Source organism: Azolla caroliniana, unplaced genomic scaffold (genome assembly GCF_043228905.1).
Source record: "Azolla caroliniana isolate FFs.n. ecotype wild unplaced genomic scaffold, voAzoCaro1.0.p SCAF_3, whole genome shotgun sequence".
NCBI lineage: Eukaryota > Viridiplantae > Streptophyta > Polypodiopsida > Salviniales > Salviniaceae > Azolla > Azolla caroliniana.
Window position 1 is genome coordinate 6,556,070 of NW_028230438.1, and position 72,089 is coordinate 6,628,158.

Here is a 72,089-nt window from a genome sequence, read left to right on the forward strand (position 1 = left end):
TCTTTTCTTTTTTTTGTTTTATGAGTGTTGATGGTGTGGATTTGGAAGCTTTTTCTTGAGGGTCAACGACAATACAGGTTTTGAAGCTTGGAGATTTTTAATGGTTTTAAGACACAACAACTCAAGCCAAATGTGTTGCTTTCATCGGAAGACATTGCTTGACTTCAGACATTGGAATTAGTTGGTGGCCATTTGGAATGCAATCATGATAAAATGGACTTGTTTTTACATGTTGGAGATTGTTTTTTCCTTTACATGTGGTCTCCTAGCTTGCCGTAGCAAAGGCTTGTGGAAGTGTAGAAGCTATTGACAAGGGAAAACTGGATATGGCTCTTGTGGATAATGATATAATGGTATTGGGCAATGCTTCGATGGACATGTATGACAAAGGTGGTAGGTTTGCAACAACCAAGGAAGTGCTTGACAACATGGACAGGGTCACAAAGCACTCGATTCATTTGAACAAATACAAAGCATGGGCATTTCTCTGATTTGGATAAAAGACAAAATGATAGTATTGCCACACATATGGATTCTACATTGTTATTACAAATTTCTTTTCAGAAGCTTTGAAGTTGTATTCTAGTTTTTCAATGAGTAGATTGTAAGATGATCTAGCAGTTCCCCCCCCCCTTTGTTGGTTGTTCTCCGTTGTAAGTTGGGATGTATATAGATCCATCTCCTTAGCCTCTTTAGGGAAAGATCTATGGTTGCCCATTGAATTTTACAAGAGGGCTTTAGGAAGTATCTTGGCTTTCTTTCCACATACTTTGTATGTTGTAGCAAACTTGGTTTTCTTATCTAATGGAAGGATATTCTTTTTTGGAAAAAAAAAAGCATTGTAGATAAGGTTGATTATTTTCCATTAACCACATTTGGTGGGAATGCATGCTTCGTGATAGTGCATACATGATTTGTTTTGAGAGTTGACCTTTTTATTAAATCCTCAAGTGATGTAGAGTGACCTCTTACTTGAATAATTTTACCATCATTCGCAAAGCATTTTGATAAAGCAACCGTTTTTTATGCATTTATTTGAAGGCTACTTAAGTCTCTTATAAAGCAAATTTCCTAAGATGCTCTTGAGCCATATCCTCAAATCAACATTCAATTTAATGGAAAATATTCGTTGTGCCACGTGACTTGATGGTCATTGTTTGAGTGGAGAATCATACCACAATATTTGCAAAATCTAACTTCTTTTGGGTACACATACTTTGCATATAAGGCCAACAAAGTGTCTATTTTTGGGAAGGGGACATATTTTCTCTACTTTGACCATCCTCATTCCCTTTTCTCTTGATGCCCCATTTCCAAGGCTCGTTCCTTTTCATCTCGATGTCTCACCACTTAATTTGGTTGGTACATCATTTAGTTACTCAGACATAATTACATTCATCAACAAAATAATACTTCCAAGTTCCTCATACATAGATTTAGTAGCTTTGTTTATACATTTATACTTATACAGGTCCTTCAAGGATTACAAAAAGACACATCCACCCCATGTTATACTAGCTTCTAATGACTTCCTAGTACTTGTGCATTTTCATACTTAATAGACGTAACAAAATCATCTAAATATAATAGAAAAACTTGTTCTAAGAGTACACAAGTACTAGTGTTTGTGGATATCAATGTGAAGGTGCCTATTACTATCTTGTTGAAATTTTGCTAACACCACATGCAATCATGTTATGCATTTACATGTGCATTAGAAGTTCATAATCATTAGGAGGGCTATATAGAGATAGGCGTAGTAATCAACACAACGACCTAATACAAACAAGTTAGACCTAATTAGGATGTGTTTGGCTTAAGGGTGGTCAATTGGGATGAGAGTTATGTTGTAACTCGTAGCCTTTCAACTTGTTTAGCGAATGAGCTTGCTTGCAAGGGATAAACTCCATATGGTAAGAGTATAGTATTAATAAAATTAACGACAAATTGTAGTATATATGCAAATTTTGCAATGTCTTTTATGAGGTATTGCAACATCATCAGTTGAACATGATTGGAAAAGGCAACAAAAAGTATTACATCACATTGTCACCTTCACTCATCATTCGATTAAAAAAGCCAACAACTATTGCATTATCGTTTCCAAATTGAATACATGCCAAGACAATTGTATTAAACAAGACACCACCTCCTTAATACATCAATTCAAACACATGCACTGGATCAATCATGCCATGTTTTTTCAAATCCATATCCACGAAAATTATATACGCAATTATCTTACCACATATTGAGCACATAGTCGGATACCAATGCAATGGAATGTGTACATAAATATGTTGATCACATCTCCCCAATGCATTTAATGAGGTGTGGGAGTTACAAGCTTGAGTGGTGACTATGACACGTGCCACATCTCTAGAATGTTGGGTTTTTTTCCACTGAAGTTTCCTATCACAACTATACCAGATCGATGGAGCACGTTTTTACATTTAAATGTTCCTCTTATATAAACGAATCTTCGAATTCATCATACTTTTGATCTCTTCGAAGAGAAGAACACACATGATACAAGATTGCAACATCAACACTAGTACTATTTGCCTCTAATTCGGCGACATTTCTGACAACATGTTCTCCTCGTTTCACATCTGAATTCGGTCGACAAGCACTCAACGCACGCTTAAAAGTTTCTATGGAAGGTTGAGATGGGATGGCATATGCCAATGCCTCTGCCTCTTCCACTCTTCCAACTCTTCCAAACAGATCCACCATACATGCATAGTGATCATCACCAGGTATAATACCATAGGAATCCACCATCAATACAAACAACATTTGGCCATCATCAGCAAGGCCATTGTGGCTGCATGCCACTAAAAGACCAAGAAAAGAGAGCTTGTCCGGGGATATATTCCTTTCTTGTTGCATTTCAATGAAGTGTTGAATAGCTTCCCTCCCTTGTCCATGTAAAGAATACACTCCCATCATAGCATTCCACGTGAGTGCATTTCTCTCTTCCATATCAATGTATTGAAAGCAATACTTTGCATCATCAAGTGAACCACATTTTCCATACATTGTGATAAGTGCTGTCACCAAAACTACATCCAAATCATATGCATTCTCCATCACCCACATACAAAAATTGTTCCCTTGACTTAATAGTGTCTCTTTCGTGCATGAAGAAAGGATATTGATGATTGTAATATTGTCTGGCATCACATTTTGATCGAGCATTTGACTAAAAGCATCAAGAGTCTTCTTTAGGTTCGTTCCATGATGACTATATAAAGCTAGCATAGCATTCCATGAAACTACATCCCTCTCTGACATCATATCAAAGATTTCTTCGGCTTCGTGTAGATCCCCTCTCTTGTCACACAAATTGATGAGAGCATTTTGTACGGTGATCTCTGATTCGAACCCGCTTTTAGAAATGCGAGTTTTGATATACCTAATGTTGTCAACATCGGAAGCACTGGTAGCACTACATGACACATCCAACATACTCAAGAAGGTGACCTTATCTGGTAATATCCCTTCTAATTGCATCTGATTAAAAGCATGAATGGACTTCCAATGTTGCCCATGTAGTATATGAGCGGCAATCATCACGGTCCACGACACCACATCACGATCTCGCAGGTTATTAAAAATAGCTTCAGCACGATCCAAATCATCACAGTGAGCATACATGTGAATCAGAGAATTGCCCACAATCAATTCCACCTCCAAGCCGCTCTCCATTATATAAGCATGCATCCTTTCACCTTCAGCTTGCTCTGCGGTGTCAGCACATACCGAGAAAATGTTGCTGAATGTGATGTTATCGGGATGCAACCCTTCAGCTTGCATGCTTTCGAAAAGTTCAATGGCCTCTTTGGCCTTAGAATTCTGTGCATAAACCGAAATCATCGTATTCCATAACACTAAATCGCGCTTAATGATACCGTCGAAAACTCTTCGTGCATCTGAAATGCTTCCACACTTATCATACATGTTCACAAGAGAAGCCGCTATAACAACATCGGATTTGGAAACCACATGTACAATTCGGGCATGGAGATGTTTTCCATCCTTCAGCACCGCTCTACAAGCACATGCCACAATTAGGTTTACCAAAGTTACATTGTTTGGCAACATTCCTTCATGTAGCATTTTATCAAATAGTATAAGAGCCACCTTCCCATACCCCTTCTGGGTATATAAAGTGATCATTGAGGTCCATGTAACAACATTTCTATCAGGAATGATATTGAATATCTGGATTGCATCGTCCAAACTGCCACATTTTCCATACATATTGATAAGTGCATTGCTTATAGCAATATCCGTCTCTAACCCCTCAACTAGAATGTGATAATGTATCAGTTGACCTTCCTCTAAGCCTCCATATTTGGCGTATTCCGTGAGGATACCAATGAAAGTTATGTTGTTTGGCCTCACTATACCATCCTCTTGCATTCGATGAAAGAATTGGAGTGATTCCTTGATGTGACCTTTCTCAGCAAAACATATGATAAGAGTAGTCCAAATGACCACATCTCTCTCTATCACAATGTTAAATATACTCAACGCATCTTCCAACCTTCCAACCTGGCCATATTTCTTGAGAAGCAAGGTACAAAGCACAAGTTCATGTCGATGCTGACTGCAGGCAATGCAAGCATGCATCCTCTCAATCTGTTTTTCACATTGAATTGATTTTCTGAGTTCAATTTGGACCGATTCTCCCGGTTCGTCTTGGCCGGATATAACACTAGCAAATGTGGTTCGGTTCGGCAACACCGATTCTTCTTGCATTCTATTGAAGCATTCTAAAATCTTGATACCATCACAATCATTGTCATTACCATCATCACTATATGGGATATACGATTGGATCAAATGATTCCAAGAGTATACATTCCTATCATGCATACTCACAAAGAGTGCCCATCCATCTTCTTTGTATTTCCATCTAAGATAACAATGGAGAAGGTGGCTTGCCAGAAACAGGCTCGAATCATCGCCATTTTGAATAATATAGTGATGCAAAACCATACAATCACTAACACAATCGAGCTTTTTGAGAACAGATGCAATGGTATCAGGTCTACCCAAACCATTAGGCTGAGTAATTATCTCATTAAAATGTTTTTTGAAAATTACGGAGTGCATTTTCCATAGATGAATCTATGAAGATTCTCATAGTTCGTGTTTTCAGAACTGTGGAGTGACATAGCTACATTTGAAAGGATGGATCATCTCTGCTATGCCTAAAATAAATGAAGATATGACCCATAAAGCATATCATTGGAGGAGGTGGTTTTCCTTCTTAAGGATGGGAAAATCAAAACAAAATAAACCCATTTGGCTCCATTGAGTCCTCATCATCAATTCAAGCCGTTTTCGGAAGATCGAATCAGAATGAAACCATTTGGCACCGTTAACTCGTCGGGTCAATTCACTCTAATGTCCTCAATATGGAAGCAGAATAAAGCCATTTGGCTCCATTAATTGATCATCATCATCATCTAATCAGACTGCTTTCCTGGATATACATACATGTTTTTGCGAGTATACATATAGAGCTCAGCATAGAAGAAGCAAAATTTTAGTTAGCATATTATTGCCTTTGAGGGCATTACATGAAGAAGGTAGGTTTTGAACTTGTGACCTGTTTGTCACTTACCAAAATACAAACTTGTTAATACATACATGATTCTCCTTCATGTGCTAGAGATAATTTGTCAATAAAATTAACACTTTTTATTCCATATTTGTAAAAGAAAACAAAAAACCATTTGTTGCCCACATTATGTTTTGAACCTGTGACCTCTGACACTTTGTGGTTAGATGCAAGAGATTACTCTTCATTAGGCATTAATCATTGGTTTGTCATGGAGATAGTCCATATGTGAAAGACAAGGTATCAAAATGGGGCATTTATACCAAATTTATGTTCCCCATTTTGTATGAAATGCTCTTCTCCTCATCTAGCCCTTTTGGTTGTATATTGAAACAATCCCAAACTATGACATTCACGTTGTGGATCAGGTAAAGTCTTTTTGGAATTTATTAGTACATTTGGTTAAAGGTGAGTATGACAGGTATAAAGGCTATGGAAACACAGCCATTCGAAAAAGAAAGAGATTACGACGAGTTTGGTCAGCTATTCCTATAATGTTAGATGCAAGCACGGAGGTTAGGTGGAATTATGTGCCACCTCGTTGGTTGTTCCCGCCACCAGTACCATTCTTATGGCGAACAACATGAGATAACAGGGAGGAGACGGTTGCGGCATGTATGAAGCCTATTTTAATGTAGGTAAGATATACATATGCTAGAAGAAGATATGAGGAAATGGGATGATGTTATGGATGCTGAATCAGGCTAGTAAAAGAAGATTTTAGTGGTATGAGGCAGATTTTGTGTGATAATCAGAGACATCGACATGGTGGGTGTGGACAGGTTGAAATAGGTTTAAGTTGTTTTGTGATTAGGATGACTGATGTTGGTGGGGGTTGTCGAAGATTACTAGGAGAAGGTGAGGATTTCTGTTTGTTTTCTACTTGTTTGTTGGTTGTTAGTGTAACAAGATTGTTGAATCGGAGATAGTGAGATGGTAGATGGGGACATGACGAAGCCGTTTTTCTGTTTTTTGTGGTTAGGATGAGTGATGTTGGAGTGGGGGCTGAAGCAGATTATTATGAGAAGGCGAGGAATGGTTTTCGCTCATTTTTTGTTGTGATTACAGGGCCGCGTTAATCGATGAGATGGAATAGGGGAAGCAAGATACCCCAGATATGGGCTGACTTAAGACAGATATTATGGTTCTCATAGGTTGCGGGATGATGGTAGTGGGATTTGAAGCAACTTTGTCATGGTGTGAGGATGAGTGGTGTTGGTGCGAGGGCTGAAGCAGATTAGGAGGGGAGAGGAATCATTGTTCACTTATTTTGTTGTTAATTACACAGGATATTGGCGGTACTCGGCGAGATGGTGGATGTGGATTGATTGAAGCAATTTGTTTGTTTTTAGGAGTGATGATGGTGGGGGGGACAGAAGCAAATCATGAGGGGATGAGGAACCATTATTCACTTGTTTTTGTTGTTTTTTGTATAGGTCAGAGGTGGTATTCAGTGAGATGGTGGATGTGGTTTGATTGAAGCAATTTCTCTGTTTTTAGGAGTGACGATGGTGTGGGGGAACGAAGCAAATCATGAGGGAATGAGGAACAATTTCTCATTTTTGTTGATTCATTGCACAGGACATTAGTGCTATTCGGCGAGATGGTGGATGTGGACTAAAGGAAGCAATGTGTCTGTTTTAGGAGTGATGATGGTGGGGGGGATCGAAGCAGCTCATGAGGGGATGAGGAATTTCTTACTTATTTTGTTGTTAATTCCACAGGACATTGGTGGCATTCGACGAGATGGTGGAGGTGGATTGAAGGAAGCAATTTGGTTGTTTTTAGGAGTGATGATGGTGAGGGGGCCGAAGCACATCATGAAGGGAGAGTGAATAAGTTGTGGGGATCGAAGCAAATGGGGTGAGAGGTGGAGATTAGTATAGTACATTTCATTCTCATGGTCTGTTTTTTTCTCCCCAACAGTTTTTACAAATGCTGGAATCACTTCAGATCTATTTGCAACTATTTCTGTTGGGATAGTGAATCTTCTTACAGCTCCACACCTGACACATATGATTGGAAAGACGGAGGACATGGAATATCATGTGAAATATAAGTTTTCTATGGAGTTCTGTTCTAAGAGCCCGAAATTTTGTTTTCTGCAGCAGATCACTGGAATCAATGTTGTGTTTTATGGTTGTTTTTTTTCCCAACAGTTTTTACAAATGCTAGAATCAGTTAAGATATACTGGTGGAGATGAAACAATATTATGTACTATTTGTATACTGCCTCCGGGCTTTTTATTAATACCAATGGAGCATATGTTTTATGGTAAAAAAAATAAAAAAAATAAAATCCCAAACTATGACACGATAACACTAGTCGAATTGTGTAGTGATTGTGGAATATGATCTAGATGCCAAACTAGAGATTATAGATTTTACTATAATCCTGTGAAATTTTGAGGATATATACTCTTGCCAAAGGGTGTCCTTGTGAATCTACGAAAGCTTCAAATGGTTCTAAGCTAGTGGATATCATGTTTTGTGCATATATGTTCAATCCTAATTGCCTACATATGATGGTATGTAATATCTTTGAAGTAGCAAAGGAGTTGAGCATTATGGATTCCCTTCATATAGATATTTGCGTAGATGATTTTGACCAATGTCTCTTGGATTTTATTGCTCTGTAACATTTCTCTTGAGTAAGTTCCATGAAGTTCCCTAAAAATCGTAAACAATTAAGTTGCCATGATAGCTTGTTCTCTTAGAAAAGTCTTTTGTACAACCTTGACTTTACGTCTTGTAGTATTGCCACGAGGTGTCAATGGTTGAGCATTTTGTATACCAATGAATTTTTAGTTCTATTTACAAGTACTAATGACACCTTCCCAATCTCATCGAGGATTATGCTCATAACTTCTTACATATGTAGTTGGTTGAAGATGCCTCAACATTATATATAAGTGTTGTTCCAACCATAATCAAAATTGTATGGCCATGGAAATCCATTTATTTAAATTCCATTATGGATCTCCCATCTTCCAAGGGATTCAATATCATTTTCACAATGGTTGATCACCTCGCTAAGATGGATTATTGATCATTAGGAGATATTAGAAGTATTAATGCATCTAAGTTCCTCACATGACATTATCTACAATCATAGGCCATAATTTATCTTGAAACGTTGGAAGCATTTGCTTTAGTTTCTCAAAATAACTTGAGAACACTTTTTGAGCTATCATCCTCATAGTGATGGCAAGTCCGAGGTCACAAACTAGACATCAATATCTTTGTTTCTTCATCGACTATTAACTTGATGTTTGGGTTGTCTTCTTGCATTTTGTGAAATGTTGTTATAGTAATTTAGTTAATTATTCTACGCTTGAGATTATGATCGAGTGTCCAATATCCAAATGTCTCCAATATTGCTAGTCAAACCTTCTCACCATTTGCATTGTCACGTTGACAATGGCGCAAGGATTGGGCATATTCTTTTGTTGTAACTTGTCACATTATATATACATATATATAGTCATGGAATATAAGAAGTGAAGTGCAAGTTTCAAACCCACATCCTTATGTTAGGAAACCATATTGCCGTTGTAACGCAAAACTAATTTCTAATGGTTGCAGGACTATCTATAAGAATATCTCATTTGTAAACGAAGGCATGTTTCATATATAGAGAAATCATAAAAACATACAAAGCATACTAATATTAGGTCAAAGTGTATGGTTTTTAAGTAACAATCGGCAACGGTTCGGTTCATATTCAAGTTTTTTTAAATGGTTTGGTTTGGTTTCAACAGTTAGAAACCGTAGTTTAAACGATTTTATTTTTGTATTTTTTAAAATTTTTGTTAACAATTAAAAAAAAAGTTTTAAAACAATCTTTTCATTTTTAGACCTTATTCTCACATTTTAGGAACAACTTTAAAATTTTAAAAAATGAAAATTTTGACCTAAGTTGAAAACTGAAACCGAACCACGAAACCGCGGTTTTTACTGTTTTGTGGTTTGGTTTGGTTTGGTTCAGGTTTCAAAAATTTTAACAAGTTTAGTTTTGACCCTCTCAAATCGAACCGAACCATTGCCGATTGTTATTTTTAAGTTTTTTTTTTTCCAAAAAATCACTACTTCGCATTAGTTAGCAAACAAAATTACATCATAGAACTCTCAAAATTCCTCTCAACAGCCCTCACAGTGGCCTTCCCACCAAAGCGGACATAGTCCCCATCTCATTTTCAGCAAACGTATCCAAACAACTCCAATAACCTAGTTATTTGTACCATAACTATACGATTTTACAACACCTAGACGCTGTTGGAAACTATTGGGGGAAACAGCCATCGGGGTGCTTGGTAGTGCCATTGAGGCCCTGATGATGATCTGCCGACCATAGGAGAATTACCCCATTTCAGCAAGAACTTTGATCGAGATCTTTCAGCTGCATCAAATTCCCCCTTAATTGAGTCGTATCGTCCCCGCAGCCAAGAGACCAACTCAAACCAGATATTTATTAATACCTCACCACTAGGGATCTTTTGTTGTTGAAAAACAAACTTACAGCGGTTGGTCCAAATGTGCCAAACCGATAAACAAGCCACCATCCTCCATATCTCTTCAAAAAGTTCTGAGTTAGTGCTAGGTCGAACTCTAGCCCGTTGAAACACCTTGCCACCCTGCACTATAAATCCATGTCCGTGAGGGTTTAACTGTTCAGCCCAACCTTCCCCTGTTATTTTTAAGTTAGAAGTTGTAGGTTGGAATCTTGTATAGAATATAAAACATCTATCATAATAAAATTTAGGGAAAAGTACCAGGATACCCCTAGAAGTTCGTCTATTTACCCAAATGCCCCTGGAAGTTCCAAATTTACCAAACTACCCCTATGTCCAAAAAATTACACTTTATAAAGTAATTATACACTCAAATATTTGGTAAATAGGGCTAGTTTGGCTCCATTTCTTCCATCATTGGTAAATAAGGCTTTGTAGATTTGAGTGTATGATTACTTTATAAAGTGTACTTTTTTGGATATAGGGGTAGTTTGGTAAATTTGGAAATTCAAGGGCATTCTGGTAAATAGACGAACTTCCAGGGGTATCTTGTACTTTTCCCTAAAATTTATCTGATACACATTAAACACAAAAAGGTGAGCCTCGATACAAATAAAAAATAAGGGTTTGCTCATCATTTGTGAGGGTATTTTTCTAAGCCTAGTCTAGGGGAGACTAAAGAGGTTAAGGGACAAAGGAAAAGAGATACCCCTCTTTGTAAATTTAGTTTGTAATAAAAATTTGATCAGTGAAGAATGGGTTGGGTTCATATACCAACACGTGTGTATCTTTGTGACAAACTCAATCCAAACATTTTGCTTCTCAGAAACCCTTGTCATCACCGTCTTACTGATTGCAATTATAACTTGATTAACGAATAATAAATTGTTTTCGTCCACATGCACGCCTATGTGTGGGCAATTATACACAACCACATACAATTTGACAATTTAGTTGAATATATTGATGTGATACAAAAAAAAGATGGACAAAAAGACAATTATAAATCCCCCAATTGTAATAATATTGGATTCATGGTGGGTTAGACAAGATGATCGACTTCAACAAGATTGGACACCAAAAAGGGTGCTTATGCTCTCTTCACCCTTTACAACCTCCAAGCACGTCGTGTTGAATGCAATATATTGTAACCTCTTTTAGCCCAACTGAAATCCCAAAAGAAGAAGAAGAAGATGAAAGATGATAATGATCAAGTAAAAAAAAAGGAACCCATATTGGAAACTTCTACATTGTCTCTAAATCCGGAGAGAGAAAGAAAAAACCATAAAAAATAGGCCCCCCTAAGAAAAAAGAAAAGAAAAGGATCTCCTCCTTTGGTAGTGGCTTCAAACTTTCAAGTGTTTTTCCACTTTTTTCCTAACTTAACATTTTCTATTGTAAATGGTTCAATGTATCGGGTCACTATTGGAGTCATGACTTCCCCGAAAAAGTGACTCATTGACATTCTTTTTGGTTCCCAAGGAGATTCAAATGTTCATAACCCTTAGGATTTTGTTAGCCATACACACTTCAACAAGTCGAGCTAGTGCTTTGTTATCGTGAAATCCTTCCTTTTTGATAGCCATACACTTTAACAAAGTAAACTAGTGATTACACTCTTATTGCAAACTAATATGCATTGCTTCTCGACAAACACACATTGCCGGTTTCTTTACCCTTCCCCGATACATATATGTACATACATACATACATTATATATATATGTATATATATTAAAGTCATAAATATGATTGATTTCTGTTTTTTTTCTTGTTGCACCACACAATCACATCGCCACAATGTTCATGTTAAGAATTTTGTCGACTTACAAATTCCGTATACATACATACATATAGCATTTATTGTACTTCAGGTCTCGTTGTCCAAAACAAAGCCAAACAAATTCTAATGGTTGAAATTAAAGGTCTCGTGGGAGTCGAACGTATGCGCATGGTTTGGGCGGAAGGGTTTTTAGTCTAGGGGGCCGGGATAGCTTCCATTTTATCGGCTCTCTCTCTCTCTGTCTCTGGTCGGAATTCGTTAGTATTTATGGTCGACCAGGGCATCCATCCGCATATCGAGTCTCTCTCTACTTGGAATTCGTGTTTTTAGGGCCGATTCACACAGGAGCGAGTGGGTGTCCTGCACGACATTGGGGTGTTAGTTCACACACGCTCCTCCGCACTCACCATCGGCACGACACTCTCCGGAAACACATAGATGGCGGGGACTCAAGCCGACCCGGAGACCCAACCCATGAAATTGGGGTCGGTTCACACATGCTTTGCACGGAACTCTCCGGAAACACGCAGATGGCGGGGACTCGAGGCGACCGGAGACCCGACCCACGAAATTGGGGTCGGTTCACACACGCTCTGCACGGAACTCTCCGGAAACACGCAGATGGCGGGGACTCGAGGCGACCCGAGACCCGACCCACGAAATTGGGGTCGGTTCACACACGCTCTGCACGGAACTCTCCGGAAACACACAGATGGCGGGGACTCGAGGCGACCCGAGACCCGACCCACGAAATTGGGGTTGGTTCACACACGCTCTGCACGGAACTGTCCGGAAACACACAGATGGCGGGGACTCGAGGCGACCCGAGACCCGACCCACTGTCGTGCCGGCACGGAAATCTCCGGAAAGACACAGGGGGCACTCCCGCCTCTCTCTTTTTTTTTTTTTTTTTTGTTCTTGTTTTTTAAAGTTTTGGGTTTTTGAAGTAGAAGAAGAATAAAGACATAAAAAAGCTACACACACACACACACACACACACACACTTCCCTCTCATTCTCTTCTTCTTCTTCTTCTTCTTCATCTTCTCTGTCTGCAGCCCACTCATTTTTCATCACTCAATCATTTGAGTCTCTCTTATTGTTCCTTTTGATTGATTGATTGATTGACTGACTGACTGATTGATTGATTGATTGATTGATTGATTGCAGAATAGTATGCGAATATGATTTCTTCCTTTTGTGCCCCGCCATCGCCATCGCCATCGCCACTACCGTCGCTTCCTCTCCTTCTCTTCCCTGCTTCTTCTCAACCATTCCTCTCTTCCAACTGGTGAGTGCTCTCTCTCTCTCTCTCTCTCTCTCTCTCAATCCTTAACTTTTCTTTCTGATCGTTCTTCTCTCCTCGGCCTCGCCTTTCCATAGCCTCCTCCTCCTCCTCCTCCCCCATACTGGGTTTGAGGTGGGAGGGAGAAGGATTCTCTACCTTCAAACTCGTGAGTACTCTCTTCGCCTCTCTCTTTCTGATTGTCCGTGAGATTTCCCTCAAGAACGCTTCTCACATATTCTCTGTGAATCCTAATGCTTAAAAGCCATTCAAATGGAGTTCTTTGCCAGACATTGCTTATACATGATCCATGTCACTCTTGTGCTTTGAAAATCCATTGAAATTGAGATTTTGGTAAGACATTGCTCACAGGCTTTCAGCACGGAAAACTTTGTAACTTGTGACTAAACCTGGAACACCATGGGAAAGAAGTGTTGTTGGTTAGGATATTCTTAATCTTGTCAAAAAACCTTTCGGTTTGGAAAACCTGTCACTGCTGAAAGTAGGCATTGAAGGAAGATGTTTCCTGTTGTTTCCTGCAAAAAAAATTCTCAAATGCTTTTCAGTTTGGGAAAACTTGTCCGTATAACTGCTATGGCTACGGATATCTCAGTGAGTCATAGTCGCTGCTTTCTTACTTACCTAATAGGGGATTTTACAGGACGTTTCAGATATCTCAGTGAGTCATAGTTACTGCTTTCTTACTTACTTAATAGGGGATTTTACAGGACGTTTCTGTAAACTTTCTTTCATTATGGGAACTTGTCAAGTTGTTATAATGCTTATGACTGTGTCTATTGAAGAGTCCAAAGAAAAGGGGAAGTGTCCATAGAATGCCTTGAAGCCATATGGGCGCATAGTTGAGATACCAGATTGATGCAGTCCACTTTGAGTAGGTGCAGTGATGCACATGTGAATATTAGCGATGAGATAAACTAAGATAATAGAATTTATGATCGTAGTTTTATTACAGATATTGATGAATCTAGGATTCCAAATAAACCAAAGTTATATGTAGATATCTCATGTTAATTAATGTAAACCTTCTACTTTGCTTACCCCTCAGATGAGCCCTTATTTAATGTAGTTTTGCACAAACCTTTGCATTTCAATACACATATTTTTAGTTTGTAAATATGGTTTAATTATTATGCCTCTTTTATTTTTCTATCTCATCCGCTAACTAATGTATGTATGGTTTAGTCAATGCATTCGCTGTATCCATAAGATTTTTGATATGTTATGTTACTCAGTGCCATGTTACGTCCAACCTGTCCATATGTATATTAAACAGCGATATGTACTGGTTAATTGTCTATGTGTGTCTTTAAATGGCGGTATGTTTTGGTTAATTATTTATATTTTCTGTTCATCTCCCGTAGTTTTTACAATCTAATTTGAGATGAGAGAATGTCTGTTTTCATTTCTAGGAAAATTTCTATATATTATTTAATCAATGAGGGAATAATCAAAAGAAAAACAAGGCCGTTATCATGCACAACAAAAGCTGCCTCTATACTGCAAAATTTGCCACAATATTTATGCTGTATTAGGGCTTGAACGAAATGATTACACAGCATATCACAGAAAGAACTCTGCCTTGAAAATAATAAGGAACGAAAAGATTACAATTTTCAATGGAGTGTATTAAGGCAAATTCCCGTATTGCAATATATGCATCACAAATTTATTTACAAAGCTAGCTTTTGGGTTTTCCAATTTTGTGAGTATTTATGCTATTCTAAGATAGTTTGAAAAAGTTGTATCTTGAATCCAAAACATGCTACCAATGATGCAGGTGACTTGAAGAGCTAAATGGCACTCTTTACTCCATATATGAAGAATGCCCCCATATATGGCTCTTTATCAACCCACTCTCCAGACGTGAATTATTTGAAGCACTCATCAAGCTTGGCTTTGAATAGAAAGAGGAGGTTGATGCATTTTTGTGCAACATCACACCAGGCCAACCACCCTCCCGTCCAGACTAACAGGATAATACAAGTAATACTCTTCTCAGATTTTCTCTGTTTATTACATATTTCTTGTGCATATAATCAGTAGATCGGCGAGTGATGACACAGTAATAGTGGAATAGTATTAGGTAAAAGCCCCCAAAAATACCCCCAAGCAATTCTTCATTTCCCAAATGGCCCTGAGTTTTCATTATACACCCAAATAGCCTTGGGCAACCCCTGAGAGAGAGAAAAGGGGATGAATTGACCATATAAGTAAAAAGCTCATATAATTACGTTTTCAAGGGTTGAACAGGAGAATTTGTTAATAAAAAAACTTATGAGGGATATTGTGGAGTTTCCCCTGCAATTTATGTCAAAGTTGAAATACATACACATGGAAGTACTGCATAAACAAGACAGCAGTCAAGGAGAAATCATAGCCTTTACTTAATGGTGCATTGATAATGAAGATAGAACCAAGAATTTTGGGACTCGTAATCTGATTTAGAATATTCTTCCAACATGTATGTTCAGAGCATTGAATTGATCCCAGATTGGAAAAAAAGTCCATTGTCGCATCTCTCATTTTCGTTTTTCTGAATTGGCTCCTGAAGCAAGGTCTTAAACCATCTTTCTTTCTTTCTTCCTTTCTTTTAGGTGAGAGATTACGTGTGGGAGCAACTACGTAGAGAAGCATTGGATCAATCTGAAAGTGAACCTTACCTTGCAAGCTACTTTTATGCAACTATCCTTGCACATCCATCATTGGAACGCTCGTTGGCTTTTCATCTTGCAAACAAACTAGCAAATGCAACACTCCTCAGTACACAACTGTTTACACTGTTTTGGGAAACATTAATGGAGGATGTAGAAATCCAGGTGAACAGAAGTTAATGGGTACAGGTTTAAGATTTCATTTTTTGCTCGTTAAATCACTCTGCAGTACTCTCTACAAATATTTATATATAGGTATACTACACTCAGACTCTGCAGGGCAAGGGTTTTAGTCTTTTTCTGTACTACTGATACATAAAACAAAAACCCCAGCTTGTATAATATCTAGTGAATGCAGAAATTACACTAGACCTAGAGCAAAACACATGTCTCATTATGTTCTAGTTAACTAATGAGAGATGTATTTTTCTATACCTCTAGTGCAAAACATCTCTCATTATGTGCATTTGCAAGATGAGAACAAGAAGTAGGCAAACACATGCACAGAGGAAATACTCATGTAGGATAAATTGAAGAGGAAATACTCATATAGAATATTCATCAGGAATTAATCGAATCTCATTCAGAGACTGTCTGTGGGTTTTGTTGAAGTTTTCATTTCATTTGTTTTCTGTCCGGATGACCAAGCAACATGGTATGACTAACTTTTCGTCCTTGAAGCACGACAATGCGTTTTAATTTGCAGAAGAATAATGATGATATGGGATAGATTCATGATGTATATATCTAGAAGGAAAAGTTGCACTGATTCTGAACTGCTGAGGATTATGGTCTTAGTTATCTTGAATAGAGGGCCTCAAGGATTTCATATGCTTGTGTTTCCTTAATGAGGAGATAGTCAACACAAACTCAAATTGATTGAAAGATATTACTGTCCACATGATCCATTACGGAGTGGTCTTGAGATTTTACTCTCAGTGACTCATTAAAGTTTCAAGTTTTCATACATTTTCCATTTTCCACCGGATGTTTAAAATCCGTCCTTTGCATTTGGCTCATTGCGCAAATGTCCAGATGACGATTTCTGTAATTGAGCAGAGCATCATGTTCCTATACAGGGTACATTCTTGAACGTTCTCACTAACCAAATTTAGGTTTAAGATAACTCCTGTTAACTTCTGCAGCCTACTTCTAGAGTTTTCTGCTAACCTTTAGTTTCTTCTATCTCTAGGAGTAACTTAACTTAAGTTAACTTGTGTAGACTAACTATAGTTATGTTCTAACCTTAGTTGAGCACACTAACTATAGTCAAATCTTTCTAATCCAATCATTGCATGAGAAACTGGTATCCATATTATTGCATGATTATATCCTTCTGACCCAATTGTAGTTGAAGCACCTGGGGGACCATGTTGGCGCACCTTACTTCATTGGGATAACAAGAGTGTCTAGGGGTAACTTAACTTTAGTTAACTTGTGTAGATTAACTGTAATTATGTTCTTACCTTCGTTGTGCACACTAACTAGAGTCAAATCTTTCTAATCCAATCATTGCATGAGAAATTGGGATCCATATTAGTGCCTGATTATATCCTTCTGACCCAATTGTATTTGTAGCAGCTGGGGGACCATGTTGGTGTACCTTACTTCATTGGGATAACATGAATGTCGAGTAAGCACGATTGTTTTACATGGATCTAGGCCATTAAAGACCTGCTATGGGGAGAGGTTATGCTTGTGCACACTACGAACGGTCCATGGTCTTCAATGTAGTGCCATGCTGTTGGAGTTTGTGTGTACATCATGATCTGATCGATGTATTGGACAAGTCTGCTGGATACCTGCCCAGGGAAGAAGTTGCGTGCACAAGGTTAAGTGACCTCAGGGTCATTATCCTTGGCTAGGGGTTCCATTTGGCACCCTTGCTATGCATATAAGGCTATGGTTGGGAGATTCATGACATTTATCAGAGCTAGATGTTATCAATGGGTTGGTATTGCCGCGAGTTGTTTTCCAATGTCTGCATCATATGGTCTACCTCATCTTGCCTACTATATGTTGGTGTCCATAATGCTTAATTCCGTTGAATTCTGGGAGATCTGCCATCAGCTGTTGCCACCACACTGCCCTGCGGCCATTGTTGCTCATATTGCCATTGATGTCATGTTGCCAACTTCAACACTGTCGTTCAACTTGGTATCTCCAATTTTTTGTTATGCTTTCACTGCCATAAACCTGCCACATATTCATCTGAGTCAACTCCCCTGTCCAATGTCTTTTTGGGGCTTGATTTCCCCCATATGCGTCATTACCACCATCTACCTGCCAACGCCACCATCTACAACCTGCCACCATTTGGATCAGGTATGCAACTACTCTTCTTCTTGAACGCTGCCATGGTGGTTGTCAGTGTCATGGCTTCCATTGTGAGAACTGATGCCTAGTTTCCTGAGTGTTTCCATAGCTACTTTGCGTTCACGCTGTCATCATCTACAAGTTGCCAACCCTATTCCAGCACCACTACAGTTGGTCACATGTGTCCAACACCATGGTAGGAGGGTCTCTTGATATACAGGTCCAACATCCAGTACGAGTAGGAGCAATAGGCAAAAGGCTAAAAGCCTTTGCTCTAGGCCTAACATATAGGAAAGGGATATTGACAGTATGTATGTAGACAATATTGACAAGTCACATCCTCATTTAAATCCAGTTTACGCATTAAAGCTGGATCAGTATTTGTGGTGAAGTATTGGGGCATGGCAGGGCTGGGGATATTGACAGTATGTATGTAGACAATATTGACAAGTCACGTCCTCATTTAAATCCAGTTTGTGCATTAAAGCTGGATCAGTATATGTGGTGAAGTATTGGGGCATGGCAGGGCTGTAATCTACGAGTACTAAACACACCATGAAGTGTTTATATGTGCATGAAATATGTGATCATGCATGAACTGTTTAATACATATAACATATATCACGAGCAAAGATGTAGCATGGCAAAAAATTGCACATAGTCAATCATTTACGTACTGTATGGCAAGATATTGCATATGTGTCACTAGATATCCTAGTTAAAAGATGTGAAATGTGTTCAAAGTAGGATCACTGCCAATGTTCACACTAAGTGGATGGAGAGATAATTGTTCAAGATAAGAAATTCTTTCCAGAACTCTTTATGAGCAGATTTGGTTGTGGTGATTGAGCTCTATTCCAAATAATTCTCTGTGAATGTGTCTATACTCAAGGCAATATGGCATTAGAGCGATGAGAAATTAAGGTTGCAAATCTAATGATGAAACTAAGCCAGAGAATCTTATCCTTTCTGAATTTTCCCATATTGTAAACAAGAAATGAGAGAAATTTCAAACTAGAATAAGCATTTGCAAAGTCTGGAGTTGGAAGTCAAAATTTTATGGTTGCTTCCTAAATATCCATTACATCGATGGCTTTGACAATGAAACAATATCTTCATTATATTATGTGTCATTATTGTCAAGTGACGTAGTCCTAGATGAAGCAAACTGAGCATTTACCTTGAATTGATGTCTGGCTGGAAAGTCTATTGATGGACTTAGACATGCAAGGAGAGGATTAGAAAATGCTTGCGACTTGTGTTTGTGAATGGGTGTTTTGTCATTGACTCTAGCCTTGGCATCTCTACCAATGCCGAAACAGAAGCAACTCTTTTAAAAAATCTGGAAACCCAAAAACAAAAGACTGTTTACACTTCTAAATACTGTTAAGTTTGATGTTTACAAGTGGTAGGCTCCTGGGACAAATTGAAATCACATAAAAAGCCTCGTGTGAAAGATTTGTGCATTGAGGTGTGATGTGACAGATACTGAGTGTCCGCTCTTTCCTGAGGAAGCAAACATATTAATTTTCATAAGTTTGAATAGTCTCCAAGTTTTGGAACCTGAGGCGTGAATCCCAAAGAGATAAACCTGGACTGTTTTTTTGGAGTAAGCATCCTTTTGATTGGCCATTAATGCTTAGCATGTTGATTAGCAGATAACATAAATTCCTGGCTGGCTGAGTCACAGGACTTCTTAATTTGATTGATTACCTTTCTAAGTTTTTTCAGAACTGAGAATATAGATTCTCAAGCAAAATATTACTCACTCTGTTACTTTGCATTCTGGTGATAATGAACCATTAACCTTTATTTGTCAAGCGAGGTAGGCACCAAAATATCTCTTATTTTACTATTGTTGGCCAAATACATGGGTTATGGTAAGTATTACTTGTTAAGAGTTTTATGTTGCTTGTTGGATCCTTGGTCAATGTCGCGTGATGACTGTAGGTAACTCACTCATAGTATGCACCATATGCACTTGTGTTTCCTCCTAAGACACAAGTCATGGCTGAGGGAGTACCAAGGATTTTGAACCCAATAGGACTATTTTGTGATTTGTGGATCTTCTTACATGAAAGCAGAGCTTGGAAATGGGGAAAGCCTGAGAAACATCATCCGGGATGATGTCTGTTTCTCATATGGGGATGATATGTCACGCCCTAATGTATATGAAGTGTCTACTAGACATTTGTTTAGGGGGCTAGGTTGTGTGCACATCGGTTCTGGCATCTTTACAAGCGCGTGTGTTATCCACTGTAGAGTCGGGCACCTTTTGGTGCAGGTTGGGAAGTTCATGAGTTTTCATATACTTTCTTCAGTTATGGAGATCAATTGCTGGTTTATTGTGATAGTTTCTAGGAATAGAGCACCTATAAATGAACCTGGTTTGGAAACTTTTTCTTACAGGAAGCATTGCGAGAAGATATTAAGGCCTTCAAGGAGAGGGATCCTGCATGCACAAGCTATGTACATTGTATGCTTAATTACAAGGGGTTCCAAGCTTGTGAATCACATCGAATTGCACATAGGCTCTGGATACAAGGTCGTTTCTCTCTAGCGCTTGCTTTACAAAATCGGATCTCCGAAGTATTTCAAGTTGACATTCACCCAGGTTGACAATCTTTTGATAACCTTAACAATCTGATTAATTATGTACACACATATGCGGTACGTAGAGTATATACCTCGCACGTATATAATATATCCATCCTAATGACACACTCTTTAGTTTGATAATGTCATGAAACAAAGTATAATATGATGTAGTGGATTTATGGAAATGAATGGTGCACAACAGGTGCTCAGATAGGCAAAGGTATTATATTCGATCATGCGACAGGGGTAGTGATTGGTGAGACAGCCGTAATCGGTGACAATGTATCTATCTTGCATCATGTTACCCTTGGCGGAACCGGAAAGTGTTGTGGAAATAGGCATCCAAGAATTGGCAATGGTGTATTGATTGGTGCTGCTGCCATCTTATTAGGTTCAATAACAGTCGGTGATGGTGCAAAAATAGGTGCATGTTCTCTGGTTCTCATTGATGTTCCCCCTTATACAACTGCTGTAGGCGTGCCTGCCCAGATATTAGGAAAGGGTGCAAAAGCTTCAAGAACAGTTGGAAAGGAATTACCTGCCCTCAGCATGGATCATACATCTTCTATTATAGACTACATAATCTAAAAATGGATCTGTAGTGGCGATACAATTATATAGAGCGAGGAATATGATGGCGAAAAAAGGAATATGATGTTTGAATAGGTATTGCACCTTGAAGAGGCCAATTTGAAGCTGCATATATTGTACAAGATGTATATATATGAATTCTGTTGTCAGGATGGAAGAGATGATTGTAATGTAGACTTGCTATTTGTACATTTACACTAGTAATACCTCAAGGCATTCCAATAAGGTAGGAAATCATAGTTTAAATGGAGATAATTCTCTCGAATGTTTCACTTCCTAACACAGATGTGATAGATATATATACTAAAGTAGTTTCAAGCTTCATCTTTGTATTATTATTGTTCCAGCAGGTATAATGTATGATATTATTAAGGTGAAAAAAGCTTGACAAGAATCTTGGACATTGGTTTTTGCTATCATATAAAAAGTGATATTCTGCTAACGATTGTTTAATCGCTCAAATTAAGTTGTATAGCCACGTACATTTCCTCACATGTACCACCTGCTTGTTTCCCAACAGGTGAACCATGTATATACATGCGTCTTCAAAGTAATATTTGGCCATCAACATAGGTTCTTCCACTCGGTGAATGCAACTACTATGTTCCATGAGTCCCATTCTATGAATAGCTGAAAAAAACGCCAATTCCTTGCCTACACCTTGATTAGTGATTCTACCATTGGTTTGAACAATAACTCTGATGGTTTCTCTGATATAATAATTAATATAACCATTGACAAAACCATATCCAGATGTACTAATATTTCAATTTACACCTTCATTAAGTTGTAACATTTATCTTTTTGTGATGAAATATGCGTTGAAGTTTTCAGAAAATTTATCCTTATCAATAGAAGACTCGGCATGTGTTGTGCCATGTTAATAGTCATCGTGACAATTAAAGCAAATGTACTAAAGGATTATTGGGGTTCTATGCTTATCTAATTAGCGGCAGAATATTGGAATTCAATGCTCTTTCTTTGAGTTGACACTTGATCTCTTGCTCTCCCATCCTATACACAATAAATTGTTCTCATGTAAACCAACATGAGAGAACTCACTTGTTCTCTCATGTTGCGATGCTCAAGAAAACTCAACTGAGTTCCCTCCCTTCTCATGCAGCTACACCTTAGCAACATCCGGGTTTGTCTTCCAGATGTTATCAATCTGTGCCACCACACCCACATACTGATTTACATATTTAAATGTACACACACACTCTCTCTCTTTTGCATATATACAAGTACACCACATAAACACACACACACACACACACACACACACACACACACACTTTTACATGTACACATTCACAACTAAGTCACACATTGCATTTACAAAAAACAACTATATCTATACTTTCACACTAAAACTTACACTACACATTCATACATATAAGAAACCTATACACATTTGCACCCAACTCTACTTGTACATAAAAGTACAATCTCTCATCCCCACGTGTGTGTAAATACAAACACACACACACACACACACACACACACAATATATAATATATACATACATACATATCATCAAGAGCACGTTCACATGTGGAATCACACACACGACATCTAGGTCAAACTACAAAAGTGACGACATCAAACCCCTTCTTCCTTGGTTCAAGACCCCCTAGGTTCTACTCACATTTTCACAAACTTATTTTAGAATCTTACAATATTGTTAGCTTGTTGTTATATGGAATATCTTGAGGTTCCTTTTTTATGAAGCAACATACATCGATCATATAATTTGGGTCTAATATGATTCACTTTTACTTGTCTTCTCACATTTCTAATTTTATAGACTCAAAACAACGTGCAACATTTATCAGTGTATCACTTGGGACTATGGGATAGGTGAGTGACAAGCCATGCCCAACATAATATATCCTCTATGGTTTGGTAAAACTAAAGTTCACACATAATCAAATTCTTGCATTTGTAATTTAACCAAAAATACCTACTAGGCCCCCATTACATAGATTATACATACTTGATTCTTGCATCCCTAATCGAACCCTAAATGCTTACTACCATTTCTTACATAGGTTATACATAATCAATTCTTACATATCTAATTTAACCATAAGCTAAAAACACGATGAATTGCCTACCCTTTTGTTAAGTGCATATATCATGAATACATGTATTCATACTCAATGTGGACATTTCGAGCTTGCTATCTCATATCAAACGTCTCATTTTATAGGAAATTGTGAATCCTTGTTGATGTTTGCGATAAGAGGCTATTGCTTTTGTTCGAGTACGAAGGCCCAATGACAGTGGGTGATGTTGGCAACAAGATTGAGCCCTATTGAATGCTTCAACAGTCACCAATGCGATGGAGCCGTACCAAACACCATAGTTGCGGCAAGCAAGATTGAACCGTATAACTGAATGTTGTCGAGACCACCAGCGAGATGGAGCCCTATTGAATGTCGCAGTTGCCGCCAACAAGATGGAGCCCTACCGAACGCCGCAATTGCTGCGACATAGAATGGAGCCCTATCGAATGCCGCAATTACTACCAACAAGTTGGAGCCCGGTCAAATGCCACAATGGGTTGCCAACAAGATGAAGTCCTAACCGAACGTCGTAATTGTTGCCTTAAATATTAAGCTCTACTGAACGTCGTAGTTGTTGCCAACAAGATGAAGCCCTAACCGAACACCGTAATTGCGAGCAACAAGATTAAGCCCTACTAAACACCGTAAGTTGCTACCAGCAAGCAAGATTAAGATCGAGTCCTACCGAGCATTGTGACGAGATGGAAGCCTAGCGAATGTTGTTCACTGCACTGCCCGAAGACGGACGATAAAAGACAGAAGACATCATATAGGCATTCCACAACCCTAGCTACCCAAAAAAACATACACACTACACTCTCTTCTCTAAAGAATTTGTGTGTGTTTTTTTGTTTTGTTTATGAAGAAGAAAAGAATACACACAAAACATACAAAACTAATCTCTCTCTCTTTCTCTCTGTCTGTCTCTCACATTCTCTCTCACACACACAATCATTAGAAACTCTTCTTCTTCGATCCTTCTCTCAGGAAGCAACAACAGCAGCTATGGTGAAGAAGAGCAAGAGTATGTATTCTTCTTCTGATTTTCCGTGTTTTTATTCATTTTTTGGTGTATTTCTGTCCTATTTCTCCTTCTTATTACTCCCTCCTACTTCATCGTTCGTCTCCTTATTCTCGTTCTCCTTCTTCTTCTCCCATTGCAGAGAGCAAGAGCAAACGTGTCCCTTTGAAGAAGAAGTACAAGATCATCAAGAAGGTGAAGGAGCACCACAAGAAGAAAGCGAAAGAAGCGAAGAAGTTGATAGGGAAGAGGAAGGCTCCCGTGGAGAAGGACCCTGGAATCCCTAACGCATGGCCTTTCAAAGAAGAAGAATTGCAGAAATTAGAAGTGAGAAGAGCTCGAGCTCTCGAAGAAATGGAGATAAGAAAACAAGCCAAGAAAGAACGTGTAAGTTCCTTTCTCCCTCTCCCACTTCCCCTTCCCTTCTTTCCTTTCTCTTTCTTCTCCTTTTTTGATTCTTTCTTGTTATTTTGATTCGTTGTTAGTCTCTAGAAAGTGGTATGTTTTATTTTTGAATGCTCATTCTCCATGACGTTTATGCTGCAAGTTTTTCATTCTTCCATTTAATTTGTTTTTTTATCTTGAATGTTTTTTTCTTCAGTTTCAAGCTCAGAGATTTTACGTCTTTTAGTTAGATTTCAGTTCTTTTGATTCTTCAGTTCCACTTGTGTTCTCTTTTTGAGTGTTTTTTTCCCTTGACTTTCATGCTTTGACCTTTTGATGTTTCAATTTCACGTAATTTAACATGCTTTTAAGTTTCCTTTTCCATTAATAGACCGGAGATGTAGTCTCTGAGAATGCAAAATTTGACGTGATTTCTGAGGATGCAGGAGAGTTTTTGGCCAGTCCCTAGGAAGTCAAGGTACTCATACATAGGCTTATGTTCCATGGTTCTTGGTAAGCTCTTTTATGAAAAAGCAAGGGAAGTAAGATTGTTCAATGTTATTTTATGCGGCATTTTTTCAATATAGGTAGAATGTGCTTTTAACATGCAGGGCCTTCTGTCTCTAGACTCTAGAAAATATGCGTTTTTTGGAAAATCTTGCCAAGAAAAGAAGGGATGAGTTCTTTTTTGGTCATTGTTTTCCAACATTGGATGTAGAATTTAGTGCCTTGAAAGATCATATTTTTTCCAGCATCAAATTTAGAAAGTAGCTCCTTTTAGAACATAGAGAATGGAGAACATATTTTCAATGTTTTCTAATATGGAAAGCTTTTGGTGGCTAGGCTGAGAAACGGAAACTTGGTCTGCCTATTGAAGATGAAGATGGACTTGCTAACATGGCGAAGCTTGCTGCTAGTAGGGCCTCACAGTTTGAAAACCAAAGGAAACCCGTGAAGGACAACACAAATAATCGAGGTAAGTCAGTATTAAATGATCAACTTCAGTCCTTTGGAAACTGTGTATCGAAAATCTATACATTTTTTCAGAGGGATCGCAGCGATCTTTCTACAAGGAGCTGCTAAAGGTGATAGAGGCATCAGATGTTATAATTGAAGTATTAGATGCCCGGGATCCATTAGGAAGCAGATGCAAAGATGTAGAAAGGCTTGTTGTAAAATCTGGTCCTGGGAAACATCTTATTTTACTGCTCAACAAGATTGGTATGTATTAGAAAGTTTTTCTATTTACCACACATTTCCTTCTAGTTTTTCAGTTATCTTATTAATAATTTGTCATTCACCTTATTTGGTTATTCATTGTGAAAAATTCCTGCCCTTCTAGTTTTTCAGTTATCGCCTCAATAATTTGTTGTTCACCCTTTGAATAATTCCTAGTGCTGTTTTAAATTCCTCTCGTCTAGTTTCTAATGACGGCACCACATTTCATCATCTGATGACTGTTTTAATTTCCTAGTGGATGGTGAATTTTATAAGAAAAATTGTGACTTAAGAAAAGTCTTAAGCATCACGAAATAATTTCACTAAATTTTAAGGTGGCATGAGATATGGTCTTAGTAATGTAGGTGTAGTATTTTTGGAACTCCCTACACATTTGGCTCATGTGTCTAAAGCTGCCTCTTTGTTTTAGATGCTGGATACAAAACAAGATACACTAAAAAAGACTACAATAAGATGATTTGTGAAGTCTTAATAATGATCATATATTTATTAATGCCTTAATGCATGTTTCAAATTCTGTTATGGCATGCTATATAACTTTTGCATTGATCAAAATTTTATCCGTGTTCTTGTGCAGACTTGATTCCAAAAGAAGTTGCAGAGAAATGGCTGAAGTACTTGAGGGAGGAGTTACCTACAGTTGCATTCAAGTGTAGCACTCAACAACAGAGGTCTAATCTTGGTCAGAAGCGCAAGTCAAAGTCACTAACCACAGTTACTAGTACGAGTGAATGTCTTGGAGCAGAAACTTTGCTTCAACTTCTAAAGAACTATTCGAGGAACAACAAAGTAAAAGAATCGAACCAACAATTTCTGCTGCTTGAGTATAGGATTGCGTATTTTGGAAGAACTGTGAAATACCCCTGAGTTTCTTTATTTCCCCACTGATCCCTATGTTTTCTATGTCTGCTCAAATGATATCTGACAACTCCAGAAAGAGAGCAAAAGGGCTAAAATTGACCATATTATTGCTCAAGTAGCACATATAATTGGGTTGCACGTTGAGAAAATAATGAAAACCTGGGGATTTTTGATGAAATAAATTAAAAGCTTTGGCTTTTTTACAGTTTATCTTGTTTTTTTGTGCTGAATGATTGTTAATGTGATGTTCACAGCTCAAGACAGCAATTACTGTTGGTGTTATTGGTCTACCAAATGTGGGTAAAAGCAGTCTGATAAATAGTATGAAGAGGACAAGGGCTGTGAATGTGGGAGCTGTAGCTGGTGTTACAAAGGTACTACAAGAGGTTCAACTTGATAAGCATGTGAAACTCCTCGACTGTCCAGGGGTTGTGATGGCTAAAGCAAGTGAAAACGAAGAAGCTGCAGTGTTACGAAACAGCAAACGAATCGAGAATGTAGAAGATCCTGTTGGTCCAGGTGAGATGATTCTCTTCTATCATTCATAGGTTACATGTGGAGTTATTATGACTTTTATGAAATGCCTCATGAAAAGTTATTGCTGGCAATAGAAGGTTTTTTCTTAAATGGCATCCTTTATAAGCGTGAGGAAATTTGTTGTCTCTAATACAATGCAAATTACCTCTTCAAAGTGATGCAAAATATATGCATAAGTGAATATGTGATATGGCCCATACCACAAGTGAAATTATGTGTTTGCGTTTGTCCTTGCCTAAAAGCATATACCAGCTTTTGTTGTAGGCTGTACTGTAGCCAAGCTTTTCTATTCTGAATTGTTTTAGCTAAATAGGGACCAAATACTGAAACAATAAAGAAATAATCATCTGATTGTAGTGTGCATACATAGATAGCTTTTCAACATATTTTTTTAGTAATGTATTTATTGGATGCTTGTTGTTTACAGTCAAGGAAATTCTTAGAATATGTCCTCAGGAGAAATTGATGTCAATCTATAAAATCCCAAGCTTTGAGTCAGCAGAAAGTTTCCTGCAGCACTTGGCTCAAGTTCGTGGGAAGCTGAAAAAGGGAGGGGCATTGGATCTCACAGCAACTGCCAAACTAGTTTTAAAAGATTGGAACGAAGGTGAAAATGAATATTCAAAATTTCATTATCTTCTCTTTCTCAGGATCTAGCACCTTGAATAGTGAAGTAATTGCTCATCTTTTCAGGTAAAATTCCTCATTATAGTCTGCCTCCTGCTCGCCATCAAGATGAGGATATCAACACTGCAATACTCTCACAGTTCAGCAAGGAATTCAACATCGATGACATTTATCAAAATGAGAGCAGTACACTAATTGCTAGCTTGCCATCACTTGTAGAGAGTATACATGTAGAGCTACCTGCAAACATCCCAGTATCAATGGAAATCCCTGAATTCAAGGTAATATATTAAAGTGGACTTATCATGTTTTTCCTTTCTTATGACCAGGTGACATTCTGTTCTACCTACAGAAATATTTGAAGTATGAACAATTCCTTTCTGTGTCTATAGATGGATGAAGAAGAAGATGATGAAAATGGTGATGATGCGGACGATGATGGCAATGATGAACAGTCTGATAGATCAGACAATGACGCAGCAGATATGGACACATTGGAGACTATAGCTACTAAAGTGAAGGGGACAGCATCTACCCAAAATGAAAAGCTTTATAATGTCGAGGGTATTTTGAATCCTCGGCTAGCCAAAGCACAAAAGAAACGAAGGAAAAAAGCTCTAAAAAATGTTGAGAAGGACGAAAATAGTGGAAGTGATTATGATTTTGAGGTTGATTATACAGAGAAGAGAGATGATGATGTGGAACCAATGATGGGGATACAATGAGTAGGGAGCTATGCATGCGCTTTGATCTATGTCATGCAACCCAATTTTCAAAGAGATTTTGCCCATGGATTCATTTTTCTCCTGCTGTACTTTCTAAAAGAGTACATTTTTTCAGTGCCTTAACAGTGCGCAGCAATAATTTTTGTATTGCAAATGAGAGTTCTGTTCATGTTTAAGAAGGCATTTGATCTACTGAAGGGCTTACAGCAATTAGCATTACCAATTTTATCTTTTATTTTTCTAATGAGAAGTGATCATATGTTTTTCAACTTTACAAGATTCAGTACAAAAAGCATTCACCACAAAGGTAGGCAGGCATGTGCATAGATAGCTCTTCCGTTAGGACAGTGGAATAATGTTGTTACGTAAGGTTCTCTTGCTTTCTATGGGATATTTGTATGTAAAGCCAACTGTTTTGTTGACATCAGTCCATATAATGCAGTTCTAGATTAACTTGTGGCCTCTGAAATGGATCTTATGGTCTCTCATATGGAATTTATGACAACTTTTACAGACATAATGGCTGCCTCTATGGATTCCAGTCACCCATTATACAGATGTAGATTAATTTTACACAGCATATATGCCCTCAACCATTTTGACAAATCTTTACAGGAATCAAGATCTAATTTGACAAATCAAGGCCATTGTCATGCAGCATTGAAGATGGATCCCTTGTCCAATGCTAAAAGGGCACCTTAGGCAATTTCACTAATTTACTTACAGTTATTTAAGTTTGTTGCTCTCAAAGATGAGACACCAGGTCTTGTAGGCAATTTTGGCCTCTTAGAAAATGTTAATATCTCTTTCTTTTTGTTCATAGTAAAATAGGGAAACGTAGGCCAACTTTTTTAAAGCCCGTCAAAGAATCTTATTGTAGGATAAGGTAGCAACACAAATATAACTGAAAATAAACTACAAAGAAACTTATCAACAATTCACTAAGGAGGAAGTCACCAATTGTACACAAGAGTAATAAAGCATATTGAAGTATAACTAGATAGATCCATTTAGAAATTTCTAGATAGTTAGAGCATTACCAATATTGTGATCTAGGACAATATGGCTCGAGTTGTATTGGAAGATAGAAAGAATATGGGTTTGATTTCAAGAACATCTTCTGCATATGACAAGGGATGGCTTCATACTATGAACTTGCTACACAGATTCTCATATATCCAATGGACGTAGACATGTCAATGGCTAAAGATGAGATTCTTCCTATGTGCTAGAGATTGAATCCATAAGTTATAAAGTTATATCAAAATTTCCATATCGAGTCAGGGATCCAAAACCACAACATTTCGATGAGGAGAGCCTCCGACACCATCCAATAACAACTTCTCTACTTTTTTTGGGAGGGGTTCGGTTCCTTCAATCAAGTTTTGGATTATAGTCATAAGATATTCATTGGCTTTTTATCTACTATTTATTTGTTGACCTGAATAGAATATCACAATGAGACATCAATTTATCCACATATTAGATGGTTAACATTAGACAATGATTAACTAAACTATTCCCAAACAAGACTTTGTAGCAGTATAGAAGAAAAAGATGAAGATATAAAACGATGTAGACAACTTATATACAGATAGAAGCATTAAGTATTAGCAAGGTAAAACTAGCAAGTACAATGGATCTCTCTCATGCATTGAAAAAACTCTCGAGTTTATAAACACGCGAAGTAGGAAGGTTCACACTAATCAAGTTAGAATGACCTTCTCACTAGTATTCTCTATCTTCCATCAAAGGTCACAAACATTCGAGAGTCGTCTACATTTACTCATGTTGGCACCTATATAGATTACTATGTAGGTTCCTCACAAGAATGTTTCCATGTTTTGGTCAAAACTTATAACCGTATTAATAAATGTGTGGGGAAAACACTATAATGGTACTAGAACTTATTGGTGTCATTGCTACAAAAGTTGTGGGACATTTTGAATTGAAAATAGGCAAGAGGAACGTTACATCGAGGAAATAATTTCAATGAGCTCCAATAAACTATAACCTCAAAACTATTGAGCAACCAAACATTGTATGAAATGATGAGTACTATTTTCCACTTGAATTGTGCAAAAGAAATTGCTTGTTGCTAGTCCACTTCTCTTTAGAGCAAATACCCAATCAATACTCTCCAAATGAAGAACTTTACTAGAAGTGACAAATTAGAATGCCAACTATGTTTCAAGATGTACTGCGGCCCATAATTAGAGTTAGATACCTTCCATTCTTGTTAAACCTTGATTAGTATGGGCCCAATTCAATTTCATAACCTTGAAACCAAACCAAACCAAATTGTTGAAACATAAAGTCTTTTCCAACCATATATCCTTGCCATCCTAGATATTCCAAATATGGTCTCATCTCAATACATAGACGAGACAATTACATGCAATGCGGATGCCAAGGCAAATTGATCCCAAATGGTCATCCTTGTCTCAGGATTCGTGTGTGAGGCTTGTACAAACATGAAAGGAATCATTTGCCAAAATCTCTCTCTCTCTCTCTCTCTCTCTCTCTCATGTTTTGGTTGAACACATAAATATATTGATCAGCATGTGTGAAAACACTATAATGGCAGTACAATTGAGTGGTGTCACCGTTACTTGGGTAGTGGCACATATTGAATCGCCAATAGGCAAGACGAGCACTCCAACAAAGAAAATAATTTTAATTTGTGACAATAACTAAACCACCACATCAATTTGCTTATCACGATGTCTACAATCAAATACAAAAGCATTTTGCACACCTTATGATACAATCCGTAATATCTAAGAAAAGCATACTGCCACACCAAAACCCTTTGACCTCCCACTTCTTTTTGAGAGGCTTGGGTGGAAATGAAATTAGGCTTATTGCAAAGTCTACCACGTTTTGTACACTACTAGAACTCTTTTAGTTTAAGTTCTATTTTTACTTTATTTTATTTTAATTCTAATGATTGGATAAATACCCATTTTGTTGTAAACCAACTGTCTCATGGGGCAATTTTGGCCTTAAGAAGACGTTAATATATCTTTCTTTCTTTCTTTCTATGTGTGTGTGTGTGAGAGAGAGAGAGAGATTATCATATTGTTTTAATATAAACATACATTTACGAAAGAGAGAGAGAGAGAGAGAGAAAGAAGGAAGGAAATGTATATTAACGTCTTCTAAGAGAGAGAGAAAGAAAGAAGGAAGGAAATGTATATTAACGTCTTCTAAGACCAAAATTGGCCCATGAGACAAATGGTTTACAACAAAAAATGGGATATTTACCCATTCATCGAAAGTAAAAAATAAAAATAAAATAGAGCACAACATCATAATATTTGGATAGGTTCTATCGAGATTTGAACTCGAGCTCTTGGATTCAAAGTCCAATGTCCTAACCACTAGACTATAGAACCATCCACTAGATAAGAGAGAGAGAGAGAGAGAGAGAGAGAGAGAGAGAGAGAGAGAGAGAATATAAAATCAAAACATTGCCTATTCCTGTACGTGTATCCACAAACATATAGGAATAGGCAATGTTTTGATTTCAGTCAAATCGAACCGCGAAACCTCGACTTAATGGCTTAACTACTTAACCAATCCAATTAAGTTAAGTTGAGCTTTAGACATTTGTAAAAGCCTTAGTTAGAGGTTTTAGGGTTTGGTTTGAACTTTGTTCACTCTAATGGCTTAAAAAAGTAATGGTTTAACATCTTAATGAATTAACGGCTTGGAGGCATTGTTGAAATTTTTATTTAGTATAAGACTTAACTTCATAAACTATGTGACATGCAATATTATTACAAAACTCTAAATTTAAACCCTAACAATTCTTTAGGTGTTAAGAAGAGTCTTTCTTGAAACGTCGAAAAATGAGTGTACGGACGCCAATGTTTCAATTACAGCCGAAACTATGGCTTTATGGTTTCTAGATATCAAGAAACTTTAGTACTAACAGGAAACCACAATGCCTATAACACCATCAACCATGGATTATTATAATTTCACATGCCACTTGTTGTAAGCGTTAACATTGCAAATAGCAATAAACCCGGAGACCATTATATATATATATATATGTATGTATGTATATATATCTTTTTTTTTCCAAAAAAGGATACCATTATATTACTAACTTTCTTGTTGGATGTCACATAATCTTTTTCTTTGGAAATATCGCTCAAAGTTTTTTCTATGTATCACAAAAGAGGAGAAATCCTAAAGAAACTTGAGTTAGTGGGAAAGGGCGGAATTCAACATTTTGAAATGTGTACGGTCAAAATTTTGAAGTTTCAAACTACAAATGTTTCTAGATAGATGTGATAGTCATAATACATCGCCGATTCTTGTGATTGATTCTAACTTCGCGTTGGGGCAACCCTCGTGTATGAATGAATCGTAATGGCTCACGCCACTTGGGCTATGACTTTATTTGTTGCGATACTTTATCTTTTAGGCTCCATAGGGTCTAAGTTAAAGTGAAAGCAACTTGTATATGCATTACAAGCTCCTCATGGTTTGTTGTTTTTCTTGTCGAACCAATAGAGACATGCACAAAAAGGGGAGATATTCTCAATGTTGAAAGCATGTAGTTCCCTTACTACATGATCAACACACGACCATCCTTTGCACCTAATAATATTGCCCATTAATCTTACTTTATGCTTTGATGCTTTCTCCCACAATTGGCTTTATCTAGGAAAATACATGCAATATACATCAAGTCCTTGTATAATTCAATACTTTTTAGTCTTACGAATGTCTCAATGGGATCGTTTCAAACAAAGCACTAATCCGACATGAATTGCCACACGAAGGGCGTACTAATAGTCTTTGTTAGCATGAAGTAGTTGAACCATTTTAGGCAAAGATAAACAACATGATAGGGATTTGGATTCGATTCATCCCAAGTAAGTGTGTGTTGACCATCAGTGTTCTAGCAAGTAGTGCAATTTTATGATGCATAAATAATACGCATACAAAAAAAAGAGGCATTCAATTGTCATGGAAATTGAACCTGATGGGGTTTGGACATGATGCATATGTGACCAAATGCAAACTTTTAGCACAATTGACTAGAAGTGAATACATCGATAAATTTGATTGTATGGGAGATCGATAGGATGGGGCGGAGTTAGGGAACACGTTCTTTGTTACCCATTCCTAACTAATCTATTATTAGCTTAACAACAACTGAAAGTCGGTATCTACGTTCGTGCAATAACAACTCACTAGGTTCCTATGGTCGCAAGGTAAATTTAAGTGTCCTACATGAAAGACAAAGTTTTACTTGCGAAGCGGCCCGAGAGAGGTATACGAGCACGCATGTTAAAATCCAACTTCAGCACACAATATTCCTCATTTATATATCGGGGGGCTCGTTTGCCCATCAGACACATCGCGCTCGATGTAAAAGAGAACTATATCAGGAAATCGTTGTGTAAGGTTTTTTTCCATAATGGCAGGGTGTGTCTGTCGTGCGCATGTTACGGAACCGAAAAATGCGGACACCCACCGACACGAGTGCGAAATGGGCGCGTGTAGAGATAGGTTGATGCCGGACAAATGCAAAAAGAGATAAGATAGATAGTAGCGAGTATAGGGCAGGGGGGCGGAATGGGCAGTGCTAACGACCACCGAAAGAGCCCACAGAGCTTCGTGTGTGTGAAACCAGAGACCATTGCATGGCATGGCATGTGGGTGATGGTGATGGTGATGATGGGTGGTTTTCCTTTGAAGAGAAAAACGGTGGATATATGTATTGTAATTTGTATGTATGTATGTGTTTGTGTGTGTATGTATGTATTGTATGTATGTATGTGTGTATGTATTGTATGTATTGTATGTATTGTATGTATGTATGTATGTATGTATTGTATTGGAAAACGAATGCGAATGTTATTCAAACATTCTTGAGTTTTTTTTTGTTTTTCTTTCCCATTTTTTTAATTTTATTTTCTATTTTTTAGGCTTATTTACCTCAAAATAAATAGTTAATCCAAACGTATGGTATTTATCATTCGGTGAGGGTGATTTTCTTACGCGAATGCACGTATGATACGTATGGTTCATACTATGTATGTATCACGTATGTATATATGTATGTATGTGTGTGTGTATGTATATGTATGTATGTATGTGTGTGTGTGTATGTATGTATGTATGTATGTGTGTGTGTGTATGTATATGTGTGTATGTATGTATGTATGTATGTATGTGTGTATGTATGTATGTATGTATTATATAAATCAGAGAAGAAATTAGGGTTTCGCAGAAGGAAGACAGAAGAGAAACAGACAGACAGAGAGACAGACAGAGAAGCAAAGGAAGAAGAATCCTTCTTTCTTTCTCTGTCTCTGTCTCTTTTATTTTTAATTTTTTCTTTAAAGATTTTTCCCCTTACATTTCATTCATCTCTTGATAGAAAGAAAAGCCTGACAGATCTGGGTACAGAAAAAGAAGGAAGAGCGCCATAGCCCAAAAACCCTAATCAGAGTGAAAGAGAAGCAGCTTATTATCTAAGAGGTTCTCAGATTTGTTTGCTCTTTCTCTCTTTGTCTGTGGTGTTTTCTTCTTCTTCTTCTTCTTCTTCTTCTTCTTCTCCTGTTTTGTCTTGACTGCAGGTTTCTGCTTCATTCCCCATCTTCTTCTTCTTCTTCTTCTTCTTCTTCTCCTACAAGCAGAGACTATGGCGGCTTCTCTTAGCTTTACCTCTCTCTGCTTCGTCTCGACCTTCTTCTTCTTCTTCTTCCATCTTCTTAATCTCCAAGCTTCTCTCGTCCACGCACAAGCACCCGCTCCTTCGCCAACAAGCGATGGTAATCTCTCTCTCTCTCTCTCTCTCTGTTTCTCCATTTCTGCAAATCTCTGTCTTGTTGATTCTTTCGTTCCTTTGTAGATCTCTTAACTCAAATTCATTATTCTTCCTCTTTTTTTCTCTTGTGTATTGGATGCATTGTTAACCCTAAATCCCTCCAATTCAAAATATTCCTGAAGCAATGACTGTCTTTCAAATTCTCAATATTCCAAACCCTAAGTATATACTCGTGAATTGACCTGTAACTCTTCAAGATCTGCGAACCGTGCCGCTATCAGATCAGTATATATGTTCGTTCTGCATATCTTACTGTGTTCTAGCCCTAACCCTAAACGTTTTGTTTGTTGGTTTTTGTATTGTGCAGGTTCAGCCATTGATCTGGGAGTGGCTTATGCTCTCATGTTTGTGGCGCTCGCTGTCACTTATGTTATGCATCCTGTGGATGCTTTCCCTTTCAATCTCTTCTGATTACAAAGGAAAATCTTTTGGTTATCTGCATCTTCATATCTATCATCTTCTTCTTTTGTCTCCTTCCTGATCATAATTTTCAGAATCATCTTCATGTGGTTCTTCAATCTTCCACCTCCATTGTTTTCTTCACATCGACAGCCCATCAAATCCATCAGACCATGTAGCAGGAGTCCTGCATTCTTTCAATCGTTCATCTGCTTTAATGGCTTCCCGGAAGTTTTATCTGGGGCGATTCATGATAGTATTAGCCTGATTTCTGCGGCGAACTAATTGTAGTAGGTTTAATTCCTTTGCATTAATGTGCAGTTAGTTGGTTTAACCTTGGTCATCAATCCAAGTATGAGCCTGATCTGTGCTCACTAATCTTCTAGCATATAATCTCTAATTAGTCCTGTCATTTTAGTATATTGAAAACTGACAGAATCTTTGTTTTTAAACCACTGAAATTCCTCAATTCGTCCTTGTGTTGTTCACATTTCCTCCATTTGTTTCCTGTGTGTTGTCTAAAAGTCTGAATTATTGTTGTTAATCACTTAATCAAGCTCACCAATTGAAGAATTAGCGTCGCTCAAAAAGCAGCTTAACCCTTCATTATTGATTCTTGAAATTGAGTAACTTTGGTCACTTAATCCAATGATTATAGTAACCTCATTGAATAATGGATTAATTAGACTAATCACGGTTTCCAATGATTTTATGAGGTTCACCAATTATCTCGAAGTTTATACTGAATGTGTTCCTGATTTGATTGTATTATATTGCATTGGTATATATGATTCCGTTCGTTTAGTTTGTATAATCGATCGATTCCCACAATTGACTGTGATTAGGTTGGTTTTAGTAAATATAGTCGATTGATTCCCAGGATTGACTGTGATTAGGTTGGTTTTAGTATATATAGTCCTTCAAGGAGATGACAGTCATGATCACATCCAATTACACTAATTCAAAACCCTAACTTAATTTGAGGCGAGAGAATCCTGAATCCTAATGCAAAGCCCTAACCATTGTGAATCTTACTGTTAAAAAGAGTCTGAACACGAGAAATGGTAACCAATATGAGTACACTGAGAATCCTGAACCTCATATAAAGCCCTAAACATTGGGAGGCTATAATGGGTTCAAAAATCCCTAAATCCCTATTCTTCTTCATGAATTCGGCCAAATGCAGAGCAGAGAATTCATACATTTTGATTGAACATATAACCCTCTGATAGACACAGAAACCCTATTCCTTGCTACTCCATAAAACCTGGCCTTCACCAAACACAAACCCTATTCCTTGATACTCCATAAAGTCCTACCTTTACCAAATACAAACCCTAATCTACTCCATAAAACCCTAGCTTCACCAAACTCAAAAACCCTATTCCATGTAACACCATAAAAACCCCACCTTCACCAAACACAAAATCCTATTCCTTGCTACACCATAAAACCCTAACCTTCACCAAACACAAAAACACTATACCTTACTACACCATAAAACCCTAACCTTCACCAAACACAAAAACCCTATTCCTTTGCTACACCATAAGACCCCACCTACACTAAACATGAGGTTGCTAGAAACATAAACCCTACTTCTTTCTACACCATAAAACCCCAAATCCTTTGGATATGAGGTTGCTAGACACAAAAACCCTATTTCTTGCTACATCATAAAACCCTAATTTCACTAGATATGATGTGGTTGGCTAGAACTCTTGGAAACTTGCACTATCTAAACCCACCTAACACACTACTGTACACTCGTAGAACACTTGGACTTTAGACCTGTGAGAGTCAAGTCTATCCCCAGTTGGAACCACATGGGTAACCATGGAGATTTAAAACTATGTGAGAACCGAGTCTAGCCCTAGTTGGAACACCATGGAGAATTAAAATTACGGAAGTATGGATCGAGAGATGACCATAGCGACAACATGAAACTTTTGCTCATGCTTCAATCTTATGTTAAGTGTTACCACTCTTTTAGCTATGCGTGTTGATTCTGATCTTACGATGCTTTTGGTTTTTATGAGATGTGTTGCACCTTGGCTTGCGAGTGAGCACAAGATGTTTGCATCAACGATAACCTTTAAGCTTTGCATGATGAATCCTTTGATAAACTTGTTATATATTGAAGCTTATGATGAAAACACAAGTTTATGGTAAATTTTAGGGAATCCATCAATGCCCATAGGATGCATGTAAGGTAAGTTGACCTATAATTGGGACCGAATTCAAGTACGTTATAGTAAAAGACTAGTGGTTGGATACCTAGGGCCTCTATTTGTAAACCTTTGAAGAAGCCCTCACTATATATCCTTTTCGAAGTGTTGAGCAATGCGCTACAATGCAACCCCCAAAACTCATGTCTATTCTTTCCATCACCCCACCAGAAAATGATCAGGTTATCCTCATTAATGGATGTATCATGTATGTATACACATGGACAATGGCGAGGGTTTAGTAGACATTTGAAATAAATAAAAAGTAAATGATGAGGGGTTACCCATGACGAAGTAATTTGAAAAGGTCTAAGGGAAACACATGTTTGAATCCAAGAATAAAGTAAATGATGAGGAGTTACCCACGATGAAATAATGATGTTGGATGGATCATGTGCCTTGAATAAGGAAATCAAGACTCCTTAGCGTTATTTGGTCTCGACTCTCAACTCTCAAGTTATGTAGCTGTGGACACCCAATCCAATAAAAAAACTAGAATCTTATAATTCAAAATGAAATTATTTCCTTCCTTTGACATGATGGGTTAGTGGTAAAGGTCTCACCTAGGTCCCATCATGAATATAGAGATTTGTGTCAAATCCCCCTGCTACTTGGTAATGGGCCATTCGAGGTGTGGTGTTTTGATTGTGATTAGGTTCCACTGTCCACATTGTACAACGAAATGATGCCCAAGTTGTTGCTTTCATGACTAATTCCTTGATGGCAGTTGTCCTCCCCTAGTGGGCATTTTGGTGTTCATTAGATTTGTGGAGATTTGGTAAGATGGGGGACCTCCAAATCAACATGTATTAGGTTTAAGCCGAGAGGATAAACATAGTCATGTCTCATCTTACCTCAAAGAAAGCTTCATGTGAGTACTTCAAGGAATGACTAAGATGTGAGCCAACTTCCGACCATATGCTTTTTGCGACTCATATTTGTACATTGTGATATAATATTTATTGCATGATTAAGGTATTGCACAATTACTGCACACACATTGAGGAACATGCCGTTAGAATTGTGGGGGAGATTATAAGATCCAATAGACGTGTTGCACATAACATATCTCATTCACTTAAGTTTCCCTTGATCTTCTATCGACATTAAATGTTCTCATTTGGAGTTTTGCCTTGAATTTTTGTAATGTCTAATGAATGTTTCAATGTTCTTGTTAGTCATTTGATGCCTATAGCCTATTCGACAACAATCAATCCAGTACAAGGGCTACAAAGACTATCCATGATCTCTCTCATATTTGGTCACAAATGAACAACATTTGAAGACACGCTTCCTTTGCTTTTGCAAAAAGACAGGACCGTCAAAAAAAAGTTTCAATCTTTGAGCAACAAAAATGATTTGAAATGACAAAGTTTTATAAAGTAAAAGTGAAACTTCCTTGAAAACAAATAATAGAAAAATAAGTTACAAATGTTGCGGATTGTTATTGGATGATTGAGATGCCAGGCCAAAACACAAACAAGAGAAGCAACATACTATTACACAAAAAGCAAAGATGATGAAAATGAGGATGCAAGTGCAGCTATTAAATCAAATGGGTTTTTCATTCATCGTCTTTTCATGTTTGTGTGTTTCCTATTTCGGTCAAGTCATTACATGTCAGTTGATTGCAATAATATTTGACTTGTCCATAATTGTAAATTTGTCTTTGCCCTAAATAGGAGGAAGTGATGGAGTAAATAAAGTGCTATCCTCCTTAGTTATGGATGGATAGCTTCTGAATTTTGAAATTTCTAGACTTTTTAACTTTGGTCAGATTCAAACATGTGTATGTGAATACCGAGATGACTACATTTGATTCTCAATATTTGCAAAGCACCATCTCCCTACTATCTTCTATATTTATATTTATATTTATTGAAAACCTGATATCTTTGTTACGAAGTCATGATCAAAATAAAAAAGCGAAATCTTCAACATTGGCATGTGCAAATATACATGATGAGAAAGTTCATTTTGAATTTTCTCTTTGTATGTGATGATGGTTTAGAATGAGAATTTGAATTCGTTTCCCCAACTTTTGGGGAGAAAGTTTTCTCGGTTAACTTTTTGGAGGAAGAACGATTCTCTAAGAGGAGTTTCTTCTTTTTGCGATTGAAGGCAATAAGTAAATAGTTGGAGGCAATTGAAGTTGGCAAGTTACTGCATCAATCTTAATGGCTTATCGTGAAGGTGTAATGCCAATGGAGATAGTCTTGAAAAAAAAAGTGTACCTCAATAATGTTTGCTTGATTCACATAGGGCGCAAGTATGTATTGTTTCATTTAGTAAACTAGGAAGGATATGTCTCATAATATCCAAATATCAAACACATGCTCATAAAAAGTGATTATTCTAAACAATTTCCACTTGCCATGCCAAATCTACAATTATAGTGTCTTTAATGATCATGCTCCTAGGTAGAAGAACTTAGTCAAAGGGGTAGTATCTTTATTTCTCTTGGGTCATACCAACGAAGGCAACTTGTTGAGAATATTGAAGCATCATGTATGAACAATATTTCTTTATGATTGCCCTATTATTATATGAAGTGGTAATATCTTTATTGAGATAGAATGTTTTGGAAATTGGAGCGTATGCGATCAAATGTTCTATTTGTTGAAGATTAATGGATGTTTTGTTGTTGACAAATTCCGTAATGATAACTTTGTTGAGTGAATAGAGGTAGGACGTGAAACTTTAGGCTTTCCTTGGGTTGCGCCTATGGAGGTTGTTTGGTAAGAAATCATCGAAGAATCATGTGCAAACTGCCCTACTGCTATATGTGTCCATCTACACATGTGTTTCTATGTACATATTCTAATGTGCGTCTTCTTTACCCATTGTTGCCAAATGTGTGTATCATCCCTTATTGTTACACCTAACTAATGAGCAGACTTATGAAGGGATAGGTTCACCTAATAATTCTTGATTTGAGATATTATGTGCCAAATATTATGAATTGAGCCCAAAGAGGAGACTACTCATTAATGAAATATATCAACAAATGCTTTCCTTACCGCTTCTCATTATGCTCATATCATAACAACTCTGGTTTCTCTCGCTTTCTTCATTCAGTTGGATTTGATCGATAAGGTTATCTATCACTTAGTAATTAGCATAAAACTAACAAAACTAATAAAAAAAACAAACATAAAGAGAGTGAAATTTGTAGAAGAGATAAAGCATTTGGGTAAATCACCACCTATATTCCATGTTCGGAGTAGTTCTTTTATATTCATAAACTATGTGGAGTATCAAAATTTTGACAATACCATTGATTAAATCTAGCCATTTTGTATGGATTTATTTATGATTAACGCACTTAAGTACGGTAATTAAAGGACTTACAATACATAGAGAAAAGCATTGTTATACACATGAATGTCTTTCATACTTTCACGCAATTGTCCCTGCTTCAGTTGAAGTTCATATGGCACGTTGTCAGATAACATGTGTTGTTCCTTTGTCTCTTTTTCCATAATTTATTTGGTCACTAGTTGATCAGCTAGTGTTGGTTTACGAAGACCTCTTTAAATCAATTATATGATTTGATTTGGTTTAAGGAATGGTATCTGTAGGAGCATTGATACCTTCTCAATGGAAGTGTCAAGATTCGAACTCTTGACATGACCAAGTTATAATCGAGTGTTATGTGTTAACCACACATCTAACATATAATGATGTATATATTTCCTCATTGTAGGTTTTAGCTAGCATCACGTGCATAATTTCTCCCTTGTATTGTTTACACTTTGGCACATGCATGCGTACCTACTGCCTACAGGTTCTATTGTATCACATGTGTGCAACATGTATGCATGCCACTTAGTATAAATAGTTGAGTTCACCTTGAAGGAATTCAAGGTGAACAACGCCAGTCATGGACATATCAATCTAGTATTCCCATTTCGCCTATCCTCTCTCCTTGATCTTCACCTCTATCTTTATGCTCTTGTGTCATTTTGTCATCGCTCCGTCGTAGCCTCATCATCCGTGCTCTGTCTTAGTCTGCACTTGGTGTGTCCGTGATAGTTTGTTCACCTTCCAACTAGAAGCATCACCCGTCTTCGTCATCGACCTTGCTTCTAGAGTTACCATCATCAACATTGCTTCATTTCCTATCTTCCTCGCCATTTCTATCTCCTAGTTTCTTCTCATCATTTTCATTGCCTTTTAGTTTCTCCTCATCATTGTCTCTAATTTTTAGTTTCTTTCCCATTCATGTTCGTGTTCCAGTTCCCGGTGAGGGCTGCGCAAGGCCACTCACTCCCGTTGGTGTTGGTGTTCTAGTTCTCACTCTCGTTGATGTTTGTGTTCCAGTTCCCGGTGAGGTCCACACAAGGTCGCTCACTCCCGTTGGTGTTCGTGTTACGGTTCCCGGTGAGGTCCGCACAAGGCCGCTCATTCCCGTTGGTGTTCGGGTTACAATTCCCGGTGCGGGCCGCATGGTCGCTCACGCTCGTTCATGTTCGAGTTCCCGGTGAGGGCCGCATGGTCACTCACACACGTTCATGTTCGAGTTCCCGATGAGGGCCGCATGGTCGCTCACACCCGTTCGTGTTCGTGTTCCCGGTGAGGGCCGCACATGGCCACTCACTCCCGTTCGTGTTCCTATTCCCAGTGAGGGCCGCATGGTTGCTCACTCCCGTTCGTGTTCCAGTCTCCGGTGACAACCGCACATGGTCGCTCACTCCAACTATTGTTCGTGTTCTAGATCCCAGTGAGGACTGACATGGTCACTCATACCCGTTGTTGTTCATGTTCCAGTTCCCGGTGAGGACCACACATGGTCGATTAATCCCGTTCGTGTTCTTGTTCCCAGTGAGGGCCACATGGTCGCTCACTCGTTCATGTTCCATTTCTCGATGAGGACAACATGGTTGCTCACGCCCGTTGGTGTTTGTATTCCAACTCTCAGCGAGGACCGTTCCAGTTCCCGGCAAGGACCCCACATGGTCACTCATGCCCCTTGGTGTTCATGCTCCCCGTGAGGACCGCACATGGTTGCTCACACCCGTTGATATTTGTGTTCCAGTCCTACGCGAGGACCACACATGGTCGCTCATGCCCGTTGGTGTTAAATACCTCGTCTTGTGGAAGGGTTACTCCTTCTCTAGGATTTACAAAATACTTTTGAGGTGATCTAAGATTTTCATCAACAATATCCCCCTAAGCCGACAAACGATTTGGGAAGGCGCTTGGTGTGTCCGTGACAGGAAGAGGATATTTTCATAGACACTATAATTAGGTGTTTCTTTGATTCGAGGTGATTGCTTACTAGCTTGCATAAATGACATAGTAGGCCATCTTCAGTGTATTGATGTATCATCCAAAATAGAACTTGCTCCTTCCTCCTAAATGTTGTCTTCCTCAAACATTATACGATCCCTAGACTCTTCTAGACTTAACTATTATGGATTAGCTTTGCTTCCCTTTCTTTGTCTTTATCGTTTAGGTTTCACAATGTCCACTAGAGGGTAACAACATTACAAGAAGTCTCCTTCAAGTTTTGCTTTAAATTTGGCACTTTTTAAAATTATTGTCTCTCTTAGTTTGGAGTAAATGTAGTGAGGCCTTTTTGAGACATTTCGCAAACTCCTAACTTTATTTCCTATATAAGATAGTGGAAATCGGGAAGAGGAGGTAAAATTAGCCAATCCGGAATGGTTTTATAAGCACAAAGTTCCAACAGTGGGACATGGAATGCTAGTTGTAAACATATACATGAAGGAAGATCTAAACGAAGTACTATAACTTGATAAAATTAGCCAATCCGGAATGGATTTATAAGCACAAAGTTCCAACGATGGGACATGGAATGCTAGTTGTAAACATATATGTGAAGGAAGATCTAAACGAAGTACTATAAACTTGATTTGCATGGATATAATGAATGATCCAAGATGTTCAAGATTAAATTTATTGGATGGCCTGGCAGACTTCACATTACATTGCAATAACCACACATGATAACGAACATGAAACTTAGGTTTCTCTATTGAAGAGTCGATTATGATACAAAATGCCCTTTCTAATATTTGGATGCAAATTGGATCTGCTATACAGAAGTGGATGAGTTTATTTACTCCATTGGATGTTTTAATTGGAGTTAGAGCCTATATTGGGGAACAAGAGTGTATGAGTTTTGATGTACAAGATGATGGTAGGTTAATCTTTACACCTAAGGAAAATGATTTGTTTAGGTTTTGTTTGCATAAAGAAGTGAGGGTGATTGCAAATAATGGATCAAATTGGGTCTTAGACCCGAATCCTCAAAAGGTGAATTATTTTTTGGAGGATTTAGATTAGGGAAAGGAGACCAATATCTAGATTAACTTGGGATCCTGGAGAACTGTATTGGAATGTGTGGGTGTAAGATCACATCAAATACGTGCCTTTCTTTCAATATTCTGTGAAGATTGGTAGGAAAATATTAGGTGCTACTTCCAGTCTTGGAATGGATGCATAGGGAAGAGGGAACCAAAACTTGCTCTTTTTGTGGGCTTCACTTGGAATCAATGCAACATGCCTTATGGAACTATATGGCTGCATGCTCTGTTTGGAAACGTATGTTGCGTCTCATTGATGTTGCATATGGACCTAATGTGATTACATGGGGAAATGTCTTTTGGATGGACGTAAATGTGGATAAACATAATTATGAAAGGGAAAATATATTGTTTACCCTTCAAACTAGGGGAAGGCAAGTTAAGGACATACCATATTCAAGCCCAAATCGGTTGAATGTGGATGCCATAGTATGGGCTACGATATCGTCGGTGGTTCTATGGAATATTTGGATAGGTCAATGCCAAAATGTGTTTTAGCAAATAAAGCAAAATCGTGTTCATTGTGTGAATGAAATCTGGTTGATGCTTATCTCAACTCTAAAAGGTCAATATGACTCCTTCACGGGTAATGAAGATATGATTTTTCTGAAACAACAATCCTTTAAAGGCAAATGGAAGGATTTGCTAGTTTTTGTGGAGAGAAATGACAAAATGGAATGACAATATGTACCCCCGCAATGGTTGTTCCCTCCATAGGTGGAGGTTCGTTTCAATTTTGTCATAAGGGGGGATATCTTACCCGTCACTAAAATGTACCATTATAAGTTTGTATTTGCTTATTGCATTGGTAATGGAAACTATGGTGTAGTTTATGTTAAATATATATATATATATTAGGTGCTAGAAAATGGAAAGAACCAACTGCAAATGTTGTTTGGAGATGAAATGGACTTTATCCACAACATCTCAAACAATTTTGGAAATGGCTATGGCGTATAAAGATAAGTAGGAAAATTGTTTGTTTTCTATAGTTGTTGGTTCATAAAGCTATACCAGTTAATGGGTAGCGAAAAGGAAATGTAGACAATATGTGCCCTTTCTGTACGGATTTAATAGAGACTGTTAAACATTGTTTGTGGAGTTGTGGTTTTGCTATGGACATATGGAAACAAATCATAAAATTATTAACTCCAGTATATCCTAGAGCAATATATACATGGGGTGCAGTATTATGGGCGGTGGTACATGATAAACCTATGGTATAAGAATAGGTGGAGGTTGCAGATGCTATTATGATGAGACATGGTTTGATGGAAAAAAAATTGATCTCTTTGAATCCACAAATACAAACGGATAAACCTCAAATATGGCAATTGGTAAGTAGTATTACAATTTAGTATATTTGGAAGGTGCGATGTTTGAAGGTATTTCAAAATGTGACTGAAAGACCTGCCCAAATAATTTCGGGAATTTGGATAGAGATTGTGCATAATCTCAGAGGATTGTTTGATAGTATAAAAGGCAATACGCACCAAGCGGAGCTTAAGTGTTTAGAGTTTCATGCCATCTGAGACATAGGTATATTTTATAGACAATTTTTTGATAAGGTGGAGTGGTTTACTCAACACCAAAGTATTTATTTAAGCCAATCGTTAGAATTTAGAAAAATATAGGGGATTTGTGTGATATTGTATGTTTAGCCTTATGGTGTTTTCTAATACTAATTTAGTGTCTTTTTTTGGAAAAAAGAGAGAGTCAAATGATGAAGATTTGCAATTGCCTTGTCTGTAGTTTTAGTAGTAGGAAGATGTTGCGAAACTACAACTTGAATTTTTCATAGTTGTATAATGTATTATATGATCTTTGGTAGAAAGATTCCTAGATATTTTTGAATATTTGAAGCATAGTCCAATGAGGAGGACAACATGTGTTCGTAATGAAGGGGTTTTGTCTAGTAGAAGAGTGGAGTAAATTATTGTGAGGAAATTCCACAAAAGATAAGAACTCAACACAATCAAGGTGTTGAAATTTGATAAAGTAGAGATATTTCTATATCATCTTATTTGTGCACTTGGTTTGTCCATCACTTTGTATATGATAGCTCATAGAGAGTTTACAAGATATTTTAAGCAACTAGCGTCAATAAGTGTTATCAAAACTTTGAGATGAATTGTGGCCCACGATTGCTAATAATTTCATATAGGAAACCATGGTAACTAAATACTTGTCTAATTACTAAGGCAATTATCTCATGACTATTGATAAATTGTGGTGCATGGAAGAAAACACGTCCATCTAGAAGTGAATTGATATGCCATTTGAGGATGGCATTGAAACACTTGGAAGATAGGAGATATGTAATCAAATCTAATAAAATGGATTTTCATGGACCATGAGAATTTGATAATGTCTACAACAAACTAGATGGACAATGTTCAAGTATTTTTGACTACATAATTAAGTGTGAACATATGCGTCAGTGGAAATTATAAATATAAGGTTTACTAACACTTTTAGTTAACTAGCTTTTAAAGTATTGTGAACTGCAAAATTCCCAACCATTGGTGCATCATCGTAATATTGTTGGACTTGGACTTGGGAATGGACATTATATGACTTGGACCAACATATGAGTCTATGACCCATTCAAAAGAGTAACCTAACCCTTCATGCTAATGAATTGCTTATAATATGTAGGAGACTTCCTAGATACTCTTGAGCAAGAAGCAAGATCTAGAAAAATATGAGCTAAGACATCTTGGACAAAATTATTCTTACAAATATGTGTATGAATGGAATTGAGTATACTTACATGCATAGGTGCTTCAAACTCCTTAATATCATCACTCATTGACAATCAAGACCCAAGATGACTTGCTTTTGATAGTCATAAAGGTAGGCTTTTCCAAACAAGTTTTCATATAAGAGTTTTAGGAAGGAGCATTTGTTTTTCCTTTTGTTGTCCTTGGGTGATATAGGGGTCAAGAAATCAAAATGAGCCAAAATTTGTGTCCAACAATCTTTTCATCAACTCAGGACTTTAGCATTCTAGACATTAAAAGAATCCATAATGGCTTGACGCGCTTGTCATGAATTTTAGAATTGGTTTTTACTGTTTCAAATTTTCATGAATGAAATGCATTTGAATGCAACTATCCATTCAACTACAAATTTGGATGCATCAACGTCTAGAATGAAGGGTTTGGCTAGGTCAAAGTGGACCAAAAGGGCATGGCATATGTACACATTTGTTTAAAGCTTTCATGAGGTTTGAGGACATGAAGTCCATGTAATCGGTTTAATTCTTGTTCAAGCTATGTGAGAGACAACATGATGTTGGACTAATTCCCGATGAACTTATGGTAGAAATTCATAAATCCCCAAAAACATTGCATGTTCTGTACATATGTTTGCCATCTAAAATTCTTTGAACTTTCACTCAAACCATATACCCCTCTAGTTTTGGACTTGGTTCTGCCCCCATCGAGTACGCCCATTCTTGGTAGTTGTCCTTGTGCTTCATTCCCAATAGGCAAGACTCAAGAGGAGTGGGCCGGACATCATAAATCTAGGTCTTGCGGTCTAGCCTGATGCAACACACAAGGACTTCCCAGTGTGGGAACAAGCGGCAAGCAGAGTAATGTACTGCTTTGCGTCCAGTGTCGGAGACCAGCTGCTGAGCCATGTCCGAGATGCGAAGACACCAAAAGAAGCTTTGGGGAAACCTGAAGAAGGTTTTCGCGGCAAGCACTACGACTCGGAAGCTGCAACTCCGACAGGAGTTGAGCAATGTCCGACAGAAGGACATGGCGGTAGCCGATTACACGACCCTAATCAAAGAGATCTGTGACTCACTTGCCTCTATCAACGTCACTGTAGAGGAAGATGAGATGGTGCAGATCTGTCTTGGGGGCCTAGTGCCTAAGTTCAGAGTGTTCCGAACGGCGGTATGTACAAGGCAGAATACGCCGTCATTTTTCGATTTACAGTCGATGCTCCTTGTAGAGGAGAACCACGCCGGTGTGTCAACTATTGCACCCACCGACAACCGGATGCTATACACGGAGGAGGATTAGCCCCGTGTGCGTGGTGGACAAGGCGGGTCGGCTCGCAATGGTAGCGGTTGGCAAGAGCAGGACCGAAGGCATAGAGAACGTGTTGACAGCAGTTCCAGACCCTCCACAAGCAGGGGGAGTCAAAGCGGCGCCAGAGGCTGACAGGCAAAGGCCGACACGGAATGTTGGTACTATGGCAAAAAGGGCCACAGGGAAAGCGAGTGTGGGAAGAAGCGCGCCGATTTAGACAGATCCGGATCCGGCAAGGCCGGTAGAGAGAACCGACAATACTCGCACTATGTAGAAGGATCGGGAGGATCCAAAACCGCAAAAGCCGGTAAAGGGCCAACCTTGGTGATGAAACATGAGGCTAACTCGATGAAGAAGACCACTTCCAAATCGGAGGAAGTGTGGTACGTTGATTCTGGTGTGTCGAATCACATGACGAGCCACAAAGAGTGGTTCTCTTTCTTGGAGAAACCGGAATAACCGGGAGTTGTCGAAACCGGAGACGACACTCCTCACCGAATCCTACATATCGGAGAAGTCCCTTTGAGCCACGTCGGACAGAGGGGGAAGCTGATGAACGTATTACACGTTCCGACTATCACGAAGAACCTTGTGTTAGTTAGTCAGATCTTTGACCAGGGGATGCAGGTGCGGTTTACGCACCTTGGGTGCTTCATCGAGGAAGAGGGCCAAATTATTGCGCAAGGGCGCAGAGATGGGAGGATGTTCATCCTCAACACCAATGACGTCGACACTGCTTTGTTCGCCAAAGGACAGAAGATTGAATCGGATATTGATTTCTGGCACAAGCAGATCGACCATGTCAATTACCGGAGGCTTCAAAACCTGCAAACGAAACAAGTTGTTTTCGGTTTGCCGAAGTTCAGGGCCGGAAGGCCCAAATATGTGAAACTTGCCAACTCAGGAAGCAACATTGGCTTCCATTCCCCACTGAATGAAACTGTAGTTGTAACAAGCTCGACCTTATTCATTCGGATGTATGGGGACCGGCACAGAACGTTAGTCTTGGCGGGGGTCGATACTTCGTCTCCTTCATTGACGACTACAACTGGCACACATGGATCTACCTCATTGAGCGGAAGAGCGATGTCTTCGAGTGTTTCCGGAACCTGCAAAGCCTGGTTGAACGGGAAATAGAGAGGAAGATCAAGTGCCTGCGGTTGGATGGCGAAAAAGAATATTTTTCCGGCCAATTCAATACTTATCTGCAGCAAAAAGGAATTCGGAGAGAGTTCAGCTGCAAATACACACCGGAGCAAATGGTGTGGCCGAGAGGAAGAACCAGTCGATTATCGACGCAGCAAGGGCGATGCTGGAGGAGAAGAGCATGCCCAAATTCTACTGGGCTGAGGCGGTCCGGACAACCGTCTATATCCAAAACCGGATCGGTGACAAGGTGTCCGCGCATGAGTTGTATTTTGGGCGCAAGACGAATTTGAGACACCTTCGGATATTCGGTAGCATTGCATATGTGCATGTGGCGGATGAGAAGCAGAGGAAGTTGGATGCAAAGTCGGAGAAATGCATCCTGATCGGTTACTCGTATGAGCAAAAGGGGTATAAGTGTTATAACCCCCATACGAAGTAGGTCTGAGTAAGCCGAGATGTTGAGTTTGATGAGACATCATCATGGTATGCCTTACCGGCTCCGACTTCCGACCCCAACCCGATACCGGAGGATGCGGCTCGTGAGCCTGAACCGGTCCAATTAGAAGACGAAGGGATCGAGACTCTAGATGTGAGTCCGGAATCGTTTCGGTTGAGCGGGCTGAACGAGCGGCTGAGTCGGGATGACCTGTCGGATGAGGAACTGGCGAGTAGTGGAGACTTTGTCGTGCTCTCCCTACGCAAGGAACCGAGGAGACGGTTCACGCGCAAAGAGAAGGGGCAGAAGAAGATGCCGGAATACGAAGCCGGCAACGTTGAGTCGGATCGGAGCGAATCCAACTCCGGTAAGGAAGAAGGTGGATCTTCGGGAACAAAGTCCAAACTGGCCAAGAAGGGCCTGAAACCGGGTAACGATAGATTATGCCGGTCTTCCCGCCAGAAGAACCCCGTGAAGCGGTACGGGTACAATGAGTACATGGCGCATCACTATGCATACATGACCAAGGTGGCGGCAGTGCGTGAGCCGGAGAGCTACGCAAAAGCGGCAAAGGATGCAAATTGGCGTGCCGCTATGGAGGAAGAAATGCGGGCACTTGATGCCAACGACACATGGGACCTAGTTGACCCTCCCCGACACTGTAAACCGATCGGATGTAAGTGGGTGTACAAGGTAAAGTATAATGCTGACGGTTCGGTTAACCGGTACAAGGCTCGGTTAGTAACGAAGGGATACGCGCAGACCCATGGAATCGACTACGACGAGACCTTCGCTCCGGTAGCGAAGATGACGACGGTTCGTGTCGTGCTGGTGGTTGCAGCGGCAAGGGGGTGGTATCTTCACCCCCCAGTTTCCAGTCGGAGATGAACATGCCGGTTGAAGAAGTCACTTTATGGCCTGAAGCTAGCCCCCCGAGCTTGGAATGCGAAGATCACGCACCGGTTGCATAAGATGGGGTTTGCAGCCTCCAAGTCCGACTCTTTGTTGTTCATCCGGCAAGGTTTGAACAATTCGGTTTGCATCTTGCTGTATGTTGATGATCTAGTCATCACCGGACCCGGACTCAATGAAATCAGCCAAGTCAAGTCCCAGTTGTCAGACGCATTTGAGATGAAGGACCTGGGGGACCATCGCTATTTCCTTGGGATCGAGGTGATCCGAATCCCCGATGGCATATTGCTCTCACAAAGACACTATGTGTTGAATATACTGTTCAAGTTCGGTATTACGTAATGTCGACCGATCTCCACACCCCTGGACCGGAACCAGAAGTTCCGTCCCGACTCCGGACCAGCCTGCGATGAGAAACGGTCTGACAAATTGTCGGAAGCCTTATATATTTGACAATCACCCGACCCGACATCAGTTATCCGGTCGGCGTGATCAACCAATATATGCAGAAGCCGACCGTGGAGCACCTTCTGTGTGCGCATCGAATTTTGCGATATGTGAGCGGCACGAAGGACCGGGGACTGTTATATCGGCATAGTATACCCGAAGAGCTAGTCGGCTACACCGATGCCGACTGGGCCGGCGATGCATTAGATCACCGATCCACCTCCAGCTATATGTTTTCCCTTGGTAGCACGAGAGTTACGTGGAGCAGCAAAAAGCAACCAACAATGGCCCTTTCGAGCACTAAGGCTGAATATCGGGGCGCTACCATTGCCACCTGTGAAGCCATTTGGCTTCGGCGACTGCTGCAAGACCTGCGGATCGAGGTGCCGACCCCAATCCTGATTAATTGTGACAACATAAGCAGCATGCAACTCGCCAAGAACCCTGTATTCCATGCTTGCACAAAGCACATAGAAGTGCACTACCACTTCGTGCGTGAGCGTGTCCTAAGCGGTGAAGTCGAACTTCAATATGTTCATACGGATCGGCAAGTTGCCGACACCTTCACCAAACCGCTTGGATCGGACAAGTTGCATCACTTCACCAAAATGCTTGGTGTTCAGCATCTCGACGTGCCACACTTGAGGGGGAGAACGGGCAACGACACCGGAACGGGCAAAGGCAAAGAAAATGCCGATTGCGCCAATGAGGGCAGAACCGACAAAGGGATAGATAAGAAGAAGAAAGGAGCCGAGTCCACAAAGGAGGTTGACACATCCGAACAAGTCGGAACAAGCGGCAACGGCGGCAGAGTCAAGAAGGACAGAGCCGGCCGGAAGAAGAAGGCCAAGAGCCGGAAATGGTCTGATGTGGTGAAGGGCCCGGAATCGGAAGACGAATCAAGAGAGACCGATTCAGACAAGAGCTGGAACGAATCAAAGACAACCAATTCGGTTCAACAAACGGATTCGGAAGAACTGGATCAATTCAAGGCCAAGAGGACGAGAAGGCAGGGAAAGGCAGGGTGAATCGGCAAGTGCCGAAGTAATAGCAGCGAGGGAGCTGAATTGGGCCTATTGAGCAGAAAAGTCGACCGAGGAGGTCGAGGTGCACAAAATCAGAAGAGCCGTGGCAAACGAGACCAGACCAGACGAGGAGTACAAGCGAGGCGGCCAGAAGGAGCCGAGGGGAAGGACCAGCTGCCATGGAGATTGACACTATGATCCAACCTAAAGTTGAGCTTGAGGGGGAGTGTTGAGCGGCAAGCTCAACCGGATCTGGATCGGCATCCAGAAGGATGAGCCGAATCAGTGAGCCGGTTAGCTGGATCCAGTAGTAACCGGAAGCCTAGTAGCAGCCTAAACTACTAGGTAGTTAATGTTTCGTAGTTAGTGTCAGACGCTCGTGTGAGCATTGAAGTACACCGTACTTCTGTCAGTCCTCTTAGGACTTGTATAAATAGTGTTGTTGAGCACATTGTATGTATATAGTATTTTACAAAGTTTTTGATAATAGATTTATGTTGTTTTGCTCTTTCTCTGTCTCTCCTGCATACCTTCTGTGTGTTTCTCTCTCTCTCTCTCTCTCTCTCTCTCTCTCTCTCTCTCTCTCTCTCTGTGTTGCTATCCGGGTAAGCCAGTTGTCTAAAGCTTCCGCACCTTTGTTTTTACATGGAGCATGCAAATGTAGTGTAAGTGTGAGGTCTTGTCTTCTTCTTCAATTTGAGAGTGCTATACAAAATGTATAGAAAATACACATATACAAAAAACAGAGACAATTATATGGCAAAGAGATGATCTATATTATTCGTTATCATCCTCTACAAAGAGGAGTACCTCTTATTTATACATGATTGGGCTTAGCCCTAACTCCAAGGGGAGTTCACAATAGAAGTACAATGGTCGGGAGTAGGACTTTTAGTCCCAACAATCCTAAGTTAAGATTTTATATCCTAGAAATTCCACTTGATTGTGTCAAAAGTACACTTACGACTTTGGCATAGTATTCTTGTTATAACTGTTGTAGAACATGGCAAATGTAGACATGCTGCTCTCTCTAACTATTCGAATAGATCAAGATGTCATTCACATAAATTATGATAAAGATGTTCACTAAATCTAGAAAAATATCATTTGCCATTTGTTGAAAGGTTTTTTATGCATTCATGAGAATGAAAATATAAGTGTGTACTCAAAGTGTCCATATAGAGCATGCTACCCTTCAATTGTATTGAAGAATTTTGTGAACTCTTGATACTTCATTGATAGTTGGATCGCAAAACTATGAAGGATGGATGATGGAGTTTCTAAAACTAAGAATTTAAGCATATCCTCCTTCCTTCCTTATTCGCATAACCTCTGTAGAGAGATAATCAAGATTTGATGGGATTTTGAACTCATCGTGGTCAACGTGAGACACTCAAGAGTTCCTTGAATATTTTTGAAGTTTTCAATTGCATGGTTTCTCCAATTAATATTTGGATAATGTAGTTCATGTTGAAAACCAAACTCAACGATGTCCAATGTGTGAATACATGTGTGTTGGTTCCATCATTAGCATTTAATCCACTTCTTCTTCTTCTTCTTCTTCAACTATTATTGTGATATTTTCGTAGTAAAAAATGAGGAAAAGGATACTATATATGTTGGTCCCTTATAACTTGATACCTATTGAAAAGCTACAAGAGGGTGATTGTATATAAAGTAACCCTCTTCTAAATTGGTGCCATGACCATACATACAACCTTTTAGAGACTCAAAACCATGATTTCCAAATAACTACCATTAAACTTTCCAAATTTCCAAATGACTACCATTAAACCTTTTAGAGACTCAAAACCATGATTTCCAAATGACCATACATATTTGTGTGGCAACAAAGTTCTACACAACAAAACTTTACAAAGAAGCCAAAGATCAACGTGCTAGGGTAGTTTGACAATGTACAATCTCAATTTTGAGGATTTCTAAACTAGGTGAAAATTTACAAAAAGTGAGTGATGAGAAGGCACAACAACATGTTGGACTTCCAAATGATTCTATTCACTTGAGATGGCTCTAATATCTTTACAGCAACAAGTTCTACACAACAAAACTCTTTAACAAAGTCAAGTATCAAATTGCTAGAAAAGGTTTTTGGTACATACTGTCAAATATTTTAGATACATCCCAACCAATATCTAACCTACATAGCTAGATGTTAGAGACATGTACTAATGTAAGCATTAGATAAGGATAGAATATAGATAGATAGATAGAAAGGAGAGAGAGAAAGAAGGGTGCCGATCCACCCGACCACCCCCGAGCGAAGGGATCGAGACAGACTCAAGTCTTGATCGGCGTCCCATACCATCAACGTGGCGTCGAGTCGTACCTGGTGTTGGTGCGCTCACTACAAGAGTTGACCCACCATAAGACAAAGTCTCGACGTAGTCAACCAAATCAAATGAGGGTAGCTAAGCCTCTTATTTATAGCAATACCCAAGGCCCCTAGGCAAGTTCACACTTGGCCTAATGGGTTGTCTCAATCCCAAGGATTAAAAGTAATCCTCCCCTTCTTTACACTCTCGTTTAACCCTCACGCTTATCCACATGTATAGAATGCTACAGTAAATTCTCACCACGGGATATTATATGGTCATGCCCATAACATACTCCCCCTCTTTAAAACATTGCACTCTTGCAATGGAAAGTTAAGGAAGTTAGTTCTGAGAGTATTTTCACATTCCCATGTGGCATCTTTTATTGATTTATCCATTCATTTTATTTTAAATTCTCGGATTTCTTTAGTACGTAATTTTTTTGTTTTAACATCGAGAATTCTTTCTGGTACATGTGGTTTAGAAGATAATTCTTCAGAAGTAACCAAAGTTTCAGTTGTAACTGTATTGTCGCCAGAACCTAGAAGTTCTTTTAGATGACTCACATGAAAAATTGGATGAATTTCAACGCCATCGGGAAGAGCGAGACGATAGACTGATGACCCAATGCATTTGAGGACTGTAAAAGGTCCACAAAACCGTGGGGCTAACTTAGCGCACTTACCCTTAGACAATGTCTTACAATTGTGAGGTACACGTAAAAATACCTTCTGTCCAAGGTTGAATACATGAGGTTGCCTATGATGATTGGCATAAAAACGGGCTCTATCTTGAGCTGTTTTTATATTATCTCGTGCAATATGCAACATATCTTGCATATCCCGAAGAAAGTTTTGCGTACTTCGCAACTCATCATGATGTATATTAACATCAATCGGGGCTCGTGGCTGAAAACCATACATCAACATAAAAGGACTATATCTCGTCAACGTATGCTTGGAGCTGTTATAAGCAAACTCCAAAATTGGGAGATAACGTTCCCATTTTGTTGGTTTTGCACCAACATATGCTCGAAGCATGTCCTCAATAATTTGATTTACTCATTCTGTTTGTCCATCGGATTGAGGATGATCCATGGAGCTCATGCTCAACGTAGTTTCTGTAAAAAGTAACGTGCGGAAGCAAGTATGAAGACCGAATAGAAGGAAGAAAACTCAGGTTTAATGGAGAGCTTGAGCTTACGCAGTATACGCGGGAGAGACAGAGAGAGAAAACACAAGAACTATATTCAACAACAGTACTCAATTTCTACTCACCACTTTATACATATGTGTGTTCAATGAACACTTTGTACAAGTCCTAGAAGGACTGACCGAAGTACTGACAGTACTTCAATGCTCATTAAGAGCTCCTACACTAACTCCCAAATATATTCATCACGGAATATCTTTCCTAACGGCCTCCCGGTTTACGCACCGATCCGGCCCTCCTACGCATCGGTCTGCGTACCGGTTTACGCATTCAGCCTAACCGATCGGTCCCAACTGATCCGGTCCTCGGCTTCTTCAGCCGATCCGGCCAATGTTGAGCTTGTCTCTCAACACTCCCCCTCAAGCTCAACTTGAGGCTCTTCGGGATCTTCGGGCTCACAGCTCCGGTTCCTCCTGGCTTCAAGCCTCGCTCGCGCTCCACGACTTGTTCGACTCCGCGTGCTTCGACCCTTCCGGTCGGCTTGTCTGCTCATGTGGCCCTTTTCAGCTCTTCTGTTGTTGCGGTGTTGACACTTCTCCTGCTGCCTTTTCTTCCGCTTGGGCCTCGGTTGATTCAGCGTATCTGAATCAAACATCCGAATCAACTCGGCTACCTCCGATCGGTTTTCGTTCTCGTCCGAGTTGGCTGTCTCCAACTTGTCTTCGATCTTCTCGCCCTCGATGGCGTCATCTTCCCCATGCGTGGTTGGCTTCGGCTCTCTCCTTCGGCTGCTCCCCTTCTGTCCGCTTCCAGACTTTTCCACGGGTCCGCCCTCGGCTTCTTCAGCCAATCCAAAGTCGAACTCGACAACCGAGTCAACCGACTCAGTGTCGCGGTGTCTGCTCCTTTCCTGATGCCTTGCTTGGTCGTTCGGGACTGTTCTCCCCCTCATGTTTGGCACGTCGTGGTGACGCAATCCGAGCGCACCTGAGAATTGCCGCAACTTGTCCAAACCAAGAGGCTTGGTGAAGATGTCGGTAGTCTGCCGATTCGTCGGAACGTACTGAAGTTCGACTTCACCGGAAAGGACACGCTCACGGATGAAATGGTAGTGCACCTCAATGTGCTTGGTCCGTGCGTGGAAAACGAGGTTTTTCGCGAGTTGGATGCTGCTGAGGTTGTCGCAATAGATCGTCGTCGGATCTGACACCTCCTCTTGCAGGTCCTTGAGTAGCCGCTTCAACCATATGGCTTCGCATGTCGCGACAGCCGCTCCTCGGTACTCAGCTTCGGTGCTCGACAGTGCAACTGTCGGCTGCTTCTTACTGCTTCACGCGATCGCGGCACTCCCGAGGGAGAACGCGTATCTGGACGTGGATTGGCGATCGGCGGCGTTGCCAGCCCAATCAACATCGGTGTAGCCGACTAACTGCGCGGCTGCATAGGTCCGATATAGCAGTCCCCGGTCCTTAGTGCCGTTGACATACCAAAGTATGCGTAGCGCACACTAAAGGTGCTCCTCGGTAGGTCGCGCCATGAACTGACTGATCACTCCGATCGGATAACTGAGGTCAGGTCGGGTGATGGTCAAGTATATGAGGCTTCCAACAATTTGTCGGAACCTCGTCGGGTCGCATACCTTTCCCGTATCGGGACGAAGCTTGACGGTTCTGTCCAGAGGAGTCGAGACGGACTTATAGTCGGCCATCCCGAATTTGAAGTGCATACTCAGCACGTAATAACGTTGGTTGATCAATATGCCTTCGGGGGTACGGATCACTTCGATTCCGAGGAAGTAATGAAGGTCCACGCGGTCGATTTCACCTAGGTCGGCGCCGGTGATGACCAAGTCATCAACATATAGTAAAATACTAACCGGTCCGAGTCGACCTTTTCGGATGAACAAGGAAGAGTCCGATTTTGATGTGACGAAGCCCATCCGACGCAGTTGTTGTGTGATCTTCGCATTCCAGGCACGCGGGGCTTGCTTCAGTCCGTAAAGGGACTTCTTCAGTCGGCATACTGCCGAGGAGTTCGTTCCAGAGTGAAATCTGGGGGGTTGTACCATGTACACCTGTTCCTCAAGGTCACCTTGCAGGAACACATTCTTTACATCCATCTGATGTAAGTGCCACCCCTTCACCGCAGCTACTGCGAGCAAAACACGGACGGTCGTCATTTTCGCGACCGGCGCAAATGTCTCATCGTAGTCGATGCCGTGTTTTTGCGCGTAGCCCTTTGCCACTAGCCGAGCCTTGTACCGGTTGACCGAGCCATCGGTGTTGTACTTGACCTTGTACACCCACCTACACCCAATCGGTTTTACCCCTCTTGGTGTGTCAACCAGGTCCCAGGTCTCGTTCTCCGCCAATGCGTGCATCTCTTCCTCCATCGTGGCACGCCAATTCGCGTCTTTAGCTGCTTCTGCGTAGCTCTCCAGCTCACGCACTTCCGCTACACGGGTCATGTACGCATAATGATGCGCCATGTACTCGTTGTATCCGAACCGCAAAACAGGATTCTTCTGGCGGGTAGATCGGCGTAATCTCACATTAGCCGATGTCGAGGGCTTCTCGGTCGACGCGGACTTCACCTTTAAAGACTCGTCACCGGTTCCCTCGGAGTCGGACTCGCGTCGGTCTGACTCGTTCCTATCCGTGCTGGAATCTGACACCTTCTTCTTCCCTTTCTCTTTGCGCGTCAGCCGTCTCCTCGGCTTCCTGCGCTGGGAGTGCACGGCCGAGTCTCCACTACTCGCCGGCTCTTCATCGGACTGATCATACCGACTCAATCGTCCAATCGGTCCACTTAAACGGAGTGAAATCGGACTCCCTTCGTGGGTCTCGATTTCAGGCTCATCCGGAGGCATCTCGGCCTCGCTGACCTCATCATCAAAGCTCGGATTGGAGTCGGGGTTCGGAGTCGGGGGCTGGTACCAGGACGCGAACTCGTCAAACACAACATCGTGGCTAACACGCGCTTGTTTGGTGTGAGGGTTATAGCACTTATAACCCTTCTGCTCGTCCGAGTAACTGACCAAGATGCATTTCTCAGCCTTTGCGTCCAGTTTCCTCCTTTTCTCCTTCGGTACATGCACATACGCAATGCTACCGAACACCCTCAAGTGTCGCAAGTTCGGCTTCGTTCCGAAATATAGCTCGTGCGCCGACACTTTGTCTCCGATCCGGTTCTGGATGTATACCGCGGTCCTTACTACCTCGGCCCAATAGAACTTGAGCAAGCTCTTCTCCTCCAGCATTGCCCATGCCGCTTCCACAACTGACCGATTCTTCCTCTCGGCCACGTCGTTCTGCTCCAGCATGTATCTACAACTGAATTCGTGCCGAATTCCCATTTGTTGTAGATAACCGTTGAATTGACCAGAAAAGTACTCTTTCCCGCCATCCGACCGCAGGCACTTGATCTTTCATCCCGTTTCCATTTCCACGAACCCTTTGAGGTCCCGGAAACAGTCGAAGACTTCGCTCTTCCTCTCAATGAGGTAGATCCACGTGTGTCGCATGTGGTCGTCGATGAAGGAGACGAAATATCGGCTCCCGCCAAGACTAACATTTTGTGTCGGCCCCCATACATTGGAGTGTATAAGGTCAAGCTTGTTCCAGCTCCGGTTTCGCTCGTTGGGGAAAGGAAGTCGGTGTTGCTTCCCGAGTTGGCAGGCTTCACAAATTTGTGCCTTTCGGCCACTAAATTTGGGCAATCCGAACACTACGTGTTTCGATTGCAGATCTTAAAGCCATTGGTAGTTGACGTGGCCTATCCGCTTGTGCCACAAGTCGATGTCCGACTCGATTTTTGTCCCTTCACGAACATTGTGGTGCCGCCGTCAGTGGAGTCGAGGATGAACATCCTCCCGTCTCTGCGCCCTTGCGCAATCACACGGCCTTCTTCCTCAATGAAGCACCCGAGGTGTGTAAACCGAACCTCCATCCCTTGGTCGACGATCTGTCCGACCGAGACCAAGTTCTTCATGATTGTCGGAACGTGCAACACGTTCATGAGTTTCCCTTTCTGCCCGACATGGCTAAGGGGAACTTCTCCGACATTCGCGATCGGATGCGGAGTGTCGTCTCCAGTTGCGACTACTCCAGGTTGTATTGGTTTTTCAAGGTACGAGAACCACTCCTTATGGCTCGTCATGTGGTTTGACGCGCCGGAGTCTACGTACCACACCTCGTCCGATCTCGGGGTGGTCCGTTTCATTGAGTTTGCTTCGTGTCTCGTCACGAAGGTAGACCCTTCTCCAGCTCTCCCGGAGTCTTCGGCGTAGTGCAATCGCTGCCGATTTCCCTTGTCGGTATGTCCAAAGCCGTTTCCGGAACCGGTTCTCTCCGAATCGGCGCGCTTCTTCTAGCACTCACTTTCCCTGTGGCCTTTCTTGCCACAGTACCAGCACTCCGCGATGGCCTTCCCTTGCCAGTTCTCATCGCTTCGACTCCCCCTGTTTCCGGAGGGTCCGGAGTTGCTGTCGGCATCACTCCGGTGCCTTCTTCCTTGATCTCATCGGCCGCCTCCATTGCGCGCCGACTCGCCTCGTCCTCCACGTCCATGGGGCCTATCTCCCTCCGTGTACAGCAGCCTGTTGTCGATGTGCGTGCTTGTAGATGCACCCGCGTGGTTCTCCTCTACCAGGAGCATTGACTGTAAGTCGAAAAAGGACGGCGTATTCTCCCGGGTACACACAGCCGTTCAGAACGCTCCGAACTTCGACGCCAAACCTCTGAGACAGATCTGGACCATCTCGCTCTCCTCGATGTTCACCTCTATGGAGGCGAGGGAGTCGCAGATATCCTTGATCTTCGAGGTATAGTCCACCACCGACAAGTCACGTTGTCGTAGGTTGCTCAACTCCTGTCGGAGCTGAAGCTTCCTGGCCGTGGTGCTCGCGGCGAAAATCTTCTTCAGATTTTCCCACGCACCCTTCGGCATCTTTGCATCCCGAACATAGCTCAATAGTTGTTCGCCCACACACGACGCGAAGCAGTATAATACCCTGCTCACCGATTGCTCCCACGACGGGAAGTCTCTATGTGTCGATTCGGGTGCCGCGTCATTAGCTCCTTCGACATAACTCCAGTAGCCGTGCCCGAGCAGGTACTGGTGCATCTTGTAGGACCAAGACGCGTAGTTGGTTCTGTCGAGCTTCTCTGTTGGAAGCGAGCTCGCCATGCCTCTATCCATCGTTCTTCTTGTTCTTCTTCGTCAAGCTGTGTCGGCTGCAGAGAGGTTCTCAACCCTGGCGCTTTGATACCATGTAAAAAGTAATGTGCGGAAGCAAGTATGAAGACCGAACAGAAGGAAGAAAACTCAGGTTTAATGGAGAGCTTGAGCTTACGCAGTATACGCGGGAGAGACAGAGAGAGAAAACACAAGAACTATATTCAACAACAGTACTCAATCTCTACTCACCACTCTATACATATGTGTGTTCAATGAACACTTTGTACAAGTCCTAGAAGGACTGACCGAAGTACTGACAGTACTTCAATGCTCATTAAGAGCTCCTACACTAACACCCAAATATATTCCTCACGGAATATCTTTCCTAACGGCCTCCCGGTTTACGCACCGATCCGGCCCTACCTACGCACCGGTTTACGCATTCGGCCTAACCGATCGGTCCCAACCGATCCGGTCCTCGGGTTCTTCAGCCGATCTGGCCAATGTTGAGCTTGTCTCTCAACAGTTTCTAACTTCTTAAAGACTTGCGTTTAGAAGTCACTAGTAAATTTTGGATCTCGATCACTCACGATATCCATCGGTAACCCATAAAAACGAAATAACTCGTCAACGAATTGGTAAGCCAATTCAGGAGCTGTTACCGTGGTTTTAGTAGCAATAAATCTAGCCATTTTAGTTAGTCGATCAACCACAACCCAGATGGCATCATGGCCTCTTTGGGTGCGAGGAAGGCTAACAATAAAATCCATGGATATACTTTCCCACTTATTCTTGCGGCTTTAAGTCGCTCGGCTTTGTTAACCTGACATTGGTGACATTTAGTCACATAGCTATGTATGTCAAGACGCATCTTAGGCCAATAAAATTGAGTGGAGATGAGAACGAGTGTACGATATATTCTAGGGTGCCCTACTGAGGGTGCATCATGGCATTCAAAAAGAATCCTCTTTTTGACCTCGGGTAAATCTGGAACACAAACCTTCCCATTACGGTAGAGCAGACCGTTAGCAATGTGGAAGTATTCCTTCGAGGATGTGGTGGTGTTTGTTCCAGACTCAACTCTTGCCCAGTATTTTGCGAAATGACTGTCATCAAGATACTTTCCTCGATGGTGATCAAAAAAATATGATGATATTTCATTGAAGCTAAGCATGTTAACTTCACGGATGCGACTTAGTGCATCAACGACAGTGTTCATGGAACCTTTACGATATCATATGGAAAAATCAAAGTCCTGGATGAGATCAGCCCATCGTGCCTTACGACCTTTCAGGTCTTGTTGGTCACAAAAATATTTCAAGGACTCGTGGTCCGTAGTTACCACAAAGCGATTTCCATAAAGATAATGGCGCCATGTTTTGAGCACATGTATAATTGCAAATAATTCCTTTTCTTGCACGGTATACCGACATTGAGCAGAATCAAGTTTCTTACTCTCGAATGCTATTGGTTTACCATCTTGATATAAGACAGCGCCTATAGCATAATCGCTTGCATCGGTTTCAACCTCAAAAGGTTTTGAAGGATCGGGTAAAAGAAGTGAAGGAGCGTTGCACACCAAGTCCTTCAGTTCCTTAAAGGCTAGGTCTAGTGTAGAATTCCAGACAATAGGTTTTGTAGACTTACGCGTTTGACCTTTTAGAAGATCAGTAAACGGGGTTGTCAATTGGGAGTAATTACGAAGGGATTTTCGCAAAAACCTGACAAAACCAAGGAATGATCGAACTTCTCGAATATTCCGAAGAGTGGGTCAAAGCTTGATTCGCGAGAAGGATCAATTTCAACTCCTTGTTCGGTTATGATATGTCCAAGATAAGTAATTGATTTCTTGAAGAACTCACATTTTGAGATCTTCGCATAAAACTTTTTGTCACGCAATGTTTGTAAAACAAAGCGGACATGTTTAGCATGTTCTTGTAATGTACGACTATAAACTAAAATATCATCCAAGAAAATAACGACAAATTTTCCAAGTTGTTCTCGGAAAATGTCCTTCATTTCTTGTTAAAATGTAGTCGGAGCATTGGTCAAACCAAAAGGCATAACCAAAAACTCATAATGGCCATAGCGCGTACGAAATGCCGTTTTAGGAACATCGTCCTCACTTATACGTATTTGATGGTAGCCAATACGGAAATCAAGTTTCGTAAAATACCGAGCTCCCTGGAGACGGTCAATTAGATCATCAGCTCGGGGCAATGGATACGAATTCTTGATCGTCACTTTATTCAAGCGTCGGTAATTAATACACATACGCCAGGTACAATATCTATACGATGGTCTATATTACGTTTAGGAGGTAACCCATCTAGTAGTTCACTCGGAAAAACATCACGAAAATCATTTAAGATTTCATCAAGTTGTTGTTGTTCAAAATATGTTAATTGAACCGAGACATTATCGATATTGTAAACGTGAATGTCTGGATCAAGTACACAATAAAATAGAGTAGAACAAGACAACTCAGATATTGATGGAGAGGAAACAATCGAGAGGGATTGTTTTTTTACACATTGAATAAAATGAGTATAATCGTTCAGTACAAAAGTTATTGAATGATGAACCCAATCAATAGATAAAGAAGAGTTTTTATTATAGAACCAGGGATAACCCAGTATTACATCAGTGGTACAAAGATTCATTTCATGGAAGTCTACTTCCTCTATATAAGTATCAATAGAAATTCCCAATGAATGAATTGTCTCGTTGATGTATTGTACTCTTCCATCAGCCAAGTGCACCATATAGGTGTGATCACTTACGGTGGGTTGGATTCCCCATATCTGAACTAAATGATCATTCACAAAGTTGTGTGAGTTTCCCGAATCAAACAAAAATTGTACGAGAGATCCATTGATATACCCGTTTGCACGTAGTAAATCATTGGGACCCAATACATAGTGAGAGAAAGAACATTGACAATTACTTGGGTGGATTAATTAGATCGTTGTTAACTATTACAACATTAGTGTTGTTTTGCCTCACAACTAGAGAAAATAAACCTTCACTTTTAGAGAACTTTGATAGTTTTATCAAGGAGTTTCAAGCGTGTTTTGGAGACATTGATGGCATAAGGACAATAATCAACGAGATTTAGATATTGTAATAAGGAGTTACTTGCATTGGAATACAAAATAGTTTTTTTCCTTTTTGCATAAGATATCCCTTGGGACGTGGACGCATTAGTGGAACAATGGTTACAAGAACTTTATAATTATATGAAAGACCCTTTCTTGCATCCCATGAAGACCCTAAGTCCCATACAGAGGCAATTAATTTAGTTGTGCGATGTGATAACCACTTATTTGAATGATGTTCCAAGTGCCAACATATGGCATGCATTGAATTAGAGGAGATAAATCCCTCGATGGTAGTAGCTACACCTTCAAGGCCTATGCTAGAATCCATCTCCATTTCTATAGATAGTCTACTCTAGTCACTACAACACAAGTGAACCTTACCATCACGTTTTTTTAAAGTTAAACAAGATATTGCATCTCCCCAAAATTAGTTTATCTTAACCACACATTGAGTCACCTATTAAATTTATGCATCAAATTTACACTACAATACAATGTTAATCATCAAGTCAAGAAGCGCAAATACTTGACTACATCTAATGCACCCTTCATATGTGCATCATCGACCTTTACTTGTTCACGAGTAAGAGCCCACTTTATAACTTCATGTACTCCATCATGTTCACATTTCCCATGGCCAAAACACAAAAAATTTCATGTATCTCCAATTAAATTTCACAAGGGTATCTCCCTACATAATAGAATGGTCGTTTCACTATGAATTGTAATGTAGCTATATTAGACCAAATTTTGATCTAGCAACCATTTTCAATGTAATTTGTAACAATGTTAACAATTCGTAAACAAACAGTGTTGTGAAGGTTTTCGGCAATGGTGTGAAAATTGTGAGGAATGTCCACAATCGAGTGTGGTTCTTCAACAATGATAGTGAAGATACTATTTTAGATAAGTTTAATATCTTGGTACAAAAAGATGGAGATCTTGAAGAGCTTTTCAATGCACTTTGCTACATAACAAACGGTCAATTAAGTGTGCAGTTATGTGGGTATGAAGTTACGAAAAAACAAAAAAACATATGAGTTGTCCCACATAGATAGGACAAACAAGGATCCTAAAATATATAAAGCAAAGCCAAAAGCTATTATTTTGTGTCTATGTGTGGAGCATAGAGAGTTTAAGGTGACTTGAACTAAGTTAATCAAATGAATGGGTGTGGCCTAACTACTTGCAAAGGTTTTGGCCAACCAAAATTGGACCGGCGGCATCCGGTGACCAGCCGGTGACAAAATCGTTTTGATGATATATCTTATTCTTCAAATCTAAAGTCAAGAGTTCAATCTTAATCTCAATCTCTCTCTCTCAATCTATCTTAAATCCTTTCTCACTAAAGCTAACACGTGTACTTCGAGTCCTTCCGGTCTAGAACCCCGGCGGTTCCGCCTCATGATATGCACATAGTGACGAATCTTCACGACATAATTAAGTGGTGAACCCGACGTGAAAGAGGCGGTAGGAAGGATCAAGTCAAGGATCGACCGATACTTGGAGATGGCCTCCTCAAGCAATCAAGCGAGAGAGTTCAAAAGGATGATGTTGATCGTCGAACAAATGATGTGATCTTGAGACAATGATGCGACCGGCATCCGGCATCCGGCATCCGGCGACCAGCGGTAGCATCCAGTGACCGGCCGGTGACGAAATCAGCTCAAGATGTGGACCGAACCGGATCGAGATGCGGCGATCGACCGGTGACGGAACCGGCTAGGGATGCGGACCAAACGGGTGCAAATCAGATGGATTGCGGTGCATGGTGTCTTAAAGATATTTGGTGTAATTACAAGACCAAAAGCCTAATAGTATTTTGTGCTTTAAAAAGGGATGTATGCAAGACTTGAACATTGCACCTCCAAGTTGAGAGTCTATAAGCTTACCATTAAGCCAAATCATTTCTTTAAGGATATATTTTTTATCACTATAGTTTTACATGTAATTCTCATACATGAGAGCTTAGATAATGACATGGCAAGTATGCATTGCATGCATTCTGTGCATGCCTTGCACCCTTACATGCACCATATGCATGGGGGCATCTATAAAAGAGGGGCTAGGTATTAATCAGGAAAGCTTTGTACTTTATATCAAAATTAATATTAAGAAGAAAATTTGTTATCCTTTTGATGATATATCTTATTCTTCAAATCTAAAGTCAAGAGTTCAATCTTAATCTCTCGTTCTATTTCAATCGTTCTGAATCTATTTCAAAATTGGAATCTTAATCTCAATCTCTCTCTCTCAATCTATCTTAAATCCTTTCTCGCTAAAGCTAGTGCGTACTTCGAGTCATTCCGGTCCAGAACCCTGGCGGTTCCGCCTCACGATCCACACATAGTGACGGATCTTCACAACAACGGTTTGGGTTTGCATGTATTGATCACCAATGTATGGATTGAATGACTTGAAATGATTAGCTTGCCCTAAATAAATGAAGTTGGGCATAATGAGTTTTTCTAGAGATACTATAAAAAGTGAGGACAATTCTCTGGGAGTGAGAAACTTCCTTACCAAATCATTTGTGTTTACACACCTTTCCATTATAAGTTATCTTGATTTTTTGAATCAATTTAATAAGGATTGAAATTGCACTACACACTACACAATTATTTTCAATACTATATAAATATATTGTTGGACCACATTCTAAACATATGCCCATGATACGCTTGGAATGGTAGAAGTCAACCTCAAACCCTCATGGACATGTGTGGTGTTCCTAAATATTGTCAACTCAAAACCAGCCCCAAAATGAGTCACGAAGGAATCAAGGAGCCCCAAAACGAGTTGGGCTAGACCCACGAAGTTCCAAATAGAGTCAGCATGAGCATAACGCAAGAAGGGTTTGGGTTGGGACACTCCCATGGATCCACTAGTCCCAACTTAAGTTGGGACCCAAGGAGGGAACCGGTCCCCGTTCCAATCTCAGTCCTAGTCCCGGTTCCTAAGAAGGGGCACCACTTTTGGGTTGGGACTACCGGTCCCAATCTGAGTTGGGACCTTGGAAATACCTAGTCCCATACCTCGCTACAAAAACAACTATCTTGGTGTAATGGTCCTTGGCATAACGACTTTTCACGTAACGGCCTAGGAAGCTCAAAAGCCACAATTGGGGTAACCCAACAACCACACCTTGACCTATATATACAGGAGCTTCTCCTCAATTTCCTATATATAGAGTCTCTCCTCTCATTCTCCTTAATCTTAGTTAGCTCTATGGAGTTTGTAATAAAACCTTATTATAGTTATGATTAAGTGTTAATGATAATTAATCTTAGTTTTGATTTGATATCTCTTGTCCCCACCGTTGTCGCGAAGAAAACCGTCCCTAGGCGGAAACCGAGTTCAGCATGTGTAAATCGGCCCTTACACGCGAGCACACTTTTCGTTGTATGGTAAGTAGGTAGGTACAAGTCGGATGAGGTGAAATCCTAGGTAGCACGCATTTAATAGGGAGAGAATCGAGTTGTATCTCTGTTCGAAAGGACAAAGAATTAATATGATGTAACGGATGATAACGGCCTCCCTCCTTGGGCTATAAAAGAGAGGGAGAGGAATGAGAGGAGGTATTGCGGGTTAGAGAGGACGAAGTGCTGCTGGACTGGGACCGAGCCCTTCTCCTCTATCTCTCTCCATAGCCATTTTTGCGTAGGTTTTCGGGAGGCTGACTTTGCTCCATGGAACGCCTATGTGCTTCCGGTAGAGTCTCCATCTCACTCTTCTGTGTGAGTGAGTGAACATGCGTCGGTGTTCGCCTTGCCGGCCTGTTAGTTGTAATCGTCTCGATATTTTTTTATTTTTTTATATACATACGTTGTCGTGCCTCTCGGCGCCAAATCGTTACGTGAGTCGGGTGGGAACCGTTGGGGTTTTGGACTAGGAGAAAGGAGATCGTGAGATAGAGATCAATTATGAGTAGATAGCAAAGAGAAACATAAGAAACTCGTGAATCACACGAGTATACTATATTAATTGGTACTTAGGTTGTTAAGAGAGAAGTAGATGCATAAATCGTGAATCCCACGAATAATTTTTATATTGATCAATACTTAATCCAAAATAACCAACCCTTATACATCTTTCTCTCCTCCTTATATAAGGACGGGGGAGGCTAAGCATAGCTTCTTGCTTTTCTAAAGTGTTCATGCCCTCTAAATGTGCATGCTTTACTTTTCCCACTACGATTTCCTAAATTTAGCATTCATGCCCGCTAGATGTGCATGCGTAATTTTATTAGTGTACATATAAAGTTTTCACGCATTCTAAAAATGCATGACTTACCCTTTAATAAAGGTAGGCGAAAATAAAGGTTCTATACGTATTAAATCTATATTTGAAACACTCAGAATAAGTTAGTATAATGGTAAGGCTAGAGTTTGTCTGCCTGGAGGTGTAGGGTTTGAATCCTGCCCTATGCATGTAACAAAAATTTTAATGTTTCTTTTATTTACAATTGTGTCTCTTCATCCCGTAAGAGACTCTCACTGGCCTTCTTCATCCGGCTCTTCCTTATCGATTCCTCCTTGCCGGTTTGCCGATTCCTCCTTGTTGGTTCCTCTTCGTCCTGTTCTCACCGGGTATTTCATTCTCTATCCGGATGGACAAAATGCAATTTCCTCGTAGTGTGTAAATTACACTATGCAACTCACCCCCTCTAAACCCGCACATCCTCCGGTATGTGCCGAAGTTCCCGATGTTCTATATTCGCCTCCATCTATATCGCTCTCCGAATCTTCCCTTATGTCAACTACGAGTTGAAGTCCACTTTCTTCGTTATCCGCATCACGGCGATCTTTGTTCGGTTGCTCCTCATTGTCGGTCTCGTCTATGGCTACATAAGATTCGTTGTTAGTCCGCTTCTTGAAGATCTTCACCCGTTTCCCTGCTATAGACACTCGTAGTATCGTTCCATCCAACTCACTTAGTCAGTAAGTTCCGTTGTCGAAAACTTTCCAAACCTCATATGGGCCGAACCACCTTTTTGTGAGCTTCCATACCGTTGTATGTTGATGATCCAAACTACTGTCATAGACAATCACCCAATCTCCTTCTTCAATCTTCCGTGGTCGTAGTCGGTGCTTGGTGTTGAACCGGCTTTTGTTCCGGAGTCACGCTTCTTGTTGTCGGCGTGACGCTTCCGCTACATCTTCCGGTCTTCCCTCCAGTTGTCGTATCCGGACCGCTAGTAGTTCTTCCCGGGTCATCTCTTCCTTCCACGATAGCATTGTCCATGTCGCGATTGTGGTTTCCGTTGGCATTACCGGTGCTTGTCCGATCATAAGTTCTGCCGGCATATAACCGGTTACGGAGCTATGCGTCGTCCGATCTGCCCATAGTGCATACGGGAGCATCTACAGCCAATCTATCACCCTTCTGTCGCATGCTTTGGCAAGTGCTTTGACGATCGGACTATGTCCTCGCTTGACCTTCCCGTTGGCTTTTGGATTGTATGTCGTTGTTAGTGTTAACCGAACTCCATGTTTGGCGAAGAATCCCCTAGCTTTATCAGAGTCAAGTTCTCCCTGATCTGCAATCACTTGTCCTACGCACCCGTACCTACAAAACACTTCTTCCAAAAGAAATTGACATACCGCAAAACACGTTTTTCTTCGTAGCGCCCGACCTTCTACTTGATTTGTGAGATCTTCCCGAGCTAACACCAAGTACTTCTTTTGTCCGATCCCGGTTGGCATGGCTACAATGTCGACCATCCATTTGAAGTTTATTGTCGGTGAGAATGTCGGATGTAACTCATCTCGGTGTCGAACTCCAGAGTAGATTTGACACTTCTCGCAGCTTTCCGTGAACTCCGCGACATCTTTGTACATATTCTTCCACTAATATCTTTGCTTGATCTTCCCAAATGTTGCCCATGTTCCCCGATGTCCAGCCCAATCAGATTCGTGAAATTCGGATATTACCTGGTTTCGTTGCTCTTTTGTCCCGACTACTCGAAGTGGTATGCCACCCGGTCTTTTCGGCTCCCTCCATAAAAATCCATTTTTCAAGAAGAACTTTCGGACTTGCCATTTCTTACTTCGGATCTCGACTCTCTTCTCTTTATTGTCCGATGATTCCTTGATTTCTCGTAGCATTTTCCCGATCAACAAGCTTTCTCCCTCATATTCTTCTTCCCGGAATTATTGTATTATGTCCACCCGACATATGTGCTCCAAAGCAAAGTAGTCTTTGGAAACTTCTTCATTATCGGATTTGCTTATGTCATCTCCGAACCGTGCCCTTGATAGCATATCCGCTACAGCGTTGTCTCTTCCGGAGATGTGTCTTACCTCCGGATTAAGTGACTTAACATATGCAATCCATCTTAGCATAGCCACATCCGGTATCGTGCAACACCGCATCATCGCGAGTATCGGAAGACAATCCGTTTCGATCACTACTTCGGCTCTGATCAAGTAATCTCAATCCGATTTGATTGCCGACACGACTCCCCATAATTCTCTTTTAACTTGTGCATATCCACGTTGCCTTTCGTTGAGAACCTTTGCTCTGAATCGGATCGGATATCGCGAACCTTCCAAATCGGCTTGATTGATGACCCATCCGATTCTGGTTGGACTTGTGTCAACTGTTACTATGATCGGTTGGTCATAGTTTGGCTTCTTTAGTGCTTCTGCCCTCCGCAGTGATTTCTTGAGCTTCTTCACGACTTTGGTATGCTCCAGTTTCCATTCAAACTTTTTGCCCTTCTGCAAAAAGTGATAGAGTGGGTCCGCTATATGTGCATAGTGCGGAATCCATATGTGGTAGAATGCACATGCTCCAAGAAACCTTCGAACTTCGGATTGTGACTCACATACTTCTTTCATAGCTTGAATCGCATCAATCTTGGTTGGTGACGGTCTTCGGCCGTAGGGCCCACATAGATGTCCGACTACCAATATTTCTTCTTGTCCGAATGTCGATTTCTCTCCGGAAAGTGTTAGATGCACATCTTCTAACTTCCGTAACACTTTCTCACAATCCCGAATATGGTTGACTACAAACCTTCGGCATCCCCGTTCATCCATAGCTTCATCTTTTTCTTCCACCGCACACCCTTTCATCGGAATGTCATCTAGGAACGACATCGTTATCTCCGGTATGCAATCCCCTAGCACCTTGTTCATCGCATTCACCATATGTGCGACTGAGTTCGTCGTGCCTTGTGGTAGCGTACACATCCGGACTAATCCTATCGGTGTCCACATGGTAGTGATGTCTCAGCTCTTCACAGCTAGTTGGAATTGGTCATATCCGGAGTATAGGTCTCCAATGGAGTATATCGCGCGACCGGCAAATGCTTCCGCAAATTCGTCCACTATTGGACCGACTCTGGAGTTCCGGATCATGATGTTGTTCACCGGTTGCAAATCTTGAATAAATCAGAGTGACCCATTCTTCTTCGGAACCGTAAACCATCGATTTGAGTACGGAGCATTTGATGGCTCTAGAATCCCCATCGCCACCTTCTCCTTGAGCAAGTCGATGATTTTCGGAATATGCGCCCGTGGCACCAGAATCGGCTTCAGGTTCCACGGCACTTGGTCAATCGTGAAGATCACCATCGGCTCCACTATCTTCGGATCAGCGCATCCTATTTCTTTCGATGTAAATGCAAATGCTCTCCC

At 40.4% G+C, this 72,089-nt stretch overlaps 4 protein-coding genes and 1 non-coding gene across 8 annotated transcripts; 3 read left to right on the forward strand and 2 right to left on the reverse strand.

Annotated features, from left to right (window-relative positions):
• Positions 1-1,956: 1,956 nt before the first annotated feature.
• LOC147866069 (pentatricopeptide repeat-containing protein At3g53360, mitochondrial-like) lies at positions 1,957-5,538 on the reverse strand. The gene has a single exon (XM_087316436.1). The coding sequence runs from the start codon at positions 5,122-5,124 to the stop codon at positions 2,467-2,469; it is 2,658 nt and encodes an 885-aa protein (XP_087172562.1). The 5' UTR covers positions 5,125-5,538; the 3' UTR covers positions 1,957-2,466.
• A 7,509-nt stretch (positions 5,539-13,047) lies between these two features.
• On the forward strand, positions 13,048-21,790 carry LOC147866070 (putative serine acetyltransferase 1). 4 transcript variants are annotated; one of them, XM_087316438.1, is made up of 5 exons: positions 13,048-13,218; positions 15,011-15,216; positions 15,828-16,049; positions 20,610-20,814; positions 21,001-21,790. In XM_087316438.1, exons 2-5 carry the CDS (start codon positions 15,028-15,030, stop codon positions 21,384-21,386), a joined length of 1,002 nt encoding a protein of 333 aa, XP_087172564.1. In that variant the 5' UTR covers positions 13,048-13,218; positions 15,011-15,027; the 3' UTR covers positions 21,387-21,790. The 4 variants fall into 4 exon arrangements, with proteins under 4 accessions (XP_087172564.1, XP_087172565.1, XP_087172566.1 ...); XM_087316439.1 differs by lacking the exon at positions 13,048-13,218 and adding an exon at positions 13,314-13,381; XM_087316440.1 differs by lacking the exon at positions 13,048-13,218 and adding an exon at positions 13,752-13,824.
• A 2,573-nt stretch (positions 21,791-24,363) lies between these two features.
• Positions 24,364-29,119, forward strand: NSN1 (GTP-binding family protein). The gene is made up of 9 exons (XM_087316441.1): positions 24,364-24,482; positions 24,622-24,866; positions 25,707-25,839; positions 25,911-26,084; positions 26,680-26,891; positions 27,218-27,482; positions 27,928-28,107; positions 28,194-28,408; positions 28,520-29,119. Exons 1-9 carry the CDS (start codon positions 24,464-24,466, stop codon positions 28,850-28,852), a joined length of 1,776 nt encoding a protein of 591 aa, XP_087172567.1. The 5' UTR covers positions 24,364-24,463; the 3' UTR covers positions 28,853-29,119.
• A 3,059-nt stretch (positions 29,120-32,178) lies between these two features.
• On the reverse strand, positions 32,179-32,250 carry TRNAQ-UUG (transfer RNA glutamine (anticodon UUG)). The gene has a single exon. It is a non-coding gene; the product is annotated as a tRNA-Gln (tRNA).
• Positions 32,251-35,208: 2,958 nt separating this feature from the next.
• On the forward strand, positions 35,209-36,576 carry LOC147866073 (arabinogalactan protein 16-like). The gene is made up of 2 exons (XM_087316442.1): positions 35,209-35,652; positions 36,016-36,576. Exons 1-2 carry the CDS (start codon positions 35,523-35,525, stop codon positions 36,117-36,119), a joined length of 234 nt encoding a protein of 77 aa, XP_087172568.1. The 5' UTR covers positions 35,209-35,522; the 3' UTR covers positions 36,120-36,576.
• The last annotated feature ends 35,513 nt before the right edge of the window (positions 36,577-72,089 follow it).

Excerpts from the sequence above, each read along its gene's own strand:
- NSN1 (XM_087316441.1), top strand. Across the intron at positions 24,867-25,706 it reads AACAAGCCAAGAAAGAACGT|GCTGAGAAACGGAAACTTGG; the intron begins GTAAGTTCCTTT and ends TTTGGTGGCTAG. Across the intron at positions 28,409-28,519 it reads TGGAAATCCCTGAATTCAAG|ATGGATGAAGAAGAAGATGA; the intron begins GTAATATATTAA and ends CTGTGTCTATAG.
- LOC147866073 (XM_087316442.1), top strand. The coding sequence starts at position 35,523 with ATGGCGGCTTCTCTTAGCTTTACCTCTCTCTGCTTCGTCTCGACCTTC. Across the intron at positions 35,653-36,015 it reads TCCTTCGCCAACAAGCGATG|GTTCAGCCATTGATCTGGGA; the intron begins GTAATCTCTCTC and ends TGTATTGTGCAG.
- LOC147866069 (XM_087316436.1), bottom strand. The coding sequence starts at position 5,124 with ATGCACTCCGTAATTTTCAAAAAACATTTTAATGAGATAATTACTCAG.
- LOC147866070 (XM_087316437.1), top strand. The coding sequence starts at position 17,787 with ATGGTTGGGAGATTCATGACATTTATCAGAGCTAGATGTTATCAATGG. Across the intron at positions 18,210-20,609 it reads CCTGCCACCATTTGGATCAG|GAAGCATTGCGAGAAGATAT; the intron begins GTATGCAACTAC and ends TTTTTCTTACAG. Across the intron at positions 20,815-21,000 it reads TCAAGTTGACATTCACCCAG|GTGCTCAGATAGGCAAAGGT; the intron begins GTTGACAATCTT and ends GGTGCACAACAG.